This window comes from Perognathus longimembris, chromosome 15 (assembly GCF_023159225.1).
Source record: "Perognathus longimembris pacificus isolate PPM17 chromosome 15, ASM2315922v1, whole genome shotgun sequence".
NCBI classification, from domain to species: domain Eukaryota; kingdom Metazoa; phylum Chordata; class Mammalia; order Rodentia; family Heteromyidae; genus Perognathus; species Perognathus longimembris.
The window spans coordinates 15,078,710-15,150,798 of record NC_063175.1 but is presented as its reverse complement, the minus strand read 5'-3'; the positions used below and the strand labels follow the sequence as shown (position 1 = coordinate 15,150,798).

Here is a 72,089-nt window from a genome sequence, read left to right as displayed (position 1 = left end):
AGTGATTATACAATCATCTGATGAGAGTCCTCTTACCTACCCAGATGGTAAAATTTGAGAAGGCAAGAAAGATAAGTGCTTCCAGTGCCAGCTTGAGTGCCAAAGCACAAGGACTGAGCTGTATGATCCATAGACCTGGAGAGCAGCAAGTATTACAGCTCTAGGGGATAGACGTACAGTTCTACTTATAGCTCTCCTTACAACTCTAGCCCATAGGGTGTTGAAGGCATTGGCCCTTTAGGCTCCTGGAAGTCCTCACCTCCCTGTGACTCTTCCCACAGTCAGGGTCACAGTTTCAATATCTCTAGTTCTTCATTAGTTATCACTGTCTCTATCATCTCTGTTCCCAATTGGTTCTGCCCTGATTTATCTCTGGAATTCTTCAGTACCGGATTGCTGTAAGCATCGCAGCTGATGTTGCAATCCGCTGTGAGCACCTTGTCCCACCCCGGCCAGGAGCAAAGCAATCATGGAGATCAGAGCATGGAACTGGTTTCTGGGGACCAGAGGACCTTCTCATGAACAGGGTTTTTCTTCATTATAAAACAGGGGAGTACATGCAGAAAGCAAGGTAGCCATCTCATAGAGATAAGGGCACCAGAGTAGGAGGAACAATCCTAGGATTAGTGACTTCCTGTAAATGGGAACCAATTTGAGTAGACCCCTGCCTGGCTCCAAAGTCTGGGGAAGGTTGGGAGGTGAATAGATGACAACTAGGGTAGAATCTGTGGCCAGAATCTGTGCTCCTTGAAATGCTAAGAGCCATAGATCTTTCTAGGGCCACTCTCAGCCTTCTGAGAGTCAGAGAATGGCATTCCAAGTCTCTCTGGCAGACTTAATGGCACAGCATTTACCGGTTCCCATAGATGCCTCCCTGTTGCTACCATTGGAACTACTGCTTCAACTATCCTCTTTTCTTCATTGAATATCAAAGTGGGAAGACAATCTCATAGGAAGAAACCTTTTCATGAAATTGATCTTGCAATGCTAGAATGTAGCATGGAAGGACCTCTCTTGACTGGCTCATGAAGTGAGCAGAACATTGGGGTTGTTCAGCCACCGGACATATGGCAAGAGTGTCTGCACAAATTACTACAGTCCTTCATTTGCATAAGGTCTGCACCAATCACGGCACACCCCCTAATGAAAATAAAGAATGGCTTTTACACCAGTTACATGACTTCTGCTAGGCCACCGGAGAAAGTGCTGTTGCACTGGCCTAAGTCTAAAGGGCTGCAGAATCAATTAGAGTTCCCTGACACCTGTGATGGCAAAGAGTCTAGAACAAACTGTTTCCACTATAGCTAGGACAATGCCTTCAGGGGCCAAGGCTGGATTCCATCAGCAATCAGCTGTGGTTGCCATGTCACTTCCTCAAAGCATCTGTGCAATTTTCCAATCAACCACGGTTGGCATGAGGAAAGTCCAGATAATACAGCACAGAAACATCTAGCAGCATTCAATGAGAGAGTCAAATGGCTCAGTTCCCCAGCACCTCAACTTACTTAAAGGAAAGTTAATATGAAAAAGGGAAGACTTACAATAAAGTCATATTTTATTATTAATGGGGCTTTAGCAATATTTTATCAATGATGACTCATTTCAGTGCCTTAATGGAAAAGTTTCTTCCTCTAATCTGTCTCAGTAGGTTGTTTGTGATGGTGGTCTGTGGTCGGTAGGAATGCTGAACCCAGGGACCAGCACACAGAAGACGAGCCATCTTCATGGAGCTACACCTTTGAGTTGGTTCTGTCTCATAACTCTTGGCCAGTTTCACTCACTTACCACTCAGTTGTGGTATAGTGTAGAATTTTACCTTATGGTACAGAGTACAATAAAGTCATTTCAAAGAAGTAGTTCTTAGCTGAAGAAAGAAACAAATTAATCATGCTAATTATTTTGGTTATACAATAGGAAACAATGTACTTTTTTCTGGAAAATGACACTAGTTTAATTTCCCTGAAAACTGTAAAGATACTGTAATATGGAGGTCAGATCTGGGCAGTGCCATCATTGGCCACACGGTGAGTTGTACTTTCTAGCATCTTGTCTAGATGGGTGTGCCTGGATTCCTAGAGGAAGGGAAGTCCCATCCCCAGGTAATGGGTGTTCCTCAATCCCAAGAGACAGGGGCAGGCACATGGCCTATAGGTGACTGAACCTGTCAGTCAAGTGCCTGGGACTGGGAGCTTCCTGTGACCTGGCCCTTGACCTGACCCTATTTAGGGCCAGGCCATTTCAAATGCCATTACGCCATGCCACATGTCTCCATGTTTGTGTCCTGTGTCCTGTCTCCTGGCTTGTCTCTCGTCCCCATGGCATCCCAGTTCAGCTCTCCATTGGAGCTGGATTGGTTTGTTGGTATGGTTTTTGTTCTTTCCTCCCTCTCTGGCCTGTTTCCTGATAGTGGTAAGGGTATGTGCAGGCTGCAGGCCTTTGTAACAACTGGCTGCCTGCAGACTGCTAATGCTCTAATCTAATAAACACTCCAAGATTCCATCCTTCAATATGTGGCTTCTCGGATAACTTACACATATATAACAATATTTTGAGGCAATTTGTGGTATGTGTGTGTGTGTGTGTGTGTGTGTGTGTGTGTGTGTGTGTATTCTGGGGCTTAAGCTTAGAGCCTGGTTACTCTCACTGGGCTTCTTTATAGCTCAAGGTTAGCTCTCTACCACTTGAGCAACTCTGTTTTGTTTTGTTTTTTGGAGGGAGGGAGCAGGAGGGTGTTAAAGGTAGTTTATTGGCAATAGGAGTCTCACAGCTTTCCTGCCCAGGTTGACATTGAACCACAATCCTCAGATCTCAGCCTCCTGAGTAATTAGGATTACAGTATAAACTACCGGCACCAGAACTTGGAGATATCTCAGTAGTTTGCTATAGAAAAAATGTTTTTCAACCTCAAGAAAAACTAGAGGCATAACAGTCAAGCCATACTTTTAAAAAGAAGGAAAATAGCCTCAGAACAAAAAAATAAATAAAAATTTTAAAAAGCGAGTGTCCTATTACTTAAAAAAAAAATCTGACCTATTAATCTAAAATATGATACAAAAACTCTAGAAAGTCTGAAAAAGGTTAAAATTTAAGAAAACCGAATGAATGCTACATCATCAAATATAGTGTAAATAAAAAATAAAAGAATTCATCATTTATTGAGTGCTAGCTTGAGCTCCTAAAGTATGTCTCATAGCTAATTGGACTTTAGATATTAATTTATTTTTTCCTGATATATTCTAACACAGCCCAAATATGTATGAAAAGCAATCAGTGCTTCCTATTATTAAAATTAATTAATTACCAGGTAAGAAAAATAGCCATTATCTCTAATGTGCATTGAGCTGATAACAAAGCCATGCTATTCTGAGGACAAGATGAAGTGCTGAAGTACGCAAACTAGGAATTGGACAGCGGTCCAAAAGTAAAGTAAAACAACGACAAAAAAAAAAAAAAAAACCTTACAGACCTATGAAATCTCACCCAAACCCAAGTGACCCTTTACCCTCCTTTACCCCTAAAGGAGAGTCAAGCAACTCCTCTTTTCTTGTGGTTTCTAGATGGTCTAAGAATGTGTAAAGACACTTTAAGACCTTGACAAGGGATCAACATGAATTCTCTCCTACTCTACTTTCTTTCTTGGCAAATATATCTTACCGCTAAAACCAATGTGGTTTCTGTTCAGTCCCTGAGGCCCCTGCCTCCTACCCTTGCAATTAGAATTCAAAAAGCCATTCAACCATTTTGACAAGAGATAATAATTCACCTCCACATACCCTTCAAATCTTTGAAGTCGATGAGAGTGGGGCGTTGTGCTCTTTGTGTGGTAAAGTTCAACTCCTAACTCCAGCAGTTGTGAAAAGTTGAAATAGAGGTACAGCAATGGCTGAACCACCTGCTGTTCTCTTTGACAGTCACCACTGCCCCTTGACACTGAAGTGCATGGCACTGTCACCCAAAAACCAGGCAACCTAGAGGATCGGGGGTTATATTAATGAGTGTACTGCTGTGTACATTGGTCTGAGGACTTATGCTGTCATTCTCTACCAAGAGGAAAAACTAGTAACCTCTGCTTCTAAATGTACTTTGCAAAACTGCCAAGCCAAGGTGCTTTGTCTGTGATCTTGAAAATGATTGCCTTTTCTAGTATTGGACATTAACTATTTTTATAATTTTAGTTGAAATTAAAGCTACCTATATTTCTTAGGATTGATTACATAAAGAAAAGAAGCATTGGTTTCTTAGTTACAGGGTAATTATGTATTATAAATATATTTTAGGAGTCTTATCCAAATCCATCATCAGAAGCTTCCCTTTCATAAGTGCTTAATGATCTATTATTCAAGCTAAAATGTCATAGGCTTTCTGATTTTCACTTATTATTCAGACCAACTGTCTCACAACTATGTAATATTTCATATCCCACTCAGTGTCTATAGCCTAAGAAAAGTTGGATGCATTTGCTTTTTATTTGGATTATGAAATTCAAATACATGAGAATCCAAAGAAGACTTAACCCTTTTTAAATTTAGCTGTTCATAGCCTGCTGACTGCCTGACAAAAATGAAGCAAGTTAATAAGAGACTGTATTTTAAACTAAAGCAACATCATATTCAGAAGCCTCATCAGGAGGAAATATAGACTTGTAGACACAAGACTTTGTGCTTTCTTCTCTCACGGGGCTCTCTTGACCAGTGTGTACATCTGCATGTACAGACACAAACACACACCCTCACAAAGAGAGAGAGAGACAGATAGACAGACCGACAGACAGATGGAAGAGGAGGAGGAGGAAAACAAACAAGAAGAAGGAAGAGAGGAGGAAGAGGAAAAAGAGGGGGAGAAAGAGAAAGAGGACGTGGAGAGGAGGAGGAGGAGGAGGAGAGAGGAGGAGGAGGAGGAGGAGGAGGAGGAGGAGGAGGAGGAGGAGGAGGAGGAGGAGGAGGAGGAGGAGGAGGAGGAGGAACAGCAGCAGTAGCAGCGGCACATAAGAAGGACATGCTATGGTAATTGGGTTTAGTAGGAGCAAATAATGAATTTGGAAGTCATTTTTATAGCATAGGATGGATTTTTCCCTCTTTGTGCTTCATGACGAAACGTGATTCCAGTACAGTTCTGCTTGTGACTTGACTGTGCACTTGTCTCTTATGGAATCTTCTGATGAATGAAATAAATGAAAACCTGTAAAATTTATAAATAGTCTGACATGCATAAACCATGTGACTAAACTTGTCCACTATACCATTCAAAGCTAGAATTTACAGATAGATACCCAGGGATCCTGTGATGATTCATTGCATTAATTCACCAGTCTCTCACTTCTTTACTCTCTGAAAGGCCAAATCTTTAAAGCTGACATATGAGAAAGTAATGATATATTGGATTAATTCTGTGTCCCCTTATTTTCATTTTCATTCCCATGTGTTTCAGTGGACATTTGTCTCCATCACAGCCTCATCTCACCAAAAATTTGCTTTGTCAGCTCATCTGCTCAACTACCACTCCAAACCAGAAACCCTTAGGTTGAAGAGTGTAGCTAAACATCTGCATTCAATTTTTGCAGCTGGTCCAAATGGCAGACCTCTTCCCCTTTCTCAGAATCATCCATCTGAACTCCCTCTTCAACAGATCCATTCAAGTCTAAAAGTTATAGCTTGGAACATTCTTCTTCATCCTTTCCACTACTGAATTTATAGATAGAATATACTTCATGCTCTGTCTAATGACAAACATTGCATTTTCAGAGTTTCTGATCTCATGATCTCTGACAACACTACTTTTGTTTGATAATAAATCCTGTGTTTGAGGTTGTAGTTTAATTGTTCCTGAATGTCTTTTTGGCTACGATAGTCATGGAATGTATCTTTGTTTTAAACAAAGATATCAGATACACATGAAAATTGCACAGAATCTTTATAACCACATTTTTGAGACATTCTAAAACCAGATTGAATGTAAATATTATTGCTTATTTATGAAAGCCTATTCAAAGGCATTATGTCCCACAATCCTCATATTCAAATGTAATAACTGTCATTCTCCTCATGGACTTATCTATGAAGAGATGGCCTCAAACAGGTTACATAATTCATACAAAACCATCCTACTAATAAATAACAAAGCTGGGATTTTAACCATATTCAATGAATCGGCATTATTTTCTTAAAATATGCTGTTGTGCAGTGAAAGTTGAGATAATTGTGTTTTAAAAAATATCTATAAACATCAGTGAAAACAGGCACTGAAGTCTGTAGCATGATCTATTGGACCATTCCAGCACAGTAAAATAAGCAGTGGGTACCTGCATGAAATATGTATTTGTTGCCCTTCGAATGAGGAAATATGAACCTTTCCATAATATGTAGTTGAAACAATGCTTAATACTCCCTACAGTTGCCCTTTAGTGAAATTCACACCATAATCCCATATTCTGTGTTTGTTGTTGTGGAGATAATAATCACCACAAAGGGAAACAACAATTACTTTTCCCAAGTATAGATACCAAGGAAGAAAACCAGATTTTCAATCTAAATCCTGGCTCTATCATTTGTAGTTTTCCCAGGACTGTTCCAAGAGCCTCTATTTCATTCTATACACAATATCAAGTAAGCAGCTTGTATTTTGAACACTGATTCTCTGAAAAGCCCATGGAGGACCCATCCTGAGCCGGTATGCGCATTGCTTCCACCAAGAATGCTCCAGAAGGAATGCTTCTTTAAGTGATGAAACGGGAGCTATGTAGACACCAGGGCTATGGTGAAAGAACACATTGATAGAACACAGCAAGGAAATGAAGTCAAGATTCATGTGAAATTTGGTAATAACAAGGGACTGTGTACTGAGAACAAAACACTACAAGTTGTCCACAAAGAGCTGCTCCCAAAGGGCTGTGGCTTGTTGGAAAGCGAGCATGAACCACAGGCTCCGGTTGCCTTCTACCCTAGTTTCAACATGGAATTAGACATCTATTTATAGTTGCTGTTCCTAGGGCTTGAACTCAGCCTGGGCTCTGACCCTGAGCATTTTTTTTTCTCAAGACTAGCTTTGTTCCACTTGACCACAATACCACTTCTGGCCTTTGCTTAGTAATTTACTGGAGATAAGAGTCTCAAAGGCTTTCCTGCCTGGGCTGGCTTTAAACCCTGATCTTCAGATCTCAGCCTCCACGGTAGCTAGGATTATAGGTGTGAGCCACTGGCACCAGGCTTAAACAGTCTATTTTAATCCTTAACATGTCCCCTGTATTGTTATATTCAAACTTTTGAAGCAACATGAATAAAACATTTCAAAGAAAGAGAAGAAAAAAAGGAAATGTGGTATATGAAAATGTTTGATAGTTAATGAGGTATTCATAAAATCTCAACTTATCTCCCTATGAATTTATAAAGGGAAGTAGCAAATAATGATAGAAAAACTTGATATTTGTTACCTAAACCAGTTGAAAATTTTAATATTGCCATCAATTGGTAAACTGACCATATGGGCCTCCTACAAAAGACAGAACATCAATTTTGGGATATGCCTTACAAAAATTACACAACTAAAAAGTGTCCATGTAGAAGTTGAGCGACACTCAGCAGTCTAGTGTCCAGACCCAGCATGTGGGGTAGTTGGATTCCTGCCAGTTATGGGGGGGAGGGGATTGTCCTGGCCGAAGTTCTGGACTCAGGTCTATTTCCACAGGGGTCAGGAGCGGCTTTCCAGGGCCTGGATCCTGTTTGAGCTGAGGTGGTTGGGGATGGCGGGTAGGTTCCCATTATGCTTTAATGGGCGGTTGTCACTAAGTCCTGAGCCTCAGAAAGGGCAGGCCTCCACAGGGCAGTGCTGGAAGTTTGTCCCCCATTGGAATCCTGGACTGTCCCCCTCTGGATTCCCAGACTTTTCTTCCTGCAAGGTGAAGGGCTGCCCTCAGGTCTCTGGGACAAGAGAATAGTCATGGAGGAGGCGGGTTCCTGCAGAGAGGGCAGGGAAATCATCCTACCTGGAATGGCAAACAGGAGTTCAAGAAACTAACCCCTCCAAAACCTAATTACTAACTGGTCAAGCGAGCTGAGAAACTGTGCAGAAGAGATAAGCATGGCAAAGAAACACAAGAGGAAATGCTCATCATGCCTGGCCATAAAGGAAATGCAAATCAAAATGACTTGAGATTCCGTCTCACCCCTGTTACCTTGGCCGACATGGTCAATTACAACAACAAATTCTGGCAGGAATGTGAGGCAAAAGAAACACTACTGCACTGTTGGTGGGACTGTAAACTAGTACAGCAGTTCTGGACATCATTCTGGGGGTTCCTCAACAAGTTAAATGTAGCTCTTTCCTACAAACCTACCCAACTACTCCTAGACATCTACTCAGAATATCATGAGCCAGTATATGATAAAGACTCCTGTACGTCTATGCTCATTTCAGCCAAGCTATAGAAACAACCCAGAAGCTGGATTCAAAAACTATGGTTCCTATATGCAATGGAGTTTCCCATAACCATTAGAAAAAAAATAAACTAATGTCTTTTTCAGGGAAATGGATGGAACTAGAACAAATCATGTTAAGTGAGGTAAGCCAAGCTCAGAAAGACAACTGGCACATGTTCTCTCTGATTTGTGGAAATACGATCTAAAATAAACTGGGATATGATCAATTATACAGCATTCTAGATATTCACATACAGTGAGACCAAAAGAGGATAGTATCAAGAGAGAAACACAAAAATGAAAGGCCTGAGTGATGCTTCATATTTATATAAAATGATATATGTATTGAAATGAACTCTAAGATAGGGAAACAAGAGACATCCCTCATACTCTCTCTTTATATTTTTTGTTTTTAATTTTTTGAAGATTCTGTCTTATCCTTACGTATGGTGTATTCAAGTGTACATATTTGGCAGGGTTTGGGGGAGGATGCAGAACTAGGAGGAAAAGAGTAAAGAAGTATAGCAGTGGAACTCACTGGAAAATGATGAACGTGAACTATACAGCTCATAGATATAGGGCAGGAGGGAGAGATTGGAGAGAATGACAGGACAAAAGACACTGTAGGAAGGAAATATACTTATTACCTGACTCATGTAATTGCATTCCCTCTGTACATCACCTCTACAATAACAATAAAATAAACTAATAGTAAAAAAAGAAGAGGGGAAATGGAATTTGATTTCTGTAAAATCTTCTACAAATAAAATCCTAGGAAAACAGATTTGACTACATTGGTGATTTTAGATGGACTCTAAATCAATGGTAATCAAAGGAATAATCAAGTAGAGTCACGGCTCAAGTGGTAGAATGCCAGCAATGAAACAGAAAAGGTCAAGCGTGGGACCCTGAGTATAGGCCAAGTAATATTAAGAAAAGAGAAAAGAATAATCAATGGTCTGTACATGGTAGCTAATTTTCAACTTCAAATATGAACTTGAATGAACTATCATCCGTTCAAATCCATACTATGACCAGTAGCTGGAATGATATTGTTGGCCTTAGTTGGAAGTTCTAAGTGACCTTGAAATCCTCCTCAATTTAATAATGATGATGGTGATGATGATACTACTAATTACTACTAATAATAATTGAACGAGCAATTTGGCTGTTATAATAATGTCCTGTGAATTTTTTTTAAATTTTTGCTTTGGTTTGCTTAGTTTAGCTATATACACCTACTGGACACTGTTTCAGTGTTAAAATTAGGCTCATGCTTGCTTTTGTTAACAAAGATTAAGGATGACCCATGCCCTGATTGCCTCCAGGAAAACTTGAGTAAAAGGAGAGTAAGCAGTTTGGACAGTAAAAAGGTCCATGCACTCAGAATATCTGTCCCAGATAAATGAGATATAAAGTGGGGAGGGATGAGACTTCCTGTCATTGGTAGGCCTACAGGAGGCCTTCACTTTAGTCTCTTCTTTTTAATGTAAAAGAATTTTCTTAAAAAGCTTATGAAGGGACAGAATGGGTATCTGAAGCCCAGTTTCAATTGTGTCCTGATGGGTAGACTGGTGTCATAAGTCACATGGAATATGCAGAGAAATGGGGAAAAAATATTTCAGTGTTTGTTAAGTTCCTTTATTCTCAGTACAAGTGAGATGACTGAAAATTATGAAATCCTTACATGCTGCAGAATTCAGGTCATAATGGAAGACTGTAGTTTATTTGATTTCCATTTATTTTGCAAAAACTAGAGGTGAGAAGTGGGCATTGGGTATAATTAAATGGGCCTCAGGAAACCTGCCTTCTTCTTACATTAAATTGAAATATGATCTATGGAAAGACTGGCATAAATCATGTTTTAATGGCATTTTCAATTATAACATTATATCATTTTTGATCTATACTCTTGATAGCTAAAAGAGAAACCATCATTGTTCATCTTTGGCCAATTCCAAGGCTATTTCTATTTTACATCTGTCCAGCAGGTCAAAAACTGAGTCTAAATTAGGGCATCTCCTAAAGATAAACAGCATGGGGTAGGTTCAACATCAACTAATTCAGGACTCACCAAAGGCATTTGCTAAAATTTATCCTATGACTAAGCTTTGAGTAAACTTGAAAACTGGCCTCTATTTTTCAGATCCCTTTATCTAATGTTTTTTTTTTTAAATCTGAAACTGTAGAACAGAAAAAAAATCACTTTTCAGTCAACATGATGCCATGACAACCAGTTGAAAAAGATTGTCAAATCAACAACTGTTTTGTTTACATGATGTCAAATAACAATGACTCTGATTGATTTGTTTATTCAGCACAAATCTATCCAGTTGTTAAAGCCTATAGATACAAACTTTTAAAACAATGTCTTTTGTTTTATTCACAGGACACAAATTAATTCAAACATATTCTCTTATTTTATTCTGATTTCCCCCAAAACCTTTGGGCTATGAGTAGAAAAAGTATTATATTTATTTTACAAACACCAATGATAAGTAGGTCTTCCATTTCATAAATATAATTACCTCAATTAATTGCTTTAATCTATCCAAGTGAATCTAAAATACAGCAATGATTTACATATCAAATAATGTCTAATTTTGCCTGGCTCAAATGAACTATTCAGTAAATAGTATTTATTATGATTTTTGTTATATCTATCATCTATTGTCAGGTCTGCAATTTCCTTGTGGATTATTGTTCTTCTATTTTTTATTTAATATATTTTATTATTATTGTAGAGGTGATGTACAGAGGGGTTACAGTTACATACATGAGGCAATGAGCACATTTCTCTTTGAAACATGTCACTGCTTCCCTTGCTTTCTCTGTTTTTCCCTCCTGTACTCACCAACAAGTGGTATAACTTATACAACACAGTGTCTAGTGAGTACCACTGCTGTATTTGTTCATCTTTTTTGTCCCAACTTTTCTGTGCCCCCCTCTCACCTTCCCAAAGACAAACAAACTGACCAATAAAACAAAAGGAAAACACAACAGAAGACAGAAACTACAACAAAAAATATCTCTTGTTTCTATTTCTTGGAGTTCATTTTGTAAGATATTATTTCATGTGGTCATATGCACACACTAAAGCAAACAGCACAACCAGGTTTGTTGCAGTACTGTTTACCATAGCCAAAATGTCAAATGCTGATGCCCCTCAGTGGATGAATGGATCAAGAAATGTGGTATATACACACAGTGGAATCCTGTGATTCGGAAAGAAAGAATGACATTGCTCCATTCATAAGGAATTGGAAAAATTTGAAAGAAATTACATTGAGTGAGGTAAGCCAGACCCAAAGGACCATAAGTTACATACTTTCCCTCATTTGTGGTAACTAGAATGTACCTATAAATCTACAAGTAAACACACAAATTGTTTAAAAATACAACAGGGCATGATAAATTATACAAGTCTCTAGACATTCACATAGTGAGACCAAAGGAAAATATTCATAGGAGCAGATCCTAAAGGTTCAATAGCTATGTGTATATGTGCTTCTATCTGGAGTCATATATTTAGCACTATCATTAACCTAACAATAAATTTATGTCTCAAAGTAAACAGACTCCTTTTCTACTGGAAACCAAGGTTTGCATTATTTACTTCAGTGTGTGTGTGTGTGTGTGTGTGTGTGTGTGTATTGCTTCAAACAGAATTCATTTCTAACAGGCAGAATAACTCAAAATCTCCTGACTGATGATGATGTAAAGATATCTGTGCTTAAACAAGCAGTTTGCTTTACTTGAAAGCTGAGGGGCTCACGCCTATGATCCTAGCTACTCAGGAGGCAGAGATCTGAGAATCGTATGTCCATGAGATCTTACCAATTAAGCAGAAAGGAGTCCAGAAATCGAGGTGTGGCTCAAGCAATAGAGTGTCAGCTTTGAGTGAAAAACCTTAATGGAAGCACAAGGATCTGAGTTCAATCCCTAGAGTGTGAGCCCGGGCACATGAGCACACACCCACGTGCATGTGCGCACGCACGTGCGCGCACACACACACACACACACACCCCACATACTAAGAGAAAGAATGAGAGAGAGAGAGAGAGAGAGAGAGAGAGAGAGAGAATAATTTGGTTAAGGTATCTGTTACAGCCTGGACCTGAAGTCATGCTTTTATCATGTAACAACATATCCAGTCAATCACTTTCAAAATATATTTTCAGATTTAATGTTAAATTAGAAATTCTTATTCTGAAGTTTCCACCCATAGCACTAATAGATCCTCATACTTCTGTATATATATAAAACAGAAAGGAAACTGTCCTACTTGAATCACTGTCAGATCCTGCTTACTAAATTTAACTTTTAATTGCTTCCCACATGTTCTTAATAATAAAGTATGTTTGATCAAAAATGAATTTCTTGATTTCTGCATCCTCTTTGAATGTTCAGGACTGGCTCTAGATCCTTCATGGATGAATATAGGTACTTTGATTTATTCAGCCCATCAATCAATAGACTTTCCTAAGAGCCAGCAGAGTGATGAATAAGATTCATGGAATTTACACTCCAACAAGGGGCTTAGATATTGACTAAATAGTAAGGAATGTGATTTACAGAAGCACAGAATATTGTCAAGGTCACTTATAAACAGTTGGACTTGGTTTGGGGCCTAGATGATGTAGATCCCAAGAGGAAGATGATATTTCTGATGTGTGAGTGTGTGTGTGTGTGTGTGTGTGTGTGTGTGTGTGTATGTGTGACTATAAATCATGTCCAGGAAAACAGATTATCTTTAATGATTGCTTTTAACTTCACTTGAGTATTGTAACCAGTTATCAATTCAACACTAATCTAGGTATTACTGTGAGAATATTACGGAGACATCGTTCACATTTTCTATTAGATGACTTTAAGTGAAGGAGATTTTTCTTAATAATATAGGTGAATCTTTTCAATTTCCTATTTTAAAAGGTACTATTGCTAAGTACTAGTACTTCACCCTCACTCCTATAGTCCTAGCTACTCAGGGGGCTCAATTCTAAAAATCTTAATTTTGAAGTTTGCTAAGGCAAGGAAGTCTGTGAGATTCTTATTTCCAATTAACTGTCAAAAAGTGGAGCTGTGACTCAGACAGTAGAGCACTCACCTTGAGAAAAAAAATATTGAAGAGCATCATGAAGTCCTGAGGTCAAGCCTCAGCATATGCAGAGAGGGGGGGGGAGGGAGGAAGGGAGAGGTAGAGGGAGGGAAAGGGAGAGGGAGAGAGATATTTCTCCATAAAGAAAGAAATTTTCAGCCAGGAGCTGGGAATATGGCCTAGTTGCAAGGTGCTTGCTTTGCATAAATGAAGCCCTGGGTTCGATTCCCCAGCACTACATATATAGAAAAGGCCAGAGGTGGCGCTGTGGCTCAAGTGGCAGAGTGCTAGCCTTGAGCAAAAAGAAGCCAGGGACAGTGCTCAGGCCCTGAGTCCAAGGCCCAGGACTGGGAGAGAAAAAGAAAGAAAGAAAGAAAGAAAGAAAGAAAGAAAGAAAGAAAGAAAGAAAGAAAGAAAGAAAGAAAGAAAGAAAGAAAGAAAGAAAGAAAGAAAGAAAGAAAGAAAGAAAGAAAGAAAGAAAGAAAGAAAGAAAGAAAGAGAAAGAAGAGAGAGAGAGAGAGAGAGAAAGAAAGAAAGAAAGAAAGAAAGAAAGAAAGAAAGAAAGAAAGAAAGAAAGAAAGAAGAAAATAGAAAGAAAAGAAATTCTCAGCCCAGTACTAGTGGCTCATGCCTGTAATCCTAGGAACTCAGGAGGTTCAAAGCCAGGCCACACAGAAAAGTCCATGAGTCTCTTATCTCCAAAAAAACTACTCCGAAAATGGCAGAAGTGGTGTGGTGGATCTAAGTGATATATTGTGAGCCTTGAGCAACGGAAGCTCAGGAACAGTACCAAAGCCTCAGTTCAAGCCTCAGGACTGGCAGTAAAGAAAAGGTAAGGAAAAAGGAAAAAGGGAAGGGGAGGGGAGGGAAGAAGGGAAGGGAAGGGAAGAAGGGAAGGGAAGGGAAGGGGAGGGGAGAGGAGGGGAGGGGAGATTCCCTCCGTGGAGTGTAGCTCCTGGTTTTTCCTGAAAATGCCAGCTTTTGACAAGCTCTACACATTGTATCTGTCTGTCTATCTGTATGTATATGTGCACATACATATATATGCATATATAGTGTATGCACACATATGTAATATGTATAATACATTACACTTCCTCTTTTCCCTCACAAGAGTTTATACACTTACACTCTAGAAAAACTTTATAGAAAATTTGAAATTGGAAAATGATGTGATAATCCTAAAACAAATAGTTGAAGAACAGAAATGGGCTAGGAATATGGTGCTGGATAAATTTTCAAATTACAAGGTACATGACACAAAACCTCTGAATTCTTTCAAGAAATGATAGTGGGGAAAAATTATATGTATGTGTGTGTGTGCAAAGCACTCAGAGAAGAATAACAAAATGTTGAGAAAAAGGACAAAGGGTAATCCAATGCAACAGCAATTCTCACAAGACACTATGTTGGATATGAACTTTACAACTTCAAGGGGAGGAAAAATCAGAGAAAATGAGGGAGGGTGTAACACTCTTCTCCAAGAAATGTACTCATTACCTTACTGTAACCCTTCTGTACATCATCCTTATAATAAAATAAAATATTATTTATATATACATATATGTATTTATAAACAAAGCACTCAGAAGAGAGTAAGTCTATTTGCAGCCTGGAAGAAAGGAGATATTTGTTATAAGGTTTCAGAAAACTTTCATAAATACTATTCTAAGGTTAGCTTAACAGCTATACTTGCAAAAGATAGATTTAGACTGTTAGCTGAGGAAATCACAAGAAAAATGGAAATGTGAAAAGTATAGCCCAATATTTTCCTACTGATTTTAGTAGAATAGTAGATGAAAGGTATAAATTGAGGAATTGTTAAGGAAAAGGGGACAGAGCACTTGATTTGACAGAATTAAGAAAACAGAAGTTTGGTGAAAATAGGATCTGGAGAGATTCCTAAGGTTTAGCAAACTTCTACTGATGAGAGTATGGTTTTCATGGATCAAATCAACCATCTCAGTGAAAGCCAATTTTAGTGATGGAAGACCATGTAGAGAATCTTCTAATTGTCTGATCACTGTGACATAGAGGGAGAAAGCACAGGGTATCTGAGAAATTTTGGAATCATGGACAAGGCTAACAGAGCTAATGATCTGAAAATTCCTGGTACTATTTACAAAGGAAAACAATAGTACTGGATCTCTCAACAATGTGACAAAAGGTAAGCATTGTCTTTGTCCCTGAGGGATCAAAGGCACAGCCTTGAGTCATGGAGGACTTTTGTCACTTCTTCCAACCTAATGTAATTGTCTAACTGGGTTTCACACAAGCTTTGTTCCTCCATGTCAAATAGGAATATCTATTTTACACATCATCTTAATTTTAGAAGCTATTTTATTTTCTGGACTCATAGATTTACAGAGGGAGAAGAATTTCGTGGTATAGTAAATCAGTTTTAATGCTGAGATTTCAGATTTCCTGATCTGAGGCTATCCTTTTGGAATTTTGGATTTAGTGCTGTGATTGATTTCTTCTTTGCAGTTGTGCTAAGGTAGATTGAATATTCTGCACTTAGGGTGGGAAGGAAGCTTGGGGAGAAAGGGAGTAGACTGTAGTGGGTTGAATTATGTCCTTACAAGAGACTTTTCTACTCAGAGTCATTATTTTGCAGATGAATTTTACAAAATCTTGAGATGAAAAAAATCCTACACTAGGTCATCAAGACAATGTTGAATGTCCTAATAAAAGGTAGACAAAGAGAAGACAATGCAGCCACAATGAGAAGACAAAATGGAAGCTGAAACAGGAATTGAAGTGAACTTTTCATCTATAAAATCTGAAGTGTGCCAATGATTGCCTGAAACCACCAGATACTAGGCAATAACCATCAAATACATTCTCTTTCAAAGACTCCATAAGAGACTGACTCCAATTGTGAACTTCTGACTTTCAGAACTATGAAAGAATGCATTTCTGTAATTTCATACATCCAGCTTATAATTACATAATTTATTACAGGAATTTCAAGAAATGAATGTAATGACTTTGAGGTATCTGAAAACTTTTTCAAAAAGTAAGTTGGAATAATTAGATTATACAGTAATATAAAATTAGGCAATGCCTGAAATCTCCAAGGTACTATAGGGTAATGAAGGGATTTTCTTAAAAATATGGTATAATTAGATTTTCTTTATGAATGAAAAATCTAACAAATATAAAGGTGAGCTGATATAGATAGAGGAAGTAAAGCATAAGAACAAAGTAAGAATTCCAAAATCCAAGCAAAAATATAGGAAGAATTAAAGAACAAACCAAGAAAACAATGCATAATAAGTTATAGTAAATGCTGTTTCGGCTTAGAAACTGAAAATAGGTTGTTTTCAGAAAGCTTACTTTGGGTTTGAAAAATCTATCTTCTCAATAAGACACATTTCAGTGTCTATTATTCTTCAGCCACTTTGCTTATTGACAAATTGCCTAATTTGGTGAGATAGTCACTCCAGTAAGCAGATATATTTTTAGAGACTGAATGGATTAAAAATTTGATATTATCATCTTGCACCAGTGGCTCATGCCTGTCATCCTAGCTACTTAGTAGGGCTGAGATCTGAGGACCATGGTTCAAAACCAGCCCAAGCAGCAAAGTCTGTGAGACTCTTATCTCCAGTTAAGTACCATAAAACCCAAAGGGGAGCTGTGGCTCAAAGTTGCAAGGCATAAAAGCTCAGAGACAACACCAGGCACTGAGTGATTTCAAGCCTCATGACCAACAAACACAACAAAATTGTACTAAAATAGTAAAGTCTAAATAAAAAAAGAAAATTAAAAAATAAATGATTCATGCTAAAAAATAATAAAGTCTCACAAGAACCTATTTTAAATAGGAGGGCAGTGTTTCTTAATTCGACTTCTCTTCTTCTTTCTTTTCATTATTATTATTATCCAACTTTTCCAATCTCTACTAGCTGAACCTTATTTCTGCCAATTTTGTCATTTTCTTTTTTCCTCTCTCTCACTTTTCTGCACATAGATACACAAAACAATCTCCAGAGCTCCTCTTTTCCTAAATCTATTCTCAAACCAAGTCCCTTTCCATATACCTTACAACACCACCATCATTTAAGCTCAACAAAACCACAATCTATCTGCAAGTGTTTCTTCTTGTCATTTGAACTGATTTCCGGTTATTAAAAATTCATTTAAGAATGCTTCTTCTAACGAATTTGGAAATACTCTTTACATGAAGTTAAGATTAGAAAGGCTGGGGAAGCTCCTATTCTCATTTCCTCACTTCTTCCTGCCTGATAAACTCACTCTTCAAACTCTGCCAGCTTTTCAAATCCAACTCACTCTACAAAACTACCTAGACCATACCAACTTCCTCCGTCTTTGCTTTTTCTATAAAACTTGGAGTCAATATCTAAGCACAGTGCTGAAAGTTTCATGCAATTTTTACATGTGTTCCATGCTCATCTCTCAACTCACTATACCATAAACTATTTGAGGACAAAGATAAGTTCCTATATTTTTTTTGAAAACATGAAGGCACTGGGAACAAAGCAGGCAATGCTATAAAAGCTATAAATATTATGAGATATTATGAGTGAGACCAATAGAGGGCTGAAAAGCATTTCTGAATCAGCGGGAGTCCTTCCCAAACCTCACCTGCCCATCTGTGCTTCTGGAAATCTATCCAGAGAAGCCACCTTCCATATGTAGTCTTCACACGTCAAGCATCATGACCATCTGAGGGGCTGTAAGGTAAATGCAGCTCCCCAGGCCGCTCTTAGGCAGAGTCTTTAATAAGGCCTTGACATCTACATTTTTTACCAAACCAGACAGGTGATTCTGATTCTCGAAGTTGAAGGAGAAGCTTGTGAAAAATACCTCAATAAGGATAAGTTATGATACTGGGTGTTCTGGGAACTAAGACTGAGCAGAAAGCGAATGTAAATTATGATCTGGAATATATTGAATCGTTCTCCTTTGCAATTCTCCATTTCCTCACTTGACAATCTTCCCAGAAACTTTCTGTCTATACTTTACCTTTTCAATAAACATTCATTAAGTCTTCTGTAGAGTCCACAGGCTCTTTTAAATCTCATAAAAATTCATGAGATAGCCCTTTTTACTCTCCCTATTTAACAAATGAGAGAACTAAGACAGATGTCCAAGGGCACAGATCAACCCTGGCGGCAGAGCTGAGAATCAGCCCGAGTTGTTCTGCTTCTGCAGTCTGGACTCCAACCACTAACAAGTCATCGCATTGTACTTCTGACAGCCTCCGTATATACTCTACCAAATTGACTGAATTCCTCTCCCAGATGGGGGTGCCAGGACAATCAAAGAACAAGAGCCCAAGAACTATTGTGCATCTGCTATGATAGCATGTCCTCTTCCTCGAGTTCAAGAAAGCTACACTGTCACAGAGAACGCAGACAATAGACATCTAGTCAAACATACTAATACATGTTAGAAAAATAGTAAGATACAATGAGTATATATGAAGAAAATCTGGGGTTGGAGGTGTGGCTCAGTTGGTAGAGAGCTAGCCAGTGAGTCAAAGAGTCAGGCAACAAGTTCTAGTCCCAGTCTAACACCTTAAAAATAAAACAGAAAGAAAGAAAACCTTTCTTAGATGTGGGACTGAAAACACTTCCTAGGGGAAAATATCATCTCCAGTGAAGTCAGATAGAACTCCTACAAGAAAATAAGCACCATAAACTCATAACATACATTCTAGAAACCAGGAATTAAACCATCAAAAGTAAAGGTAGATAAAATATAAATAAACATGAGGCAGAAAGGGGTTTGGATATTCCAGCAGCTTTGAGTAGCTCATTTTTATTGTCAAAAAGAAGAAAAATGAGTAGATTGTAAGAGATGAATGAAAAAAGACACCTTATTTTGATTTTTTTCCTTGAGCATTTTAGCTTAAAGAACCCACCCTTTAAAAAAAATTCTTCATGCTAACAGCTTAGTTTGACGTTTTCATGACATTGATATAGACTTAATCAAATACTAGTACTGGAAAAGATATGACCTTATGAGTTTTCCTCTAAAATTAATATGTATTTTAATTATCCTAACAAATGATTATCTTATTTTTGTGTATAAACATATAAGACAATGGACATAATTCTGTTCACAGAACAGAACTATCAAAAACGATTTGGAACTCTGTGGTAAATATATTCAATAAAAAAAAACTTAATTTAACAGTTAAAAACTTGGAAAAAAACTTGGATCCTTCCTGCCATTGTTTACTTCTAGTTTATAGTTAGGGAACATTCATTTTCTATCTTCATTAACAAGCACAGGGCAATAAAGATGGACCACGATATTAATAAAACAAAATTATTATGTGTTATTTATATAGGACAGCAATAAAATGTGACTGAGAAGATTAAAGCATTCTAGCATGCAGTAATTTATGTCAAAGGAATTCCCAGTGTGAAATCAAAGCCTAGCTTAGACAATGAAAGAAAAAATAATGCACAACAGCGAAAGGGAATAGCAACATGAAAATAAAGCTCAATTGAAAATTTAGAAAAGTGTTTTCTGAGTTTGAATGTTAAAAATGGCTCATTCGCTCTCCCTCTTACACTTCCATAGTTCTTCAGTGTTAACTGAAAAGCGAAATTCATAAGAGGACAAGAAGTAAAGTGTTTCAACAGTCTATAGAGCACTCTCATTCTGACCACGAGGCACTAGTTAGGAAAAGCACAAGACAGACAAAATGCGCTTGAAGATACCCAGTTCTTAAAAGAAAAAGCTCCAAATTCATAACATAAAAAAAGCAGTTAGGATTGTCAACACATGAGACTCGTGACTGTTGCACGTGTCTCTAAAAATACTATAAAAATGTTTGTGTAGAAATAACATTTTGAGCAATTCGAAATAAATGAACAATGTTTGTGTTGCGATTTAAGCCCTGAGTTTTAAAAACACATTAAGGAAGTAATTTTTAATCGGAGCCATCAAGACACTTGCAGCAATATATCAGAGATATAAATATAGCAAGGGATATAAATCTGTTATACGACACTGGAGAATCAATTTCAGTACATAATTGTGGGGAAAAGTTTCTACTTATGCTTTCTTTGAAGAGCTTTTGTCACACCTAAATTTAATCAAAATTTTGTTTCAGATGTAAGCCTGCACACTAGGACTTCAATGAGCCAGGCAGGACTGTCAACTTTGTGTTGTGAAGAAATTCCGGAATTAAGTTGAATTAGAAAAATGAGCACTCAATTTTAAAAACTCATAGATAATTGAGTAACAATGTGTTCAACATTGGTGTTTTTATCTCCTGGAGAGGCTTATTTCATGGTTTTCTTAACTTTTTTTGTCTCCTTGATTATTAACCTTACATAAATGCAAAGGAATCGTTGACTTACTTCACCAAATTTGCATCAATCCAGTTATGAATTTTTCCACATGTATTTTTTCTTAAGCTATGATTTCATTGGAACTCAGAAATTTATTAACCCAAAGAGTGGAAAATAGAAATTTTATGCCTTATTTTCTTAAAGTATGAAGGACACGTACTTTAATATCTGTACAACATTATACTGACATCAAATTATTCCTGTTTCCATGTTTTAATCACATTCATTCCTCATACAACTTTCACTCACATAGAGAGACACAAAAAATTGTAAAAGCTTATGAAAGTACATTTTACATTTCCTAAAGAAAAAAAAGACAATTACTGTTAACAGCTATGTAGTATGTAACAGCTGTATGTAATAGTAGTAGGTACTTTTTTGAGAGGAAACAGTGAATACTATCTATTTTGCACATTCCAATCATGAAATATAAGTTCCCCAATTTAAAAAGTTTTAGTGAATTAAAACATAAAAGACCAAATGTTGTATATGGAAGGTTGACCTAAAAGACATACATATTCTTAGACATACACATGTGTATGTATTCTTACACTCATAAATTAATGTGTATACACAGTATATGTGTGTTGTATGCATATATAAATACATTACATATATTATCCATATTTCTACATAGACATTATATATACACACATATGAAGAACAGGATTCTAACTATGAAACTGTATAGAAGGATTAGTGGAAAGGGAAATGAGGAAAATATAACAGAAGGAAAATAGCTTTTCTGTTTGTTTGATTGTTTGTTTGTTTGCTAGTCCTGGGACTTGAACTCAGGGCCTAAGCACTGTCCCTGGCTTCTTTTTGCTCAAGGCTAGCACTCTGCCACTTGAGCCACAGCACCACTTCTGGCTTTTTCTGTGTATGTGGTGCAGAGGAATGGGACCTAGTGCTTCATGCATGCAAGGCAAGCACTTTACCACTAGGCCATATTCCCAGCCCTGAAAAATAGTTTTAAAATGCAGTGCAACTAAGTAGGAAGACTGCCTAAGGAACCATAGCAAAAGCTGCAGTACTGATTAATAGATGATTAAAGGCTTGAAGGAAGAGAAAGCAACAGAGAACAAAATTCTGAACAAAAGGTAATAAATGCATATCTGAAATATCATAGTGAAACCCCTTGATGCAATTAACGCATATGTGAATAAATGAATGACAGAAAATAAAGAAGGATTCAATAGATGCAGCGGGGGGGGGGGAGGGGGGTGCGGGGCAGGGAGAGAAGGAAGGAAGGAAGGAAGGAAGGAAGGAAGGAAGGAAGGAAGGAAGGAAGGAAGGAAGGAAGGAAGGCTAATGAAATAGGCAAACGACAATGAATATAACCAAAGTACCTTATTTGTATGTATGAAAGACAAACAATGAAACCTGTTGGAATTGTCTTAAAAAGGGGGAGTTGGATAAGGAAGAGTGACAGAGGTGTGAAGTTGATTCAGATGTTGTACACATGTGTGGAAATGTCACCATAACCACCTTCCCCCTGTACAAACCATGCTAATAACAAGGAGTTGCAATGACAATGAAAAATATGAATAAAAAGCTATCATACAACAGGAATAGATAGGTCCCACAATTTCCCCCAAGATCACACCCCAGAAATCAGCTCAACCTATATAACAATCGGAACTCTCTAGGGATAAGCTATCTTTGATATCAACATGGAGATACTAGTGGAAACTGGAGTAGCCTGAAGAAAGTAAAAGAGCAGTAGAAGACTTATTTGAGACTATAAACATTGTTAGTTTTAGGAATAAAATTTTAGGCCAGCTTACCCAGGGAGGGGAAAATTACAAAGATACCCATCTCAATCACTAACTCAATAGGATTTAAGCTCATTTGTCATCTGTGTTACATCAGGAAGCAAAAATAGGAGGACTGCCATCCAGAACAGCCTAGGCAAAAAGAAAGGGCCTATTTCAAAAGTAACCAGCACAAATATGGCTGAAGACCTGGTTCAGTGGTAGAGTGCCTGCCTAGGAATCACTGAGCCGCAGTTCAAAACCTAGTAGCACTAAGTAAATTACGCAAACACATATGTGTAGGGGTGTGCGTGCATCTATGTATATGCTATGTGTAGGGGGGGTATATGTCATACATATTTGTGAGTGAGTGATTTATATGAAATATATGTACACGCAGACATTTATATGCTTTTTATATTTAAAGATATCATTATGATTAGCAACTTTCAGAGCAATAGCAAAACCAGTAAAAATGGTGTAGGAAATAGGAAAAGGTGAAACCTGAAACCAGAGAATAAGGCAAAATGGCAGAACATAACCATTTTGATAATGAATCTGAAAATCATGCTTCATCACAGAATGGTAAATGCGCACACTGAACAATAAAACTTTGCATCCCATATATTACAGATGAAAATTAAAATGGCATAGGATATTGAATCAAGGGAAGGAAATATATACCATACAGAAAAAAAAAATCCAGCACAGTTTTACTCATTAGAACTCTTTGAGTATTTTGAAACAAATATGGTTCTTGTCTTCTCTTTCATTGATTAAATGTATGCACTCCATATGTTTTCCTTGAGTGACATAGAGATCAGGTTCCTCACTATTAATCTAAACTTATTTCTCCAAAATATTTAGTGTGGAAATGATTTTATTTATCTATTTTTTGGTTTTGAATAAAAAATTATTCCAGCAGGTACATAAAAACCTAAAAAATTTATACATATTGACAAAGTAACATGCAATGTTTTGATATAATATCTACAGGGTATAATGTTTAAATTAAACACACCCATTTCTTCAAATACTACTCATAATTTTTAGGGTAAGGGCTTTCAAAAATCCTTTCTTTTTAGCTCTTGAAATATATAAAATATCATTGATATTTATAGTCATCTAGTATGGGAAACACACTAAATAAGAAATTCTTGATTCTATGTAGCTGTTTATTTGTTTATTCATCTCTCCTCACTTCTTCCCACCCTCTTCCCAGCCTCCACTTTCCAAAACCATGAGATGAACATTTTTAGATTCCACATAGGAGCTTGATTGTCCAATATTTCACTGCGTATCCCTGTCACCTGATTTCACAGAGGAAATGACAGGATTTATTTCATGTTTCTGTCCACATAAAATTCCATTTTGTATATATACCACATTTTCTCTGATCATTCACCAGCTGATGGACAGAGATTCTTTTTGGATATGACAAGTAGGGTTGCATTGAACATGGGAGTGTAGATCATACAGACATAATTACCTTTTGATATATATAGTAGCTCTATATTTAAGTATTTTCCAAATCTTCATACTGTTTTCCTTAATGACTGACTTGCATTTCCATCCACAGTGCACAAGCCCTGTTTTTCTCCACAAGTTTACCAGCACTGAATATCTCTGGTCTTTTGGCCATAGCTCTTCTAACTGTGTTGAGGTGATATCTCATTTTACTTTTGATTTGCATTGTTTGTAATTGTATTATTTTCATGTGTTCCAGGGCAACTGCTTTGTGAGATTCTACTAATATCTGTGGCCCATTTTTTAAACAATAAGTCTTTGTTTCATTATGCTATTGAATTTTGGGGGTTCTTAAGTATTCTAGTTATCCATTCCTTGTCAGAATTATATACATATTTTTTCTTTTTATTGTTATTTTAAAAGTGATGCACGTGAACGCTACAGTATATGACTAAGGTAATGAGTACCTTTCATTTTGAACAGTGCCACCCCTTTCCTCATTTTCTCCTGGTGTTTCTTTCCCAATCTCCCTCCCCCACAGGTTCTATATTTCATTTTCAACATAGTGTCTAATGAGGACCACTGCAGAATTAGTTTACCCTCTATTGCATCATTTCTTTATTTCCTCTTTCCTCTCCAAACCAGATATATTTACATTCAAGACAAAAGGTAGAAATCAAAAACAGCAACAAAACGTAAAAAATAACATAAAGGCCCTTGTTTCCATTTCTTGGAGTTCATTTCATAGACATCATTTTATATGATCACATACACAAATCTTTGAACCTTTGTGATCCTCTCCTAATAACATCTTCCTTTGGTCTCACTGTGTGAATGTCTGGAGTCTTATAAAATTTACCATGTTCTAAGTGTATTTTCTTGTCTTTTGCCATCTACTCTGTTCACTTGTACACTTGTAGGCACATTCCAGTTTCTACAAATGAGGGAAACTATGGAACCTATATTTCTTTCGGTCTGGCATACTTCACATATATATATAGATAGATATAGATAGATAGATAGATAGATATATAGATATATATCTGTGTGTGTATATATATGTGTGTGTATATATATATAATAATGCATACTTCACATATAGATAGATAGATAGATAGATAGATAGATAGATAGATAGATAGATAGATATCTGTGTGTGTATCACATTTGGGTCTGGCTTACTTCATATATATATATATATGTGATATATATATGATATATATATATATATCACATTTTCTTGATCCAGTCATCCAGAGAGGAGCATCTGGATGGATTCCCTCTCTTGGCCATGGTAAAGAATACTGCAATGAACATGGTTGTGCTGGTAGCTTTAGTGGGGCCTGGTTTGTGTTCTATTGTCTGAATGCCCAGGAGTGGGATTGCTGGGCCATCTGGAAGATCTATGTTTAGTCTTTTGAGGCTCTCCACACTGTTTTCCTGAGTGGTTGAACAAGTTTACATTCCCGCCAACAGTGTAGTAGTGTTCCTTTTTAGTCACATCTTTGTCAGAATCTGTTATTGTAGTTTCTCTATAACAGTCATTCTAACTAGGGTGAGGTGGAATCTCAGTGTTGTTTTCATTTATATTTCTTTTTTGGACATAGATGTTGAACATTTCTTCATGACCCTTCATTGTCCCTTCTTCATATAAGAAGTCTCTCTTTAAGTCTTTAGCCCATTTATTAATTGAGCTGCTGTTAGTTTGAGAGTTTATTGTTGGGGGGATTAGTTTTGGGGGCTGTAAGTGTATTTTAGATATGAGGTCCTTGTCTGATGCATAGCTAGTAAAAAAACTTCTCCCATTCTGTGCTTCTAGTGCTTCCCTTACCTTTCCTGTAATATTTTCATGGTATCAGACTTATAATGAGGTCTTTAATCAATTTGAATCAAAGTGAACAGTGATATTTAAGGATATAGCTTCAACGTTCTCTATGTGTATAGTGTTCTTCCAGCATCATTTGTTGAAGAGGCTGTCTTTCTTCCATCCTTGGTTTTTGCTGCCTTAACAAATATTAGGTGGCTATAGATCTGTGGGTTCATTTCTGGGTATTCTATTCTATTCCATTGGTCCTCAGGACTACTCTTGTAGTCCTGTTTTTATTATTATAGCTTTGGAATATAATTTGAAATTTGGTTTTGATATTCCTCCAAGATGATTCCTCTTGTTAAGGATTGTTTTTATTATTTAAGGTCTTTTATTATTCTATATGCTTTTGGATTGCTTTCTCTATATCATTGAAAAATGTTGTTGGGATTTTAATGGGTATTGCATTGCATTTTTAGATAGCTTTGGGCAGTATTGCAATTTTCATGATGTTAATCTTTCCAATCCAGGAGCATAAAAGTTTTTTCCCAATTTTCTTAAATCTACTGTAATTTATTTTCTCAGATTTTTAAAGATTTTATAATAGAGGTCCTCCATAACTTTGGTTAAATTAATTCCTAGTATTTTAATTTTATTATTTTTTTTAGAAGTCTCTTTTTAGGTTTTCAGCCCATTTGTTGAGGTGTTGGTTGATTCTTTGAGGGTTTTTTGGAGGAATTTAATTTTTTGAGTTCTATGTATATTTTATTTTTTAATAATATTTCATTTCTCTTTCTTTTTTTCTTTCTTTCTTTTTTTTTTTTTTTGTTTTTGACAGTCCTGGGCCTTGAACTCAGGGCCTGAGCACTGTCCCTCACTTTTTTTTTCTTGTGCTCACTCTGCTACTAGAGCGACAGTGCCACTTCTGTCCATTTCTATATTTCTATATATTCATGTATATGAGGCAAGCACTCTACCACTAGGCCATATTCCCAGCCCCTACATATATTTTAGATATGAGGCCTTTGTCTGTGGTATGGCTTGTGAAGATCTTTTCCCAATCTGTGGGCTTTCTATTTATTTTGCAAGCTATGTCCTTTGCCGTGCATAAGCTCTGCAGTTTGATGCAATCCCATTTGTCCAACCTTTCTTTGATTTGTTGTGTTTCTGGGCCTTTATTAGGAAAGTTTCATCCTACGTCAAGGAACATCCCATTTCTTTTACATGCACTTCCAAATGACTCAGCAGAAAGAAGCTAGAGAGTTCATTTAAGAGAAGTTGAAACACATGTGAATCTATACATATTTTCTTGGAGCATTTTTTCCATACATTTTGATTTATAGTTTCTACACAAGCTACTTAAACTAAACTTGTTCTTTGAATGATTATAGAATTTATAGATCATTTCTAGATCTATAACCCCAGAAAGCAACAAAGAAGTTAAGCTTTCTTCCATTTATTTTTCAATATTTTTATTATCTTTAGTTGTACAAAGGGGCTTCAATTCAACACAACAATTTATGAGTGCAATGCATTTTTCTCAATGTCACCCCTTCCAACATTGTAGATTATTTTTCTAAGAAAATTAGCTCAGTTCTAAAGGATAAAAAAGGCAGTTTGGTTCAAATCAGGGGCATTTTAAATATGGCTTTGTTTGTAAACATTTGTCCAAGGTATATATTTGGCTCTGAGATGTATCACGCCCATCTTTTCTGTCTCAGACATAAATTTCTTTTATCTGTCCTGACTATTTATGCCAACATTCCAGTGGTATAACAAAAGTGTTTTAAGAATTAATAATGAGAACACTACTCTAAATTTAGTGCGTTTGGGTGGAGTTTACCTAGATACAGCTATGTAGACTCTGACAATTTAGCACTAGGCAACCTAATCAGATTTTTTAAATTAAATTTTTATTGTCAAACTGAGGTACAGAGAGGTTACACTTTCATACGTTATGCATTGGATACATTTCTTGTACTGTTTGTTACCTCCTCCCTCATTTCCCCCCTTCCCCCTAATTCCTAGTATTTTAAACTTGAGGCTATTACAAGTGGATTTGCTTTCCTGAGTTTTGATCTGTTCATTGCTGACATCAGATGTATATAATTTTACAAGAATTTTATCACATCCTGTGAGTTGCCTCTGTACTCTGTTGACCATTTCCTTCATTTTGCAGAAGCCTTTTAGTTTTATATAATCCCATTTGTCTACTTTAGCTTTTGTTGACTTTGCGCTTGGGTCTCATCCAAAAAAAAGTGCTTTTCAACTCTAACATCTTAAAGCATATCTCTTGTGTTTTCTTTTAATATTTTCATAATTTAAGCTTTTATAGTTAAATCTTTATGCCATTTTGAGCTGATCTTCATAACAGATGAGATATAGGGGTCTGGATTCATTCTTCTGTGTGTAGATATCCAACATTCCCAATACAATTTATTACACGCTGTTAGCAGAGTTGTTGAAAATCAATTGACTGTAGGTGGTCTGTGTGTTGCCAAGAGTATTGAATTCTTATGGCTGATATATTTAACTTTTCTTATTTTAGGAAAATAATGCAAATTAACATTAATCCTGGGACCACAACAAAATCCACTCCTTATTTAAAAAAAAAATTTTTTTGCCAGTCCTGGGGCTTGAACTCAGGGCCTGAGCACTGTCCTGGCTTCTTTTTGCTCAAGGCTAGCACTCTGCCACTTGAGCCACAGCGCCACTTCTGGCTTTTTCTGCTTATGTGGTGCTGAGGAATCAAACCCAGGGCTTCATGCATGCTAGGCAAACACTATACTGCTAAGCCACATGCCTAGCCTTAAAAACTAATTTTCTTTCATAGTTATTTAAAAACATTCTAGGAAAGGCCCAAACCTAAAACCAGAGCAAAGCAGCTAGGCTGTGGCAGGGAAAGATACCACATCTTGGAGTTTCAGTATCTCAGGAGCAGGATAGTTGACCTGTTACCAGGCCTGCTTTGGCCAGCCTTACTATTGAGACATGAAAGGCTTATTTCCATAATTATTTATGGAATGAAAAATTACGTTAATAAACTCAATGAGTATGGTTTAAGGTATTTTGAAAATAATAATGGGATACACTTGAAGACAGCACTACCAAACTGAATTATATGTTTTGACAACATAAATCTTTAAGTGCAACTCTTCCAAAAGTGTGAATTAGATTCATCCAGTGGCAGAGATTATTTTTGAAAAGACAAGCCTCAACACTATCCTGTTAATCTAGCTTCTTTGGATTTACTCTCAAAGTAGGAATAAACAAGTCTTTGCTTATGCATTATTTTCTAGTTCTGATGGTCCTGTGTTTTACAATTCATAGGGAGGATCCATCCACACATGGGAAAGCTGGCATGGGAAATCAATGCAATAAGAATGTGAAGAGGATGAAAACTCCATTTACTTGAAAAGAAACTTCTGAATTTTGTTGGAATTGGAAGAAAAATGATTGTTCTAAATATGAAGGTGTCATGTCAAACCTTTATCCATCATAGTTCCTTGAAAGTGATCACACAGGGCTGGGATGTAGCTCAGTGGCAAAGCGCTTGCCTAGCAAGTGCAACGTCCTGGGTTCGATCCCCAGTCCCAAAAAAGAAAACACACAAAAAAAGATAGTGATTATACACACACACACACACACACACACACACACCACAAATATATGTAAATGTAAGAATGCAAGAAAGAGGAGCATAAATGGACACTAGAAACTGAAAACTCTTCAGGCAAATCATCATTGCTCTAATGTTACAATTCAGAACCTGCAGAACCTGTTTGTCAACTCTATAAGTAACTGTCTTTTTTTTTTTTTTTATCTTGAGTAACAGGTCATTGCTTTTCACCCAAGGCGGCAATGGAGGACTTTTGATTTCAGGTCAAAGTACAATTGCAAAGTTCCAGCTTCTTGTATAAGCAGAACATTATCATTTCTTCAAGGAAAGATACAGGAAAAGACACTTTCCCAGTCATTGGAGTGTCTTAGATAAAAAGATCACTTACTAGAACTAAAAAAGAATTAACAGGTGTTTCCTGCCCTTTCAGTCAGGAAAAAAAAGAAAAGTGGCCCCAGCAGTTATAACAGCTGTCACTGCCAGAGATAAGGACTTGGAGAATTGAAAATGGAATAGTGGTGGCATTGTAATAAAGATATAGAGAATTAATAATGCATCAGGCAACCTCCTCCTGATTACCATAACATTCCAACAAAAGCAACTGAGAGTAATTAAATCAAGCAATGATTTCAACTGATGAAATAATAGGTTTAACCACAAATCATTTTTTCTGTTTGATATTGCAATACCACAGAAACCCATGTGATAACTGGGTAAGCTATGATACATTAGGCATTAGTGAAAGGATTTTTGTCACTTTTCAGTAATGCTTTTAAAGTCTGACCACAAAGTGGTAAGTTTGGCTTTGATGGTGCCATGGTGAAAAATGTCCAGTAGAATAAAATTGAATATTTTCACCCAGTTTGTAATCATCCAGATAATTAGTCTTCAGTACTAAGGCATGATGTTTGAACTCCTTGACCAACTTCAGCTCAAGAAATCATCCAGGCCTACATTCCCATGTATTTCTCTTTAAAATATTTGACTGAATTCTGCTGATATGAACATTAATTATCATCATCAAATCTTTCTCATCGTCATCATAATAGCTACTGCTAATTCTATCATCACAGTGACTTCATATTAGCCCATGCAATTTGTCCTTATCAGTACCTCCATTTAAATTTTCATTTCCCTTTGTAAAATAAATTTACGTTACATCTATGTCAAAGAGATGGCTAGAATGATTATCGGAAAAAGAGTGGAAAATAACTAAAGCTGCTTACTGAAGCTGCTTAAAATTTTGCAAGCCCAATTAAGATGAAACACAACCTAGGGATGGGCTCTGGTGGTTCATGAATGTAAATCCTCACTACTTAGGAAGCTGAGACCTGAAGATGTCGATTTGGAACCAACTGGGGAGGAGGGTCTGTGACATTCTTATCTTCAATTAACCAATGGGTAGCCAGAACTAGAGCTGTGGCTCAAGTGGTAGAGCACTAACCTTAAGCACAAAAACCTCAGGGATAGTGCCCAGGACCAGCACACACACACACACACACACACACACACACACACACACACACAAATTCACACTACTTAGGCTCTCTGTTGTTGAGCAGTGGGATCATTTTGAGGACAAATAGAAACCCTAAGTAATCAATGTTTCCTTAACCAATTAATTGAGAATGTTGGATGATCCAGCAAATGTTAATAAATATCACAGAGAAAGAAAAATTGATGCCGTTGTGAAAGAAACCCTGTAAGGACTACTAACATAGAGGAAGACTTACATATTAATTTATTTCTAAGCAATACTTCCTTTTTAAGTCATAATTTCCATAAGAACTTTCACTGTGAAATGAACAATATCCTAATTTACAAATGTCACTAAAGGTCTTTTCATTGTTTGTTTCACAAGGTCATTTAGTAAAGTGAAAGATGAGCATCAGGAATAATACTTTTTCACCAACGAGAAAAATAGTCACATTTTAGGCTCCAAAAGACCAGAAATTGTTTTAATGAAAATATGTGGTAAAATTTATTGTGAAGAAAAACAGGAAAAAATTCTGATCAGCCTAGGTTTCCATTCAAGTAATTAGGAATAAACTAAAGAAATAAATATCTTAACGCTTTCTAAAATAGAGCATTTTTGTCTCCCCATATAAAGAAGGTGCTAAACATTACTAACATTTCAAAACAATAAGCCATATTTGAATTGTAAAATATGTGTATCACTAATAAATATCAAGGCCTGCCCCCTCCAAAGAAGAGGAATCCATGGATTTACCAGGAATGTGTTTACATGCCAAACATTTCTAACACAACATTGTTCCAGAAAAGTTCTGGTTCTTGAGCAGTCTTTACTTTAAATTGAAATAGTAGATATGACCTAGTTTAAAATCCAGAACTTGCATTCAAGAGGACTTAAGGCCCTCTGTCTTTATCACTTTCTTCCTTCCTTTCTTGACAGCAGTGAGCGGATATGGTAGCACAGCTCATTATCCAAAGGCTTTCTTAGGCCTAAGCCCAGCCAGGGAATGGGGTCATTATTTTCTCAAGAACAAGCATGATTTGGAGGTTTGCTTCTTCTTTTGTTCAAAGGTAGACTGGGTTCTAATCATAACACTCCTGAATTTTCTTATTTCCTCTTCCTGTGTGAAGGCCACCGTTGTAACCACCAGGCTAATGCTGCTGAACAGTTATTTCATTCTGCAATCTTTTTAAGTCTAGGAAAGCTTTTTATTGAAGAGGCAGAATAATTTTCTTACAGGTGTCACTTGTAATATACAATTGCAAAATTGCCTGTACTGTGAGATTCCGTTATCATGAGAATGCTTTTGTAAGAATTTGCAAACTGTGGATAAGAATTATCAGCATTCTCCTTAGAAAGCAAAGTCAAAAGTTCAACAAAATAAGCACCAGGGAAAGAGTACTTGAAATGGGTGGGGTCAAAAGGAAAGAGGCAGACAAATGAGAGGAGCAAAGGGTGAGGGGAGGAGGCAGGCAAGAATCCAATATACATCCTACGCTAAGAAGAGAGTGGACGGGTGGGTCGAGAAGGGATGGGTGGGAAAGTTGAAAGGGGTGACATTGGTGGAGATGCACTGTATTCATAAGCTGCTTTGTTAAATAGCACAAAGAGTATTGCTATTCTAATGATATAATATTAACCGCAAGAGGTTGATTATACTGTGACTAAGTCTTAGAAGACACAGTTGATTTTTGTAGAAATGTGTCTCAGTATGAAATGTGCATATACCTTTACATATGCACCGTTCTCAGTTTAAGATGATTCCTTTTTGTTTTGTATTTGTGTTTTCATACCGAAGATGACCTTTGCCCCAGTTACCCAAACTCACTCAAGTGTGTTTTCTCAGGCATTTTTGTTGGGCATCTAGGTGATGCTTTCAGCACAATTATAATTATTCAGGTTTATATATTCACAAATGATAATTATCTCAGGAAGGATTTGATGAAAATGCCTAGTTTGTCATGGGGTTGAAGATCAATTTTTGATTGTTCCTCTTATCTTTTCATGCTAGAAAGCATCTGAATCTTCTCTTTAGCTTTGCTTTGCTTCTTTCTGAGCAAACTGCCAACATCTCCCCATTACCATTCACCTCCCTAAATGCTTCCATCTCATTTCTCCTGTGTGCACTTTAGTGGAATTACAGAAGCAACTAATTTAATCTCTGATATTTGGTGCTATATTTCACAGCTTAGTTTCCCGTTTACATAATGCATAAGTATGTGGCTCAATCAAATACAGTATTTTGAAAAGGTTAAGTTTATAAAAGAAAATTTGGCTACACCAAATCACACCATGTAGGTCATGCATACATTCTAATATGAATATATAAACATTATGCATTCCCAGACTCTCTCTCTTTCTGCTTCCTCCCCTCTCCTACCACAGCTTGCTGCATTTAAACAAAATCTCCTGTCTTTCAGTCATTTGCTTATCTTTTACATAATTTTCTTGAGTTTGTGGCTCAGTATGTATGGCATTCTCCTATTTAAACTAACTTTTAAACTTTGCATTACCAACATTAGGATGTGATGAAGATGCAGTTAGTCAATCATGATTTCAATGGGAGTTAAATAATAAATCCTAAGGTACTTGCACCTTTTATTTCTTACTGTTTTGCTATTTCTTATTTGAAGAGTTCCTTGACCGTATGAAAGGGATATGTATTTGGATGAAGGACTGAATATGTTGAACACTTTCAGTTTTAAAAAATATTGAGATAACTTGGTCATCGATGATGATTTCACTGTTTATTAATTCACCAAGAATGATATTTTATGCAGTTTTTTCTTTTGTGATCAGTATACTTCTGGATTTCTTTTTTTCCCTTATTATGTGAGTTTTTGCTTTAGAGGATTTTTGAATGCAATTGTTAGCTTTTAAAAAATGTTCGGTTATTTTGAGACTTCTATTGACTTTTTTTGTCATGTTTCCTTCTTTATAAATTAGCAAATGTCTTCAATATTTAACTCAGAAACCTCCACAAATCACTTGTTCATTATTAACATGCATCAAATTTTACACAAGCGGTAACCTTCATGAGCAGTACTTCGAATTCCTGAAAAAGATTTGGGACTTAGAGGGCGAAGTGATTTATGGTGATGTCTAAGGCATCGTTCTGCGCTTCCTTTGCTTTCATCCCTATCTCTGTCCCTCAGGAAAAGCAAATATCTGCACCTACCAACGAATGCCACTCCTTCCATTGCGGCTAGCTTGCTCTCCTCTCTTCCATGGGGTTTATCCATTCAGTGGTCACTCTTTTCTTGCCTTATTTAAAAATTTTCCTCTAGTAGTTTTCCTTAATGGTTTTATTGAAGACATACTTAAGCTTGTTTTAGGTACTTTTTCTTTGTAGTATTTAACACTGTTAACCAAATCCAATAGTTAATTTTTCCCCATGATGCTCCCTCACCCTCTCTACCTTCCCCTCTCCCTAAGGGCTGCATGCCATTTCACTTCATTTCATTCACCTCCATTTCAGAAGATGGAGACTTGCCTGAGTTCTTTGTGGGGATCGCTGACCATTCCACACTCTGTCTCTGTCATCTTCTGACCTCATGGTACCAGGTGCCACGTCGCTCTTGGTTAATCCAGGCCCACAATCTCCTCTGCGCATGTGTCTACATGTCTGCTGGGCCTTAACCAGGTCCCTTCCATAGATACCAAAACTCACCAAGCCTCTGTCAATCTAACTGCAAACTCGGGAGCTTTAAACAATACAGGTTTCCTGATTGCTGTAGGGTCTGGAGGTCAGAAGTTCTAAAAGCAGGGCATTAGCAGGACTGTTTACTTCCTGGGTCCTGCAGCTGGACTGTTTCTTCAAATCACTCTTTCTATTCCTAACCCAACGTCCTTCTGAGTGAGCCTCTGATCGACTGGATATTTCTTCTTATAATTGCATAGGAATTATGCAAGGTAATCTCTTTATTGTAGGACAAATGACGTGATTGCATGCGCAGAGTCTTTTCTGAGGAGGGAACCAGGATAAGGAAATTCTTGGAATATTCTGTTGCTTTGGACAATACTGATGCACTTTTATCTCTTAAATTTCTTCCAAAACATGCTTAATGAGTGATACTTCCGTGTATTTACTGGGTTAACTTAGAAATCAGCCACCTTTGATGCCTGCTTCCTTCCTTCCTTCCTTCCTTCCTTCCTTCCTTCCTTCCTTCCTTCCTTCCTTCCTTCCTTCCTTCCTTCCTCCCTCCCTCCCTCCCTCCCTCCCTCCCTCCCTCCCTCTCTCTCTCTCTCTCTCTCTCTCTCTTTCTTTCTTTCTTTCTTTCTTTCTTTCTTTCTTTCTTTCTTTCTTTCTTTCTTTCTTCTTTCTTTTTGTCAGTAATGAGGCTTGAACACAGGGCCTAGGTGCTGCCCCTGAGGTCTTTGCTCAAAGCTAGCACTCTGTTGCATTGAGCCACAGCTCCACTTCTGGTTTTCTGGTGGTTAATTGGAGATAAGTGTCTCACAGACATTTCTGCCTGGGCTTGCTTTGAATTGCAATACTCAGAGCTCAGCTTCCTGAGTAGCTAGAATTACAGGTGTAGGCCAACAGTGTCAGGCTCTTCATTGATTCTTTAACTCTTTTGCTTCACAGATTCAACCACCAAGTTCTATTCAGTCTATGTCCCAAATAGCTCTTAAACTTACCTGGCTTCCTATACCTTCACTATGGCTTACAGAATTCAGTCCACTATTATTTCTTAGCATATATATACATACATACATATATATGCCTAAAAGTTTTCTCTTTTATTATGTTTCATGGTTTAAAATACATAATTCCTCAATTCAGTGCTTAAAATCATAGATTCTCTAATCTTTCAAAATATAACCTGGATAATTCTTAGAGATCTAGAGTTGAAAGAGAAAAGGCATACCAGGTAGGGTTATTAGGTATTAATAATTTTTAAGCAATTTTATGTGAATCAGGTATGACATGTCCAGAATTATGCAGCCAATGGACAATTGGAATCAGTTGGGAACTTTGTGTCATTAGAAAAAGTTAGGGAGAATTCTAGCAAGCATGCCAGGAAAGCACTCTGAATCTTTCATCTACTCACATGACTGGCTAACACAGTGCTTCCAGAGTAATGACTTTGCCTTTTCGTAAGTCTTCCAAATCTTTCATGAGCAGCTCCCCTTGGCAAACACTGAACTGGATCCATTCAGAGAAAGGAACACTGGGAAAAAATAGTACCTGGCTTGACCTCTGCACTTCAGGGGAAATGATGTTAGGTATGCTGAGTGGACAGCCGGCACATCAGGTCAGTACTAGTAAGCAATTCTTCATGTGACAGTACTTGAAGAAGCTCATCTCTGCAGACCCCGGATTCCTGGGACTCAAAGCTAATTCACTAGGCTACAACCTTTATATTTTTCCCTCTAAGTCTCCACTTGCTGTAATAAAGATTCTCACAAATCATCATGGAATTTTCATTGTTTCTATGTGCTACCTGCATTATTACTCCCTTAATATTTTATTTTAAGTATGCTCATTACTTTCACTGAAAAGTGCAACCTTACAAGATCCTGAACCAATGTCATAGAGAAAAATCAACATACCTACAATCCTGATTCTAATGGTCTGAAGAATGCTGAAGTTACAATTATTAATAAAGGTCTTCTCTTTTTATGCAGCCAAAAAAATGGAATCAACACATGGTGCTATTTAAGCAACTCACTCCGAGATATATGCCTCTATCCTCAAAAGACAGATAACAAGGGAAAACAAAAACAATATGAGCTATTTGAGGAAAATAACTGTAAGAAGTTTTCATGACCAGAAAATGTACTTTCTTCTTTCCAAAACATCTTAATGAATAGAGAATAATATCTATAATAACAAGTTTTCTCAAATGAAAGACTGTATGACACACTGGCTAAAATGAAGGCAGAAATGTAGGGTGCAAGGTTATAAGAAAACCTGAGCTATAATTATCGATCATGCCCCATTACAAGGCTGTGTTTACAGTCCTTCTCTATTTCAGGAATCCTGATTGAAGGGATCTCACCTTTGATCTGAGAACCACGAACAGGAAAGCAGTAGAAACAGTGCCACCCAGAAGGTCAGGATGGTAGGAGTTCAAAACAAACACCTTTGACTGTTTGTTCTCTTCTTTTCTATGCCCATGTCATTGAAATTGAAGGAATAAAGGTAGATCTTAGAGCTTTCTACAGGGACAACAAATCTAGTGTTTCTAAATTATAGCTGAATCTTTTTACGTGACTGAGTTTGATGTGGTAATGGTCTTGGTGTTCTTGTTTTCATGGAGATACAGAAAATAACTTCAGAAAGAGTAAGAACAATCTCATATGTTATGGGATTCATTTTTGAAAGATAGAGCTATAGTACCTGAAAAAAAGATTTTAGTAACACAGTAGAAGCTTTGAGATCTTAGTTTCCAGCTCTCAAGTAGAAATAACAGTGGTAAAAGGTTCAACTCAAATATATCTGCTGGTAAAAACTGGAAGGAAGACTAAAGCTAACAGACTTTATTTTTTTTGAGGAGGGGTAAGTAGCTTATTAGTAAAGAAAATGAGTCTGTAAGCAGAAAGAACAGAGGATGACTTGCCAATTTTTTGAATTCTAATTCCATGTTTCTTGGTTGTTTATCTACCAGGTTCTGGAAACTTCCGTTGATCAACATATTACTTCTATGCTTCTAATTTGTGTTTCCAAATTTCCCTTGGCTTGCTCGCTTTTGGCTTGCTACCCTCAACTGTCCCACAGCCTGATGGAACAGTGCTCAGCACATAAACCAATGGCACTTTGTCTCTCAGCAAGACTACTGCGAGCAGTTTACCCTTTGAAGAACCTCAAAGTGAACTGGCAAAATCAGCGCAGCCCACTTCCAAGGAAGTCCATGGTGTTTGCCTGTACAAGTCTCTTGCTAGAGCTGTTTGTGTTTTGTTTTGATTTTTGGCAGCCAGGCAGAGAGGAACTTGGGATTTTTCTCAGTAGGAATTGTATAATAACTTCATAGGATAAAAATATATGTTGTTTAATTTTATTTTTTTAATTTTTTTTTTCTTGAAGCTGACCTAGCAATACCTTTCAATGAAATTCTGGGAACTGAATGCTCAAATTCGCTCCAATCATCTCAAGAGATAACTGTTATAATGACTCTTGAGGATATGTTTGCCCCCATCCTCATGCCCTTTATGGACTGATAAGGACACAAGGCTTTTACATTTGGGGGCATTATGTCCTAGGTCTGATGAGACAAGATCTTGCTATGAGTCCCACCTGGATTGGAAATCGCAATCCTCTCTTACTCCTTCCTAAATGCTGGGATTACAGATCTACACCACAATTCTTGCGCTGAAGCTAAGACATTCTAATTATAAAATATTTCAGCCTTCTGAATATATACATTTACACATACACACACACACACACACACACACACACACACACACACACTTCAGGCTGCTATCATGAAACACCAAGAACCACATGCCTTACAAACAATCAAAATTTCTTCCTCATGTTCTGGCAGGTTTGATGCGTGGTGGAGGCCACCTTCTCTCTTTAATTTCACAAGTGAAAAGGAATGAAGTGCTATTCTTTAAGAGCACTGGCCCAACTCGGGAGGGTTGACCCCCCTGTGGCCCAGTCAAGGTTCCATTCCAAATATCCTCATGTTGGAGGTTCGATTTTAACAAACAAAATGGGAAGAGAAGGGACACAAAAACATTCACTCTATAACATAAGCTGCACAAAAGACAGCATCAAGGATGAACATTTTCCAACACGTTAATTTAACAATTCTTTAAAATAAAAAAACAAATGAAAACTTCAGTAAAGTGTTGTTTTCAGCTTTCTCTCATCCAATTATCCTCCAGTTTCTTTTTCTTTTTTCAATCAATAAGGCTTAATTTATGTTAGTATCCACAAAAGTGCAAATTTCCCATTAAAACTGGAAAGGTAAATAATTCTTCTCATTCAAATTTAAACAAACTTTCTGATACATATCAACTTTCAAAATTAATTGCAGCTATAATCTTTCTTGTAAATAAACAAAGCGTATTGTATAGGCTCAAGAAAAGCTGTCTAGGTTTTGCTAGGACAAGAAGTTTAGTTGCAGCTGCTAACTTAAGCATTTCTATTGATCTTCATGGAAAAGGGGATAGAAGAGAACATTAAGAGATTATCATAGTGGTTTTATTCAACAGATTTCATGAGTCAACTAGACCTAGAAAAATTCTTTAAAGAAAATAACAAAGCCAATCTACCTAGCATATTCTCACTTGCAAAGAAAAAAGTCTACCAAAAATATTTAATGTTTCATTAACTGTATGAAGCAAAATCATTAAAATAATACAAGAGTAAGAAGTCAGTTTGGGGTGCCTATATATTAGATATGAAACTATTTGATTTGTTCTGTTTAACAGTGCTTTCTGCGCAAGTCAACTGGCCTAATGAGTTGGTTTAGTTTAGATTAGTTTTGCTCCACCCCTCTCCCCTTTTGAGCATCTAACTCCAGGCCTTCCTTCCTGATGTGCCCATAACATGTACCACATTTCATTCCTTCACCACCTTAGTTTTCAGTAACTACCATGATGGGTTTCCTGGGTTTCAGGAAGTATTCTCGATGTCTGAAAGCCTAATATTTCTGTGATTCCCCTTCCTTTCTGCTGCGTCCTCAAGCTCCTTCCTCTCCCACTTAGACTGACTTCTCTGGGCTTCCATAGTTCCCCTGACCTTATTGATGAAGGACACTCCCACTCTCCTGGGGCTTGTGTGGCCTTCTCTGAATGCTTCTAGCTAGGTATTGGCCACACTCGCTGCATTCATTCTCTTGCTTTCAAGGCCAGAGATTCTTTTTTAAACAATATATACTTTTATTATCTTTGAAATGTTCTACAACACAGTTGCTATTCAACAAAGCACTTTATAAACACAGTACGTTTAGATCCACGTCTCCCCTTTTACCATTCTCAACTGTCCCACCCAACCCAACCATTTCCTCTTTTTTTCTGAATCATGTAGGATATACATTGGATTTTTTTTTTTAACTGCATTCTCTACCCCATTCTTCTCTTCGTTCATCTACCCCTCTTCTCCTAGACCTGGCCACATCCTTTTCAAATACTTATTTTCTGGTGTTTATTTTGCTAATATGTGATTTAGCCTTTCTAAGGAACAATGCATATGAGACTCTTTAAAATAGTATTTTGATATGCCAAAACCTCCATGTAGCATATTGTATATACTCACTATATATTTGCTGAGTAACACATTTATCCAAAGATATGTGTCATTGACAGTAATAACTCATGCCAAACAATAAGGATCAAAATAAAAGAAACTAAAAAAGAAACATTATTCTGAACTAATTTACCAGAAACTGAAATTCTCTGTCTACCTACTTATCTATCTATCTCTTATCTATATTTTTATTTATTTAGTGTATCAAGCTAACCCAGATCAGAGTAGAGAGGGAGAAGCAATTGTGAATCTCCAGAAGCATAAACAAACATAAGGAAGTACATTGTTTTGTTTTGTTTTGTTTTGTTTTAAAGGCTATAGAGATAAATTGGTCTTAAATACACTGGCCTTGTGTGGTTGTATGATATACAGCCTGACATTTGAATGGCCCTTTTAAGTAATGTTGTTTATAAAACTAAACATTAATACTAAACTGAGAATTTATAGAACAAGCCACATTAACAGCAAACCTTAACTCTTTTAGAATTTTCAAGATTTAGATTACAGTTTATATAAACATGCACGCAGACACACACACACATACAGTGAAATTTTCAATGATTGTGTATGAAGGAATTTTAAATACAGATTATGTGATTCCTCCTTTGTTACACTTTCTGCTTCCTGCCTTGGTTCTTCATGATTTTTCATTACCATGTGCTTGCTTTGGTCCCCAAAGCCCCCGCCGCTTCCCACAAATCTGGGTTTAACTGAAAGAAACCCAAGCTGTAACCATGACTCGGCTGTGAAGGTGGTTCCTCTGAGCAAATTAAAACCATTGGAATGATGGAGGGTTCCTTTCCATGCCTTCCTGATAGATTTAATCCTGCATATTAATTGTTGCTCTCTTCTGCCCTGTGATTGTTTTCCTGGGCATTTCATTGAGGGTGACTGATGTTCAGATAAATGTTCAGCTTCATATAGAGAAAGCAAGATTAACAGGTATTAGTAAGAACTCCAGGTTACACAAAATTTTTAGATTCACTTAAATATTAACTTGATGCTAGCACATACTATTGCAGATTCAAAAAAGGAAAAATCTGGTAAATAAAATATGAAACTGATAGTCCGGAAAGAAAACCAAACTGTTTTCTTAGGCAGAATTTCTTATGTCTTCCTTTTGGAACATACTGTAACCTATCTTCTCTTTGTAACAAACAGACATGACTTCTCATTCTCCAATTAACACAGCTGAAAAGAAAACAGATATGTTCATTGGCACTGCAAAAATATTGAATGAAAACACAGGACGTTTGTGGTTTTTTTTTTTTTTTAATTCTCTGTTTGTCATTGTTTTGGCAGGACTTGGGTTTGAAGGCCTTGGACTTGCTAAGCATATTAGAACATACGCCATTGCTGACCTTAAAAGCATAGATTTTTAAGTGTCTGATCTGTTGACATCTCATTAACACTAACTTCAAGACATGTCCCAGCCACATCGTGCACAAACCAGAATCTACACAGATGTTTCTTTCACTGGAATTTCACTGTAATATGTAAGTCTGCTAAACAAGTGCTTATTTTTCCTTGATTTTTTTTTTTTTGTATAGTTAAGTACTGGTATAAATAGGCTCAATGTGCTTTGGAATGTGGCAGATCCTAAAAACAGGAAGAAATAAATAAAGTTAATTCAACACATTCACAGAGGGAGGAAAAGATAATTGGTAGATTGATCACTGCAATTATATTTCTGGTTTACCTTACATTATCAGGGTATGGTTTAACTAACAACTTCTGCTTTGCTCAGCTAGTAGTTTATGGAAAATGGCTTTGCTAAACTGGGCTCCGTGGAGTGAGGCAAGTTCGCTTGTGAAACCCAACATCTTCATTAACAAAAGTCCATAATGAAGGCTGAATTTTTGCTGAAAAGAAAATCACCTTTGGTATGATGTTAATCAAAAACCCACTTCTTGATTTCACTTATTTTTTTTTCTGTTCCTTTATACATTAGCCTAAACCTGTAACACATACATTAATTATACCAATTAGTCCCAAATGACTAATCAAGACTTGATTAATTAGGTACAGAACAAATTATATAAATTAGCAAAAACTTTTCCAGTCCCATATACATTAAGCTAATGAATACATCTTATACTTTGAGCACAGCTAAGTAACCTTATTATGTTTTGCTTAGCGTAATAATGTAATTACCTTACATTTCCTTATCCAGTCCAGGTAGCGACAGGGAGAGCAGGCCAGTATTTATAACAGGCAAAGGAGGCATATGGGAAATCCACAGTATGGTTTGGTTACAGTCCCTTACTCTTTTCTCTATTTTTAAATATGTCAGTGTGAAGTAGCTGGACATTCTCTGTACTTCTAATATTATATCCAACAATACCCAATACTTCTGCAGAAAAAACGGTTTTCATAAGCATGACAAGAAAGACTCATCTATTCAACTCCATTTTCCCCCCACTATTGATGGAGATTGTGGAATTGGTTACTTATTTGAGATAATCCCTGTACAGATTTGCTCACTTTCATCACCATTTTTTTTTTTCTGGTGCTAGGCTTAAACTTGTACTTTGACTTGGCTTTTTTGCTCAAGCCTAGAGGTCTACCACAAGAGTCACACCTCAACTTCAGGCTTCTGGTGGTTCATTGGAGATAAGTGCCTCACTGACGTTTTCTGCGTAGGGTAGCTTTGAAACTGATTCCTGGAAGTCCATTTCCAGTGTCAGTAGGATGGAGGGGGCCATCAGTATCCAATTGGACTATGCTATACTTTCTTTAACAAGGAAACATCGTGGAAGGTGGTAGTTGTCGGATTCAAATGGGCAAAACCTGAAAAACTTGGCAAGCTTGTTAAAAGACATATTTCCAGGCTCCCACTCCCAGGATTTCTGATTCATCTTAGGGATGAGGTCCAAAGATTTGCATTATTAACAAGTTCCCAGGGGATGCTTATACTACAGGCCTAAGATGCCTCAATTAGTGTAAAAGTTTAGAGTGTGGCCGCATCAAGTCCAGTCCAGCACTAACTAGCTAGCGTGGGGACTATAATTAGTACCCAAAGTGCCTCAGTTTGCTTGCCAGGAAACTGAGAGGTAATAGCGATTTCCATCATAAAGCTATCTTTGTGGTTAAATAAGTCAGGCAATTAAACATCTAGTCATACAACTTAGTTTAAAGTCTAAATTGTTTATAACGAAGACTGGCCACCAAGTAAGCACTGAATAAATATTGATTGCTACTGCTGTTATTTACAAATGCAAGTCATCCGATGTAACCATGAAGGAATTAATACTAAAGAAAGAAGAAAATGTTTGGGTTTTGTTATACCACAGTTGCCTGAACACTTGAGAAGAGAATCTAAAGAATGCTGAACATCTTTTTCTTCCCCAGCGTGATCTGGATGATTGTAGAAAGGGATGGAATATTCCTACAAGGAAGAAGTATGTGTGAGGCATACTCTTAAAAGCTAAAAGCCTGATTTTTTTCTCTGATAAACCATTGTTTCACAATAGGGATTTAGTAAATATAAGTTACCTGTCTAATATTTGGTAATTCGGTCCTCAACTAAAATTGAGTACATAAAGGTGTGCAAAAATAATGATGGCCTTTGCTCTCCTAGAGTGTAAATTTAAATTTTATTAGTGTAAATCCATGATAGATGGATAGATGATAGCAGATAGAGCATATAAAGGATATAGTCATAATCAGTCAACATGATAAGTTAAATATACAGAACATTTCTCAATTTCTGAGGTAGATAGCTAGATAAAAAGTACGCAATCAGGGTCCACAGAATGACTTTGTTACATATTGAAAAATGTGTGTAGTATATAAGTAAATAGCTCAAGTTTAGAATTGAGGACCATTAGTAACTATATCTGATAAAAAAAAATAACTCCAAGATATAGAAAATTCAAATTTGCAGAGACCTCCATAAATTGACATTAGTTTATTTTACATTAAAAATGAGACTAGAAGCCATTTCCTCACCCCTCTAATCCAAACCACTCAAGCGACTGAGCTGTAAGGATCATGGTTCAAAGTTAGCCCAGGCAGGAAAGTCTGTGAGATACTTTTCTTCCATTAATTACCCGAAACAGGGAAGCAAACCAGTGGCTCAAGTGGTAGAGCTCTGACAAATAGAAAACCTCAGGGGTAGTGCTCAAGCCCTGAGTTCAAGCCCCAGGAGTGGAACCCTAACAACAAAACGTAGAGCTGAGTGGCTGCGAGTGATGGTCCTGGGCTCCTCTGCAGCTGTGGCGTTCTCCAGCCTTTTTAGCCTTCACTGTCACTTTGTGGTAGCATATGGCGGCTCTATTTGAGACAGGAAATGGGGTATTTTGTGATTTCTTCATGGCCTTCACCATAGTACCCTAGTGCTTTCCAAACAGGTTTACCTCTATCATAAGCTAGCATACAATCACCAGATGCCCACAGGTAAGAGAATCTGAGAACATGGAAAATAGAATGAAATACTCATGACTTACTCAGGCTAATCATGGCTCCCTTCCAGAAGAAGGACGTCAGTACAATGTGATGTGTGTTTCATGAATGTTTTGTCTTTAGAGCCTTCTTTACTCAGAAGAAATAAACAGGTTCAGGGAGTTCAACTGGCTTTCCTAGAGTCACTCAGTTTCAGAGTCTAAAACACAAACTCAGTTTGAATGTGAACTTTCCTCCACGGGCTGGGAGGTGGTAGATGGTTGAGGAATGGCGTAGTTGGCAGATGTGTGTCCCTAGAGGCTTAGCCTCTAGTGATGTATCTTGTCCTGCCTCTTCCTGGCACACTTGTCTGCTTCCTGGCTGCTAGGAGGTGAGCAGCCTCCTCTGTAGGTTTCCACAGTGATGATGTTCTGCCTTACCTCAGGGCCAAAGCAATAAACACAGCTAACCTTAGACCTCCTTGACTGTGAGCCCAAACACATCATTCTTCTCATTTCAGTTGTTCCTCTCAGATATTTGTCACAGCAATAAAAATCTAACCATACCTCCTTGCTTTTGTTTTTGTTTTCGTATTTATCTCATCTAAGAGAATGTCAGCACCAATTTTTGTTTAATGGAAAAGACTATTTTTTGGCATACACTCCCAGTCTAATGTTGTTTCACCTCATAACCTCAAAGTCCAAGAGCAATGAAGTAATGTTCCTGCCCTTCAACTTCCTTTTTAACAACTCCTGTGCCACCCAGGGTTCACATAATTGTGCTGCAATCGTAGGCTTATGTCTTTTCTTCATTTTCAAATAGTTTTCGTGTCTGGCTTATTAGATATCTTGCCATATTTGCCACTTCCTCTACTATGTTATTAGTTCCTTGTTTACCCTGATAACCAGCACATATAAAAGAGGGTGATTAAGGAAAACTGGGTACGGAGAAAGGAATAAAAGTCAGAGTGACTTCTGGTGTCACAAGTCAGCAGGAAACAGGATAGATGAAGAATCAGATGCTCTGAGGATAACTGCTAAGAACACGTCCATTGCTACTCTGTTTTTCTGACAAAGGTAATAGAACCTAAAACAAAGCAATGTAGTGAGCTCACATGGGAATCATTAAATGAAAAGATGGCAATACCAAAAAAACGGCCCTGGGTCTTTCAAAAGAGCAGATCATGAACTAATAGTCCCTTTCTCTACAGTTACAGAGAAAAATTACTTGCTGTTTTATTTAGACAAAGGAAGTATTAAAAGGCAGAGAGATGAAAAAAGAAGGAATATAGCTTAGTAATTACAGGAGAAGAGGATGAGAGGATGCAAATTAATAAAGTTCTTAACATTGGAGAATCCCAGTGTGCAAAAATTGTGTGTAAAAAGACAATCCCTATAAAGGAAAAAATATTATGAAATAATTCACATAACTATCCATTGTAGAGTAATAGATAGATTATGGAATATCAAAAATTGATAGAATACTCAGCTATTAGAAAAAGCATGGATCTATGTGTCCATTCGTATGCACTGAACTGTGAGGTTTTGGATCCTTTGACTTCTCATGCTGTCTTATATGTTAGGCATTATCACTGATTTTATTTTAGAGATGATGGAGAGAAGGCACGGGAACACACTGTAACGTGTTCTAAACGCACAGCTCATAACCAGATGAACAATGATTCCAAGCCAGGAGGTTTTGAATCAAAGCCTTGAGCTGTAGTCAAAGCAAGGTGTGCAGAACATACCTTTTGTAAAATTAACAAGTCACCAAAGGGTCTGTGTGCTAATGTCCCCACTTTCACAAATGCATTTGTAGAGCTACTACAAGGAGTGAATGAGTAGAAAGAAACCAAAAGTTAGGGAAGAAAGTGAGGCCATCTACAATTGCTGCCAAAACTCCAGAGAGATGCTTTCGTGTGGAACTCTAGGAACTCCTTTGATGATCTAAAATGCCCCTTCATGTGGTAAATGAAGATCATTTTGTATCCATTGATCTGCTTGACTCTAGATTAGCTGGATTAGAAAGTCAAACCTAATTAATCCACATTGGTTTTGTGGGGGGGGGGGGGGGGCGGTGTACACCGAGGCTTGAACTCAGGGTCTAGGTGATGTTCCTTAGCTTTTTCGCTCAACATTGGCACTTGAGCGTTTGAGCCACAGCTACGCTGGCAGCTTCTGGCTGTTTACAGTCACTAGAATTGTAGAGATGAGCCACCAGAACACCAGGCCCGGCTGACTGTTTATTAGCCACCTTCACCCCAGCCACATAACAATTTTAAGGTTTAAATACTGCTTATGTCTAAGCCAAACTTATGGCATTAATTATCACCCAAGTGCAGAATCGGAATTTAAAGCTTATTCAACTTAATGAAGTACATATGTGAACATGTATCTGATATGACCCACCTACCTATCTAATACGTACTTTTTAATTGTATTGTAAAGGTGATGTATACAGGGGTTACAGTTACATAAGTCAGGTAATGAGTTTATTTCTTTTTGAGTAGTGTTATTCTCTCCCTCATTCTCTCACAGCTTTCCACCCACCCCCCCAACCCCTCCACCCCCTCTCTTCCCATTGTATCATTCATTTCCAAAATAGTATCTAGTGGGTTTCACTGCTGAATTCATTCACTCTTTGTCCTATCTAATATAAATATATGATATAAATATGTTTGTTACTTTTTTATTATCTTTATTTCTTGTCCAAAGGAGTTGCCGTATAACAAATCCATTTGTGAGTGCAAAATATTTGATCAATGTTGCCACTTTCAGCTTCTTACTCAGCCCTTCCCGGCGTGCCCTTTGCACGTTTTACAGGTCAGATGGGCCATACAAATAAATGACATTCTGTGGAGCAAGATCTTTCTCCTCCCTGTGGTGTGCTGGTGTGAGCTCACAGATGAAAGTTCCAAGGTCAGTAGCACATTTAGCAACTTCTCCGCTAGGAAGGCCAGCTGGAAATAATGACCCTCACATGAGACTCTTACCTATTTCTGTCCGTGGGACATGGAGACAAAGAAATGAAAGCCGTTGTAAGGCTTAGGTTGCTCATGATGTTTTTTTTTTTCTTTCCATGTTTCATGATTCTCTGCATGATTTATCTGTGCCTGTAAATTCTGAAGTAATTCATTAATTTTAGAAAAAAGATTGGGACTCCTTGGTAGGAGAGAGCCTTACAGTAGAAGAAAACATATCCATTAATATATTTGGGAATTGGTTCCATCTCCCAAGAGCTTCCTATCAACTTGGATTACAGTGTAACCCTCACTGAGGTTCACTAAGATAGAATGAAATATTACACTACACCCCCTCCCAGTGAAATCTGAGACCCATGGGCAAGAGGCACATATGTGTGTGCTCATGTGTCACAGGACATTGATCTTAATTTTTTCACAAAATATTGTAAAGCTTAAAAAAGGAATGTAAAATTGGCAGCAAAGAAAAAAGGTTAGCGGGGTAAGGGACTGAATAGAAATGTAACTTTGAGAATCACCATGTCTGCTATGAACACCAGTCACTCCAGGTCCAAGAGCTCCATATCTGTGGTTCCAGAATATCCTGTCACATGAGGGGAACAAAATAAAACTTGCCGTATTGAAGAAGGGAATTTTGAAATGCAAACATAAACTAGCTAGCAAACACACTATCTTCTTCATTAGGAAGAAAATGTCAACAAGGCTTTGGGAAAGTCACGTGACAATTGACAAATGATGAGGGGACAGGCACAGGTGTCTGGACTCCAGCAGAGGAGCTTACTGCAACTCTACATTGAGTACCAGCCCAAGTGGAATTTATGATGGTAAAACATGGATTTCGATTTTAAAGAAAGTGGGAGCTCTTTTCCTTGCATTTCAGAGCTTCTAGCTTCTTGACTAGAAGATGAAGTTAGTATTAGTGATGATAATATGCAGCACTTTTTGAAAGCTTGGAGCCCAACGTTGCCCCTCTTCTGTATATTACCATGCATATGTAATGTGAGGAGTCTCATGAGAGGAAACCCTTATTGTTCCCAATGCATGGATTTTAAGAATTAGGTATAAGAATATTTGATAACCTCTGTTGGCCTTTCTAAGTTCCTAAATTCATCTCCGTGGGTAGAACCTAAACAATACCCCTTCCCACAGATGAGCTCATTGAACTTGACACTGCAAGGTAAGTGCATTTTTTGTGCACATTTTACAGAGAGAAAAAAGCCACAAAATGCTGTAAACGTGGCAAAAACATTCCCCATAGACTCCTCTCCCGTGGCGCGTGGGGTGCAGTCTGTTACACCATTCCCATCTCTTCCAGAAGAGCATAAAGGCACAGAGGAGCCACACAGCTTGTCCCAGATCACACAGTAAGAGAGTGGGGTAATCTGAACCCAGGGTCAGTGTCCCTGAGCCTTTACTCTCTACTGCCTCTCCTGTGTGGCAAGGAGCGACAATATTATGAATCTCCTCATACATTCCAGATCCACAGACCATTCCAAAACATGAAAATATTATGGAACACATGTAATGATGGTTGGATAGAAAACTATCCTGTAAAGTCCAATGGGGTCTAAAGCACCGTCAGTGAGTAGTTAAAGAAACATCCATGGTTGATGAAGGCAGCAACACCGAGTTCTGGGCCTGTGGCTGGGTTTTCTGAAACAAGTGCCTGCACTGGAAGATGCTGCAAAAAGAGGTCTCCATCCTTAAATAAATGTACGTCTGGGAACACAGCACACTGCTTGCTACAGCTAGCACACTGTAGAGGCTGCAATTTGAGGAAGCACCTGAACATCTTTAAGAAATCCATAGGAGACAAGTCTACTAATCCTATAAAGCCTTTGTTAACCAAGTGTAACCAGAAAAACAAAATTCCCTAATATACAACATAAACATTCCACCTAAGAGTCCCCTGGTAGATAGGAGTCTACGGCTCTACACCATGCTTACCTTCAGTCCTTGCCTCAGTTTAAGGCCATTTCCACACCTCCCTGCTACTCCATTGACTTCATTTTTCCCATGATTCTCACTAAAAGGTTTCAGCATTGTGAGTCGTTTTCTCAAGGGGGAGATGTCATAGTAAGAGAAAGTTAATCAAATCAATACCACCGATGCAAAAGAAAAATGCTCCCTAGGCAAGAGAGTGAATGCTGCCCATCTCTAATGGAGATCTCATTGCTTCAAGGATTCTGAGGCTGCCACCCGCATTCTGCTCACTGAGCTGTTGACGAGAACCTATCACCTCAATGTTCTTTGCCTTTCTCTTGACATAAAACTATCAGTGGTTCTGTAGAAAATTAATTGCTGCTTCTTTTTATTTGTTTTTTTTGAGGCATCCTCTGTTCCTTATTTATATGTTACTATATATAATGCATTATTATATTATATATTGTTATATTATCTGTTCTTCTCAGTTCTGTAGAAGCCATTTACATGTCTTCCTTCTCAGCCAGACTCCAACCTCTCCAAGGTAGAGCTTTTCCCTTGTTCTTCACTGTTTCAACTTTATAACTGTTAACCAATAGAAACTCAAGTTTCTATAAGTTGATTTGATAAGGAAATGATAGCTGATGAAACAAGGCCTACAGCACACCTTCTACAAATGGCCATCAGTTGTAACTCCCTGCCGATGACTTTTATCTTTAAGAATGAGAACTGCCATCTCAACAATTACTCAGTATCCTCAAACAGATCCTAACAATAACATCACTTCTATAACTCCATAATAGTTGAAGTCTTCTCAACTATTATGGCCTGGTAATCCTTGAACCATGTTACCCTAAAACTGCTGGAGATTACAGGCTAGAGCCACCACACCCAGCTTTTTTTTTTCATTCTTGTCTCACTGTTTCTTTGAGCTATATGATCCTTTGGTGCTCAAAGAAATCCTGAAACATCACTGTAAATATTCTTTAATTTTTTTCTCTTTACAGAAAGGAAAGGAAATAATTTTATTTCGAGGTATTTTAGTAAAAGCTATAAGAATTTGCAAGAAAACTGACCCTCAAAATAAACTGGTGGTGGCGCTGGGTTGAGCGTGAGGAGGAAGAGACTCATGTCTCCTTCAGAGTGAATCTGACTTGCTCTATGTCATCAAGGACAAACAAGGTGGAAGAGAACAAAAGGCAAAGACCAAGGTGCTTAGTGACAAGATTAATGACGTTAATAAAATTGATGGAGGCCTGTGGGCATGAAGAAATTGTAATAGCTCACATCAAGTACAAGGATGTAAATATCCAACAAATAATCACTGCCTTGGTCTCATAACCACCATGGAGCCACAACACAAAAGCAGGGAAATTATTTTCTCTTTAAAGATTCTGTAATTTGACAATTAAGGAAAGAAGAACATAAAAGGATGATTCCTTCATATCATTTCCCTCCCAAACTACATATATTCATTCAGGGCTTAGGGAGAAAGATTTTTATTCACTTGACGTTTTCTGTATATCATACACATTGGGCTATTTCAGGGGTTACTTCCATCTGTTTCAATGTCCCTTATTTAAGTGCTCTTTTCTCCCTGGAGTGGGGCTTCTTTATTGCACCGGCTTGCAACCCCAGGCTTATGTCTGTCATTATATTTAACTGCAAGTGGTAAATCTGTGTGTGTGTGTGTGTGTGTGTGTGTGTGTGTGTGTTAGAACAACTTTTACTAAGGAGGAATTGTCTACAGTGTTACGTAGGGGGCCCTTCCAGCTCCGTCTCTTACTGCACTCCTGGCCAATTCCCTCACTTTCTCATTTCCTTCTTAGTTGCTGCACTCAGACCAAAGCACCAAGCAGAGCTAGCATGACTTGGTGAGTTTATTCCTGCCAGAAAGCAGAGTGACATTGCTCACTTTGGAAAGGTAAATCAACTTCACAAAATGTACCATCACTTAATAAGAGTCTATATTTATTGAGCACTAATTATGGGCCAGCCACTGCACTGAGTGATTTACAAACATTATTTCATTAAACTAGTGCTACAGCTTTATGAATTAGGTAATTTTATTATTCCCCAGCTTACAAATGATGTAACTAAGATTTACAGAGGTTATGTAACATTCTCAAGGTCGCAGAGCTAGGAAGCAGATGAGGCAAGTTTATAATCCATCTCTCTCTTGCTCTTAGGCTTTGCCTTTATATTAATGTACTACGAAACCGGACACATTAGTGCAGGAAGAAAGAGAAAGGACTGTATAGATAATACTAGTTTTTTGTTGTTGTTTTTTAAATGATCCAGTTATTTGCTAAAATTGCATGACATGTGAATCATTTCTAAAACTTGGTATTAAGGTCAGAAGTTCTCCTAATTTCTTGAGATCTGTCCCCACAGCACCGTGGCCTGTGACAGTTCAGGGAAAAGAATCTACACTCCATAAGATGTGAGCAACTGCAAAGCTAGTGCCCTCATTATTTGTCCGTGTGTCCTCACTTAGCTTCCCAGGTCGCACTTACCAAATATTAATAGGCTCTTGGAGTGTAATTATCCTCCCCTAGCTGGGCAGTGTTGGTACACACCTGTAACCTTAGCTACTCCAGGGGCTGGGATCCGAAGATCACAAATCTCTATCCAGAAGACTCTTAACTCCCATCAACCAGCCAAAAAAAAAAAAAAAAGTGGAAGTGTAGCTCAATTGGTGGAGCTCTAGCTTCTGAAGAAAAAAAGGCAAACAAGAACCTCTGAGTTCAAGTCCCATTACTGGCAAGAAAGAAAGAAGAAGAAATGAACAAACAAGCACAGGAAAGAAAGAAGGAAAAAATATCTGCTCCCCAAATCCTGCTAGCACCTCTATATTTCTTTTTCTCGGAACCTCTCTTTTTCTGGGGGAAAATTCAGAGGTCCTGATGGTCTTGAACTCCTTCTCTATGTCCCATTTAAATGCTTTTTTTCCACACTTGCTAATGAATTTAAGTCTCTAAGTGCATTTTAAGAGGGAACTATTTAAATACATTATGCATACAAACACACACATACACATATTCAATAGACTTTGCTGCTATTTTGGGAATCAAAAATGGATTTTCAGCACATCAAGATTCCCACCCTTGACACTCACTCGTGATAAATTAGATGCCATTTCTTATTTTGGACAGGAAATTATTATTGATTAGATATACGTCAACACATGTTGTGAGACATGATAGCATGGTATTTAAGAGAACATATCCTTTAATGCTAGGCACCAGTGGCTCATGCCTGTAATCCTAGCTACTAAGGAAGCTGAGATCTGACAGTCATAGTTTGAAGCCAGCCCAGGCAGGAAAGTCTGTGAAACCTTTATCTCCAATTAACCAGAAAAAAGGCAGAAGTGAAGCTGTGGCTCAAGTGGTACAATGTTAGTCCTGAGCAAAAAATGTCAGGGACAGTATCTAGAACCTGAGTTTAAATGCTAATACTCAAATACTCTCTCTATCTCTGTCTCTGTCTGTCTCTCTGTCTCTCTGCCTTTCTGTCTCTCTCTCTCTCTCTCACACACACACACACAAACACACACACACACATACACACACACATACATCTAGGAGATTTTTAAAGCTGGACAAGAAACCTTTTGCATAGATCCATAAATATAAGTGTTCATCATAAGCTTGCAATTTATACTCTGAATGTTATATCTAGCATTATTCAAGGAAAGCAAAATTATAGAAGTACATTCTATAAAAATTCACCCAAGGAAAGAAAGGGATAAAATAGAAACTAGTGGCCAGGTTCTGGTTTCCACACCTGTCATACCAGCAACTTAGTTGCTGAGATCTGTGGTTCACAGTTCAAAGCCTCCCAGGACACGAAAGTACATGAGAATCCTATCTCCAACTAACCACCAAAAAGTCAGAAGTGAAGCTATGGCTTAAGTAGTAGAGCATCTGATTTGAAAGAAAACACCAATAAACACCGTGCAGGCCCTGAGTTAAGAAACACTGCACAGGCACTGAGTTAAAGTCGTAGTACCAACACACAATAAAAAAAAAAAAAAGAAAAAGAAATCAACTTCAAGTTTTTATTATAGTAATTGTAGTAGGAGATGATTTGACAAGAGGAATTAGTTTTCACCATGGAGGAGTTCAGCAACTGCAAGAACTCCTGTGTTCTTGTATTTTGAATTGCAAAAATAATACTGCTAGCTGTAGTGCGTTCCCCAGGTTGTCATGACAACAAAATTAGATACAATAATGAAAACATGCTGTCAACTGTAAATCACTATCTACTTCCAGTGGTTATGGTTTCATTAAGCCTTTATATTTGTTAGGAACAACTTTGCGCCAAGCAATGTGAAATGTCATAGTACTTCCTAATTCCCAGGCCGTGATTCTTGTAACAGACCTGTTACACGGATAAAATGACTGATTATCTATCAAAAGATTGTAAGTTTTACAGTGTCTAAATACAGACACAGAACATATTCCTTCCAAAGCTGTACATGGAGCGAGTAACTTTTAACAATTAGAGAAGAGCACATGATCACATTAAATAACATTATTAATCAATTAAAGTGACTCTACCTATTGTGACAAATATTAGCAACTCAACTTTTGAATCAATGAGATTTATTTTTCACTCATTTAACAACTCAGGGTAGATGTTGCTGGGCAGGGAGCAGTGACACCCCAGTAGCGATTTAGACTCCCAAGTTCCCTCTACACTGTAGTTGGGCCTTCTCTTTGGGCCTGGGATTGCATTATTCCGAGGAAGAGGAAAAAACCACAAAACAAACTTCATTTTCAGAACGTTTCAGTTGTACGTGATAGCAGGTGCCTTTCATATCAGCTACTCAGGATACTGAGACAAAGAGGAAGATTGTTTGAAGCAGAACATCAGAAATTCAGGCCTGATCTTGGGTACTCTGGAAGATGAGATCTAAAGGATCACAGTAGGAATCCAGACCAGGTAGAAAAGTCTATGAGAGTCTATCTCCAAAATAACTGACAAAAAGTAGGGCTGGAAGTCTGGCTTAAGTAATATAGCATCAGTTGAACAAACAAACGAAAGAAGTTCAAGCACAAAGCTTAGTACCATCAGAAATGGGAAAGAAAAAGAGGAGTGGGGAAGGGAGGGGAGGGAAAGAAAGAGAGAGAGAGGAAAGGAAAAGAGATGATTTTTTTTTCTAGGTAGTGATTTGACCACATTTCTTATCAGAAGGTTGGTAGTTAGTAAATGTAATACCGGAATGCACCCCACAATACAAAACAATATTGAAACACCTCTACAGTATAGAAGGGGAAACAAGCATATTAGCCAATAGCTCCTAGGGTATATAAAAAATGATAGGAATTGTAATTTCCTGAAGAAAAATTCTTAGCCTTGTTGGCTTTTAGCTTTTAAATTTTTTCTGACAAACCAGACAATGGTGGTTCATGCCTGTAATTCTAACTACTCAGGAGACTGAGGTCTAAGGATAACAGCTGAAAGCCAGTCAAGGCATGAAAGTCCAGGAGACTCTTATGTCCTATAAACTACTCAGAAAAATCCAGAAGTGGAGCTGTGGCTCAAATGGTAGAGTGCTAACCTTGAGCAAAAGAAGGTCTTAGACAGCACCCAGACCTTGACTTCAAGCTCCAGGACTGACACACACACACACACACACACACACACACACACACACCTACACACACACACACCACACATACAAATAACTAATATTATAGAAAAAAGTTCAGTACCTGTATTATGTTATATAAAACTCATATTAATGGCTAGAAAAAAATCCCTGTAATTAAGCAGCATGATATTCCTGCACTGAAACAAATTAGTATTCAATATTCATATTCAAATGTAACAATAATAAAATTTATAAAATAGTAATATATAAATTATCTCATGTAAGTGGAATTGGCCCACAGAGTATACATCCAAAAACATGCAGTAGTTAATGGACCTCAAGCCAATGGTCATCTCAAGTGAGTCCACAGTTCTGATTCCACAGGACTGTAAGGGAAAGACTTCAGTGCTCAAGCAGCCCGCATAGGAATTCTCACCAAGGGAATTCAATCCCATCTGCCGGGCTAAGGACCATGTGGTTTTGCTCCTGAATGAGCTGTTCGGATCTTTTTTTTGGAGTTTACAAATATGAAAATATGAGGCCAAGGGACAGAATAAATATTTGGCCATTTGTTACAAACCAAGTACAGTTGTACCACGACATTTTTCTCTCTACTTACATGGATGAAGTGACACTTGGAAATGGACCATCCAAATTTCACTTATGAGTAGAATGCATGAGTAGAATGTCACCTCTTCCATCATTATCCCACTTTCTCAATCCTTTCCATATCCTCAAGTTACATGGTTCCATTTTCCGATATGTACATTGAATACTGTGACTGTATTTGCCCACCCTTTTTCTCTCCATTTGCCCACACCCTGCCTTTTTATTACCCCCTCTACTCCAGAACAAAATAGGTTCCACTACTGGAATCTTTCCCTGGCTATATCATATTTTAGTAAACTTATTTGTGCATATAAGCATATATAAGTCTTCATGTGTGTATATAATATAGGTCCAATTTCCACAAGAGAGGAAACCATACCATTTTGATTTTTCTTTACATCTAAAATAAGAGATAATTCATGAATTTCATGTGGCTCTTTTAGCAAGGCACCCCCAAACATTTGATTTCACCCAGGACATTTTCCAGCACTAAGGATTTTTTGAGCCATATGAAATGAAGATGAAAATGTACAAATATATCATTTTTCTGATACATCTAATCACTATGATAAACTAATCACTAGGAGTTTTAATCTCTAGTAATTCCAGATCAACAATGGCTAAATCTGGTTGTGTGAACTTGATGATGATTTTCTTCATTGACTATTTTTTTTCAAATATAGGTCAATTAACTTTCTCAGGATTCAGGGTATGTTTTCCTGTCTCCCAGATTCTAACAAAAGCACTAACCGCAGGCAATTTTGAAAATGCTTTGTTGGATGATAATGAGACTTTGAACAGTTCATACAGAAACCTGATATTTATTTAAATAGCATCATGAAACTAATAGATTGCAATATTCATCTCATGACAGACAACAGACTGGTTGAAAATGCTATAAAACCTAAAAATAATGCATTTTAATTTTCCTAACAGCTTGAAGCAAAATGGGATGTTTTTAAAATTAAAACCATACAGAGCTTTGACTTGTAAGGTCTTAATTCAAATAGTGGAACTATTTGAGCTAGTTTTTCCATATTAAATCCAACCCATTAGCCCAAATATTTTGTGACGTAAAAAAAAAAACAGATGACAGTTTGTACAATCTTTCCTCAATGTTATAAAACTCTTTATTAGAGTAGTAATGATTTTCTTTTAAGATAAGATGCCTCTTATAAGTGAAGATGTTTAATGTATCTGCCTATTTCCTCACCAATAAAACCAGGAGGTTGAGGCTTACTTATATCAAGAATCCATTTTTAGTCTAATTCTTTCAGGTTATTTAAATACAATTAAGTGAGGACTGGAAGTATATCTTAACACAAAGAGCTTATGTATTGGAAATCAAACGTTGTAGATTGGAGGAGGCCAACTAGGGAATCCACAGAGGTCAACATGACCTGAATTTGAACCCTTGGATACTGAAATGCTCTCAGATATTGCATGGCATCTGACTGTAAAATCAGAGTCTAGTTCAAGTGTTGAGCAATAGCTGGTTAATCTTAGATCAATTTCTTAGGCTTCATTCATATCACAGTTTGTGTCTTTACAAAACAACTTATACCAGTAGTTATCAGGCTATGAAAGTTATGTAAAAACATACATGAAAAGAAAGCACTTAGCAAAGTACCTTTGGGTACTGAGGTCTGAACACAAGGCCTTGCACTTCCTTGGCTGGTGTTCTACTGCTTCAGCTACCCTTCCAGTCCTTGGTCATTTTGGAAAAAGAATCTGGCAAACTTTTCTGCATGTGCTAGCCTTAAACCTCCAAATCTTCTCCTCCTGAGCTAGGATATGGGCATTCACCTTCACCTTTTAATTATTTCTTGCTTGTTTTATAATGTCCCCGTAATTTTTTTTTAATTTTAAAGTAGTGTGTGTGTGTGTATGTGTGTGTGTGTGTGATAATGGGTTGAACACATGGCCCTATGCTTGCTGTGCAAGCTCTCTACAGCTTAAACCATTTTTGCAGCCCTGTTTTGCCTTAGTTATTTTTCAGGTAATCCCAGCCAGTCTCAGACCATGATCCTCATAGCTCTACCTCCTGAACAGCTGAGATCACATGTGTGATTCAATACACTCAACCTTGTTGGTCATTTCCATGAAGAGTCTTTCTAATAGTGTACTGGATTAACAAATGAAAAAATAAATGATTATCAAAGCCCAGGTGTCACTTTAAATCTATTAATGCTTCTATTTTGAATAGTTACAGCCATATACATGTGTAGAAAATCTGTATTCATTAAGTAAATAAAATGTTGCCAAACATATCAAGGAATTCATCATCAATTAAAGCTAACAAGAATAAAAATACAATTTCTTACCAAAGAACAAAAGTGATATAAAATTAGAGCCCAACACTCAAAGTCACCATAGAAAATCCTGCAACTCATGGAGACTGAGCAACACATTGCTGAACCACCAGTGGGCCATCGAAGAAATCAGAACAGAAATTCAAATGTTGAGGATACTCAACCAAAACGAGCACACAAAGTACCAGCTCCTTTGGGACACAGCAAAGGCAGTGCTCAGAGGAAAATTTGTAGCACTGAGCACCTACATCAACAAACTGGAGAAATCTCAATCCAACAATTTAATGATGCACTTTAAGCTCCTTGAGAAAGAGCAACAAGCCAAACCCCAAGCCAATAGATGGAAGCAAGTGATTAAAATTAAATCAGAATTAAATGCCTTGGAGTCCCCCCTCCCAAATAAAAACCATAGAAAGAATCAACAAAACAAAGAGATGGTTCTTTGAAAAAAACTTAACAAAATGGACAGACCCCTAGCAAATCTGATCAGAAAACGAAACCAACACACCCAAAAAACAAAATCAGAGATGGGACTAGAACCATCACCACAAAAACAATGAAGATTTAGAAAAGAATAAGGGAATGTTTTGTGAACCTATATGCTAATAAACTTGAGAATCTGAAAAAAAAAAGGACAAATTGCTAGCAAAAATTGATATGCTCAAACTTAACCAAGAAAATTTAAACCTACTAAACAGATCCATAAGCAACAATGAAATAGAAACTGCAACAAGAGATCTCCCATCCAAGAAAAGCCCAGTTACAGATGGATTCAGGTCCAGTGGAATTCTACAATGTCTTCAAAACAGACCTCACACTAACACTCCTCAAACTCTTCAATGAAATTGAAAGTGAAAGTTCGCTACCAAATACATTCTGTGATGCCAGTATAACCCTCACCCCAAAACCAGATAGAGACTCATCAAATATAGAGAACTTTAGACCTATTTCTTTGATAAACATCAATGCAAAACTTCTCAACAAAATTCTAGCCAATCGACTTCAATAAGTCATCAAAAAATCATATCCTATGACCAAACTGCATTCATTCCAGGTATTCAAAGCTGGTTCAATACATGCAAGTCAATCAATGAAATCCACCACATCAATCAGAGCAAGGTCAAGAAACACATGATTATTCCGTTAGACACAGAAAAGGCATTTGAAAAAAATCCAACACCCATTTCTGATGAAAGCTTTGGAGAAACTAAGATTCCAGGGAACACTCATGAATATAATAAAGGCTGTGTTTGACAAACCTACAGCTACTAATATACTTAATGGTGAAAAGGTAAAGCTATTTCCTTTAAATTCATGATCAAGATAAGGATGTCCGCTCTCTCCACTCCTCTTCAACATAGTACTAGAATTCCTAGAACAATAAGGCAAAAGGCAAATATAAAGGAGATCCAAATAGGGAAAGACGAAGTAAAACATTCTCTCTTTGCCGACGACATGATCCTGTATTTAAAGAACCCCATATACTCTACTCTCAAGTTACTTGAGCTGATCCAAAGCTTTGATATAAGATGAATCCTCAAAAATCAATGGCTTTTCTATATGCCAACAATGCAAATAGTGAGGATGAAATAAAAAAAAACAACACCTTTTGCAATAGCCTCAAAAAACATAAAATACTTAGGAATGACCTTAACCAAAGAAGTGAAAGACCTCTACAGTGAGAAATTTAAAAATCTGAAAGAGGAAATTAAAGCAGAACTAATGAAATGGAAAAAACCTCCCATGCTCCTGGATAGGGAGGATTAACATTGTGAAAATGGCAATATGATAGCTGAAGGCTATCTACAAATTTAATGGAATACCCATTAATATCCCAACACAATTCTTTACTGAAATAGAGGAAGCAATCCAGAAATTCATATGGATCAACAAAAGACCCCTCATAGCAAAAACAATCCTAAGTCGTGAGAACAGTGCTTCAAGCTGTCTTACAAAGCTATAGCAATAAAAACAGCTTGGTATTGGCACAAGAACAGGCCTGAGGACCAATGGAATGGAACTGAAGACGCAGATATAAATCTGCTGATCTATAGCTACTTAATCTTTGATAAAGGAGCTTTAAAAAGATAGGATGGCAGAAAGACAGCCTCTTCAACAAATGGTGTTGGCAAACTGATTCAACATCTGTAGCAAACTAAAACTAGATCCTTATAAATCATCCTGAACCAGAATCATTTCCAAATGGATCAAAGACCTCGAGGTAAAATCAGAAACCCTGAAAACATTGCAAGAAGGAATAGGAGAAACACTTGGGCTCCTTGGCACAGGATGAAATTTCCTTAATAAAGGCCCAGAAACACAACAAATCAAAGAAAGGTTGGACAAATAACATTGCAGGAAACCACAGGGCTTCTGCAGGGCAAAGGACATAGTTTACAAGATAAATAGAAAGCCCACAGACAAAGGCCTAATGTCTAAATATACATAGAACTCACTTAAATTCCTCCAAAACAAATCCTCAAAGAACCAACTTCCCCCTCAACATATGAGCTAATGAGAAAAAGACTTCTCTGAAGAGGAAATGATAATGGCCAAGAGACATATGAAGAAGTGCTCAACATCATTGGCCATAAAAGAAATGCAAATCAAAACAACACTGAGATCCCACCTCACCCCAGTAAGAATGTCCATTATCAAGGAAACTAATAATAACAGATGCTGGAGGGGACGTGGCCAAAAGGGAACCCTACTACACTGTTGGTGGGAAAGTGAACTTATTCAACCACTCTGGCAAGCAGTATGGAGATTCCTCAGAAGGCTAAACATAGAGCTCCCCTATGACCCAGCAGCCCCACTTTTGGGCATCAGCCCAAACGATTCCAAGGAAGAACACTCTAAAGCCACCAGTACAATTGTGTTCATCACAGCACAATTTGTCATAGCTAAAATATGGAACCAACCCAGATCCAGATGAGTGGATCAAGAAAATATGGCACATAACACAATGGAATTATATGCCATTATCAGAAAAAATGATATTGCCCCATTCCTAAGGAAATGGAAGGATTTGGAAAAAATTATACTAAGTCAAATGAGCCAGACCCAAAGAAACATAGACTCTATGATTTCCCTCACTAGGAAAATGTACATAAATGTAGTATAATCCTAGCAGAAGATCACAATAGCTCAATAGCTATGTACTTATGGACAATTAAGAATCATGCCCTTACCACCTTCTACACATTAGTAGAATTTTACATAATTAATCTGGAGGATCACTGAGAAAATTCTCTGAAAAATCTGAGAACATTTTAATACACAATTAATAATTTCCTCCTTAAGAAAAAAAGTAAAATGAAGTATGATTACCAAAGTCCATTCTTAATATGGTTCTTCTTTCTGTCCACAAATAAATTGTACATATTACAGATGATATTTGAAAAACTTCTTAGAAAAACTTCCTTTGACCAAAAATGTCCTTATCTGTTGTTTACCAAACAAGGAACTCCTAGTTAAAGCTCACTCAGATGCCATTATGAAAATGAGATGAGCTATTATTCTGGTCCATTATTTATGTCCCAGAATAAAGAGTCAAAACATCTTCCTGCCTATCGAGAATTCATCCAGCCATTCACTCTGAGACAGGCTGTAGCTGTGAACAACACTCTCGAATCCCTTCCCCACCTCCACATGAACTTCATTGCAAGGTTTCTGAAACTGCTCATCCACATAAAGAAAATCATCCTCTCACAAAATTCTGTAAAACATTGTTATATAGGGTTTATTTATCATTAACATAGTCATAGAGAGTACACCCAGTACACTAATGTTTTACTTGGCTTCTTTCACTGTTAGTGGTTCATGCCTAAAATCCTAGCTACTCATGAGGCTGAAATCTGAGGTTCAAAGCTAGCCCAGGTAGGAAAGTCCTTGAAACTCTTGCCTCCAATTAATCACCATTAAACCAGAATTAACACTGTGGCTCAAAGTGGTAGTGTGCTAGCCTTGATCACAAAAGCTCAGGGACAGTGCCCAGGCCTGGAGCTCAAGCCTTATGACCAACATAATAAATAAATAATAAAAACTTCCAGTTTTAATTTTCACAAAGAACTATAGTGAGACCTCTTCCCGAGAAAAGAGATGCAAAATTACCTCACCACTATCAACTCGCTTACATACCACTAGCATTCTTTGGTTATTTACCATGCTTTCTACCAAGTCGTAATCAAGTCAAGGATAAATAATTTTATCTTACAAGTCCTCATATTAGGTTTGGCATACTTGTTTCATAGTTGGTGAACAATAACCCTTCCTCAATAGAACACAAAAAACTGGGCTCACCAAACTTATGAATGATGGGCAGCTGGGAAATGGGTAGTTCATGCAAAATCAAGAATCCAAGTTATGTCTAAAATCAACCTAAAACTTAAATAGTGTCATTTTCAACCCTTTCATTCAGGCTGATAAAATACCCAAATGTAGATGTGAAGTAAAATTGACTAGATTGTAATTCCTAAAGAAAACTGTCAGGAGTTATAGCTCACAAATCTACAATGATCCAAAAGGAAATGGATTCTCAGGGAACTAATGCAGCCCTGTGACTGTAGTCCCAGAGTCTTGGGTTCTAGAACCTGCACACCAGGCCAAAACAGTTCAAAGCCCTTCCTCCAGTTCTTCTATAGGAATAAGGTGATTTAGTTCTAACAAAGAAACTAAGAGAAAAGAATATACCGAAGGGTTGTAAAAAGTATCAGAGAAACACAGACACCAAAAGGGAGGCATAGCTGCTGCTGTGTTCCTAAGCAGGGAAGAGAATTCCTGGGTAAGGAAATCAGTGCTACCTGATGGAGCAGGAATCTCTCTGAAGAGCCACATTCTGAACCCTTCCAGATCTCAGCATCACAGAATGGCATCGTGAACAGCATAAAAATGAGATTATGAAAATAGGCATTGGATACCTGGATAAACAAATGATGTTATCAAATGATCAAGAGAAACTTCTGTGAAGCTTTCTAGGAGTTCCACTTATACTTCAACCACTTTCTAAGAAGAAGAGAAAAATAAAACTTGTGAAGGGGAATCTTCTGGGACCTCTTTGTCAGATGAAAGATGAAGCTGAGGGTTTGTAACAGATGTTGAAAGAACAGAGCAACCTCTTCCCACCATGTGCCACTCAATGGACCCAATAAACGGGTGGACATTGCCATCTAAGTCCAAACAAGGCAATGGATTCATGGAGTCTACCAAGGAAGGATTCAGATGTGGAAAAAAAATTGCTCTAAAATCATAACTGTCTTGTCATGAGCTTCCTTTGGCACATCCATATTTGTCAGGCTTCAAATTTGATTTGACTCCAACCAGACTGAATATTCTAGGACTCTAGTAAGGAGAGACAGTGGTGACCAGTAGCCAGACAGTGCTCGTGAAGCCCTGAAAACACACGGGATTTGTGATGTCCTGTTGAGAATGTAGCTAGTCACTGGGGGCTCTCATCCGGAGTCTTAGCTACTCAGAAGTCTGAGACCTGGAGGATAATGGTTAGAAGCCAGTCCAGGCAGAAAAAGGCCATGGGACTCCAGCCATGAGCAAGAAAGCCAAGTGACAGTACAAGGAGGTTTGGTATCTGCCCACATACACGCACGAACATGCACACACACGAACACACACACACACACACACACGTTCCCATCATCGCAGAGCATAGTAAAAATGTTACTTTAATAAAATTCAAAAGACCCTAATGGATCTTCCCTTTACATGGGTTCCTTTGTCATATTTGACCTTATCTGCCATTTATGTTGACAATGTATTATGACACAATAAAGACTGACATTTCATTTTCTTTTCACTTCTTTTTCCTAGAGTAGTACTAGGACTTGAATTCAGGAACCCGAGCTTTGTCTTAGCTTTGTTGCTCACTTCCAGCTTCCTATGACTTGTAGCAGGGTCTCGTGGACTATTCTGCCTGTGTTGGCTTTAAACTACGACCCTCAAAACTCAGCCTCCTGAGTAATGAGGATTAAAGACAGAGACACTGATGCCCACCTTAATCTACTCTTGGAATTACTCCTAAGAGCTAAGAAGATTGATTTTATTGGTTGATTAGCCATTATACGTATTCATTTATTATTTATGTATTCATTCATTTATTTGCTACTGAAATAATTCAAGCTAACTCAAAGCCCAATTGAAGACTGATTACTCAGCTTCTCATTGTTGTATGCACACCACTTGTAAGATTAAAGGCAAACTTCATATTAAGCAAGGTTTAGATTCTACAAGAGCTTCCTAACTATTAGACCTTTTGACTCTACCATGTGTGTCTCATTGCATTATCTTTCTGGGAAAGTGTCTAGCATCAAGGCATACTGGCCTGAGAAACATGGCCTGAATAATAGGGCTTTATTCCAAACCTTATTGAACTGATAGACATGCCTTTTAAAGACTCACATGTGAAAATATTTTGTTGCAAGTAGATGTTTCAAAGAGGCAAAAAAACAGGGGATATCAAATGTGTGATAGTGGGTACACTCATCACTGATTTTTATGAACTGACACCTCATATTTTTTAAACAAACTATCACATTAATATCAGAAGCATTATTCTCAGTTTATTAACTTTGCTTTGTAATATTTTCTAGAGAAAAAGCAAATGCATTCAATGTATGTGTGTGTGTGTGTGTGTCTGTGTGTGTCTGTGTGTTTCTGTTTGAAATGTAGTAGGTGGCATAAGTCAAAGTGCTAGGATTATTAATCTAAAAAATTTCCTTAATCTGTATCAAAATAGGATTTTTAAAATAATAATGACAGCAGCCAAAGAAAGAGATAGCATGCCCATTTAATTCTGGCTGAAGAGTACAACCCTGAAGAGGTCACTATGCTGTTTTTACTTCCTCTACTGTCTCTCATGAAGGCAAAGGTTCTGCTGGGTTTTGTTGCTTTTTATTAAATTAAGTCACTATGGAAAACCAAATGTTTTATTTTAATTCAAATGGGTCTTCCAGTAACATATTTTGGATAACCTCGTATGGCTGGAATTATTTTAAACGTTGATCACTTAAATGAATTTTATTTCTGTTGTACTATTTAAAGTATGGATCTGTAGTAGATACTTCCATCCCCCACAACCCATTTTATCCCAAAGAATCAGTACATTAAATAGAGTATGTTTTGAATGGGTGAAAACAAATCATAATAGCTATTGCAACCTAGGGGACCACAGTGTGTGAAGGCTACTAGAAAAATTGTTCCTGCTCTCTGCTTAAACGAACTAGATACATGATAACATCCTTCCCCGAGAAACAGGAATGGTTTCATTAATTAGCTGGGCACAAACACTTTAAGAAGAGTATTGTTGGGCATCTGGGCTGATACCCTGGACCATGAAGAGTAGTGCTTCAATAAACAGGGTTGTGCTGGAGCCTCTACTGTATCCTGGTTTGTAATCTTTCAGGTATTATGCCCAGGAGTGGAATTGCTGCATCATGGGATAGGGATCTGCCCAAATGCCCCACAGTGGAAAAATGGATGGAGCACAGAAGCCATATATAAACAATGGAATTTTACTCATCCATTAGAACGAATGACAACACAATCCCGTTTGTAAAGAAATGGAAAGGCCTGGAAAAAAGCTGTTAAGTGAATTAAGCCAAGTACAGAGAGAAAAAGGATGCACATTTCCTTACACATGCAAGCTAAATTTAGTTTATAAACGTTTAAGGAAATACAATGGGTGGTACGCAAGTGTCTACAAACATATTAACTGGAATATGGTAGGTTAAATGGAGATCTCAAATAGTGTAATTCCTGAGAAAGGCAAAAATCAAATTTCAGCAAGATGAAACAAGAAGTGGGTATTTAAAAACGGTGGTGTGGGATCAAAGAGGAGGTTGTAGATCATGTGAAAGGAGGGTTGATGGAAGAAAAATAAGAGGGGAAATGGAGAAAAACATACAATGTGTAGCCTACAAAATTAAGAAGGGAAAGGTGAGTGGGGAGGGAGAGGTAGGAATATTAAAAAGGGTGACATTTATCAAAGTAAATGGGATTCATAAGCTGCTTTGTTAAATAGCAACTGTTTTGTACAACTATTTAAAGATAATGATATTTTTCTTAAAAAAAAAAAGAACACTAATAAAGTAGGGGAATTTAATGATGAGAAATGACTCTGGGACGATCATGTAGAAAAACAGGCAAAAATAGTTACACTTCTTAATGACATTATCACCACAGTCCCATTTTTCCAGGACTGCTAATATATCATATCTCTGAAGCCTAATTCTGAGACAGAATTCTTCAAGACGATTCTGTTGTCCTTTCAAAACACGGAGGGAAGTAAATGGATGTAGAAGAAAACCAGAATCAGAACTAATATGTAAGCACTATGAAATCAGTGTCCTGGACCCCTTTGGCTCTTCAAAGACGACAACACTCTGCTAATAAGAATCTGGCTCAGCAAGTGGTCTGGCAGCCTCTTCCTTCCCTAAAATTTTCTAGAGTCTGTCTTCCAGCTGATGTCCCTGGTGATCCATGTCTTTAATGCTAGCTACTGAGCAGTCTGTGATCTGAAGATCCAGGTTCAAAATCAGTCCTGATAGAAATGTTCATGACTCTTAACTATAAATAACCAACAAAAAAAAAAACAGGAGTTGTGACTCAAGTGGTGAAGTACCAGCCCTGAGCACTAAGACACGGGGCAGAGGCCCTGAGTTCAACCCAAGCAATGGCATGTATGTGCACACGCAGACCCACAGAGAGACAGACAGACAGACAGACACACACACACACACACACACACACACACACACACACACACACACTTCTTCTATACTGCTAGACATATGATTTCTGTATTTCTCCCAGCAGAGAAACCACCAACCAGTCTAGGCATATTTTCAAAGATTCAAGAGAGGAATGATTGAGGTTCACTTCTCTTCTATATGCACATTACACATTGTAAACAAGACTTACTTTTCAGGTTTTGTTTATATTTGTTTGGTTTAATAGTCATTTATTTGTTTTTTGGACAGTGCCAGGGCAAAACCTCAAGGCCTGACATTCACTGGGCTTACTTAGTCAGCTACATTGTATTACTTCAGCCCAGTTTCCAGTCCAGCACTTTCTTTTTCAAATTTTTATTATCAAACTGATGTACAGAGAGGTTACAGTTTCATATGTTAGGCATTGGATACATTACTTGTACTGTTTGTTAACTTGTCCCTTTGTTGGTTACTTGGAGATGGAGTCTCTAGGATTTTGCTGCTATTGCAGGCTTTGAACCTTGGTCCTCCATGTTCTCAACTTCCCAAGCATCTGGAATTACAGGTGTGAGCCACTGGTGTAAACACTAAAGAATTTGTGGAAGGAAGTCCCAGTACTTGAAGTAGATCAAGAACAGGCACTGAGATGCCCCCCATGAATAAAACTGAATCAAGTACTCCTTCACAGAGGGAGTCCGCTGTACCACTGTGGGTATTTGTAAAGTCAGTGACACAAAATGACTTCCGAATTACTTTCTTTCCACATTTTGTGAGTTTTTGAATGGGTATTATTTCTTCCTTAAAGATTAGTCTACAATTGACAAGCAAAGCTAACCTGGTCTAAACCTTTCATCATGAGGATACTTTAATTATAAATTCAGAGTGTTTCATGGCAAATGACCACTCAAGAGATCTCTTTTTAGTTCAGGTTTTTAATTTATGTCATTTATGGAATTTATCTGCCATAGCTGTCATATCTCATGTATATATATTTATATATAATATTTATATATGATGTTTATTATGTAATATATGTACATATACAATTTAAATATGTAATATTTATACATTTATATAATATGTATTATATAAAATATATACTTGTATATAACTCATACATATGAGATATAACAGATATGATACATTGTATATTATATAATTATATATTGGATATATATAACTCATACATGTAAAAGATATGAGATATCTATCATATATAAGATATAACATACAAATATAAGAGATATAAATGTACTCTATATTCATATATATATCTTTTCATAGTTCAGATCTATAATTTGTGTTATTCATGGGATTTATTTGTTACATTTGAAGTGTTAAATTTTCTACCATATTATGCATGAGAGAGTAACAGTATCCTCCTTTATTCTCCTTCTAAAGACTGTGGAATCTGTATGCTCTCTCATTATTAAAATTAATAATATACCTTATTTTCTCTTCAATTTAACTTGAATGCTTTCTATTTTGTTAATTTCCAGAAAATCCATCTTGTTTTATTTAATTTTCCCTACTGTTTTGCCATAACTCCATTGAGTGCTTTGCACTAATTCTATCATCCCCTAAAAATCTGTCTGTGCCAGATACTTTTATAAACATTTTTGATGTCTACCATTTAGTGCTCACAAAAAAAGTTTTCAATGAGGTAAGTACGCCCGTTAACCTCACTACCAGATGTAGGAAATGAAGTTCAAAGAGTTGATGTAATTTAACCAAGATTTCAGAACTAATGTCATTGCTACCAATAGCTGATCAATCAAAATGGAGACCTAACATTTAAATGTATTATTTTGTCTCTACAGGCTCATGTGTCTGTTACTATATATGCCTTTCTCCCTAAGCCTCTTCTGCTTTGATTTAATACATCTAAATTTTCATTCTCATTGAGTCTTGAGTCTAGGCAAAGTATGTGGATGGATATCTCATCACAGAACCCTAAAAAAAATTACTAATTAATTTCAATTGGTTCTCAACCATCAAAACTTTGATATTTTGTTTATTCTTAGCTCTGTTCCAGAAGGAAGAATGAAATTGCTTTTAAGATATTAGGAAGGGTTGAGAGCAAACTATTATCTCACAAATATCACTTTGCACCCCTTCCCCTCATTGGAATAGATGTTTTCTTGCTTGTTGATGCTGACCTTAGACACGTGACTGACATTGAATAAAAAAATAAGGTAGATGAAAATGAAAGCTTTAAGAATCAAGAAGATATTATATGAGCCCTTTTGCTGGAACAATTGGGCATCCACATACCAAAAATAATGATTCTAGACACAGATGTATTCCCCTCACAAAAATCAACTCAAAATGGATTACAGGTCTAACTATGAAATACAAGCCAGAAAATTCCAAGAAGGTAATAGAAGAGAATAATCTAGTTGACCTTAAGCTTGGCAATAAAGTTTTAGATACCGTGTCAAAAGGTATGAACCATAAAAGAAATAATTGATAGCTGCTTTACCAAAAAAAAACCCCAAAAAACAAAATCTGCTCTGAAAGGGACACTACTGGGAAAATAAAGACAAAGCACAGACTCTTGAGGGGAATATTTGCAAATGACATCTCTGACAAATGAGTGCTATCACAAGAATGCAAAGAACTCTTAAAACTCAATAGGAAAAAAAAAGTGCTGAATTAAAATGGAGAAAAGGCTTAACAGACATCACTAACAAAAGATACACAGATGAAAGGGAAGCATATGAAGAGGCATCATGGAGGTAGATATTTAAAACATCACTAAGATATCATGGCTCACCTACTAAAATGGCTAACATCTAGAACAATGAACTCCCATGACCAGCCTGTGGTATGAGGAGTAATACAAATTCTAATTCACTGCCTATTCAGATGCAAATGAAGCAGCCATTTGAAGCCAGTGTTACAGTTTCTTACAAAAATAAACATACTCTGGCTTGATCCAGCAACCATACTACTTGGTATATACAGAATTGCCAATTTGCGTCCACATAAAACTCTATACAGACAGATTTATGGAGGCTTCAAGGATAATTGCCAAAAATCTAGGGGCAAACAAAATGTTCTTCCTTATGATGAATGGAGATGTAAGCTATGGTCCATCCAGACAATGGAATATTATTCAACATGCATACATATACATACAGAGCTACCTAGTCATGAAAAAGCATGAAGAAAACTCTAAATGCATATAACTCTGTTTAAAAAAACAACAATCTGAAAAGGCTTCATGTTATACAGTTTCATCTGTATAGCATTCTGGGAAAAACAAAAGTGTGAGGGTCATGGAAGAGTATAAGGAAATTGGAGTATTTTTAGGGCACTAAAAGAACTCCACGTGAAAGCCTGGCACTGGTGGCTCACACCTCTAATCCTAACTACTCAGGAGGCTGAGATCTGAGCATTGTAGTTCAAAGCCAGCCCAGGCAGAGAAGTTCCCCTGAGACTCCCATCTCCAATTAACCACTCAAAAATTAGGAGTGGAGCTATGGCTCAACATGGTGCAGTGCTAGCCTTGAGCAAAAGAACTCAAAGATATCACCCAGGCCCTGAATTCAAGCCCAACAACTGCCAGAAAGAAACAAAAAAAAAAAAAAAAAAAAAGAGAAGCCCCCACATGGTATGATAATGGTGAGAACATGTTGTAGATTTGACTCAAAGCCCTAGAATGCCAACACCAAGTATAAACTCTGTTGTAAATTACAGTGAGGGAGTGTCAGTGTAAGTTCTGAGACTATAACAAGTGTCCCACTCAGGTGGTGATGTTGAGAATGGGCGGAAGGGCAACGCACATGCCATGGAAGGGAGTATATGAGAAATATGTCTCAATTTTGTTGTAAACCCAATCTAATAAAAAATAAATAATTCAGTATATTTTCTTGAGGAAATGTTTTTCTTTGGGGGGGAGGGGAGAGTGGGAGTTTGGTAGTATTTGCCTGGAATCCCAGCTACTTTTACTCGGGAGCTGGTCCAGACAAGACCAAGACCCTGAAAAAATGAATAGGACAAGGACTTCAAGTGATAGAATGGTTGCCTAGGAAGTACAATGTGTTGTGTGCATCCCTAGTACTTCCAACATAGTGATAAGGCACTTCATTTATGATGAGGTTATAAGAAAGAGATAGAGTGAAGTCAGACCAGTTAGAATCATACAGAAATTTCTCCCTCATTGTGAAGATCATAAGAAGAATGAATGTCAAACAGGTCTGCATTTGGGAAAGGTTGTTCTGGCTGCAATGTGGTGACTCATTTGGAGAAAGAGCCAATCTGGAGAGGATGTACAGAGGAGGAGACATTATAGTATTCCTGATCAGAGATGCTTGTGAATAGAAAACATGGTGTTCATGAGAGAGGGGCAGGTGTTAGGATGTTTAGAAGCAGAGATTGTACTCTTTTGGATAAATGGAACATCCTTTGAATGTTTTAAGTGAGGAAGCTACACTGATATTCATGGCTTAACCAAGTGCCATCAATAGACAGAGTGCAAATTCTCCCTCTGCAAAGTAGAGCTGGAGTACCATATTGAGGAAACAGGCTTCTGATTGTCTAAGTTCGTAGGAGTATTATCTGAATGCCATAGAAGAATGTAACGACTATGGATTGCTCTGCTTTGTCATTCAGTCTGCAAGGCAGTAAACAGTGTGAACATTTATTCTAGCAGGAAGAAGCTGGCAACCAACTTAGATAGCCAAGCTACATCTCTCAGTAATATTCTCACCAAAATTCATCCAGCAATAAAAATAAATTCCCCAGACAAATTACCAAATTATATACATATTTTTTCTTCCATATTCCTCCTCGCCAAAGCCTTACCCTAACTTACTTTAAATTTCTCTCTTGTTTTCCTTTCCTCACATAAAATAAATGCCAGTGCTTTCACCTCAGAGTGCCTACTCTATTTTATTGTTTTATAGCAAATTAATCTCCATTTCCAACAAAGTATTTGAGGACTGATTTTAAACTCTGTCCGGAGCCAACCCTGAAGGACCAACGGCTGCGCGGGACACACACACAATCCAGGACCAGTGAGTCCCCCATTACCCCTTCCCCCAACAGGAGACCAGCTATCAGAGACCCAAACCCTACAAAGAAGCTAGAGCTCCCTCCCTCCCCCTCCCCACCCCGAAGGAACAAATAACCCCCAAATCAGGCGGGAAGCTCCCATCAGGCGCTGGGAAGTCACAGAAGTTTAGCAGGGGAAGGGCGGAGCAGCCCCAAGGCCACATAGGATCCTGAACTGGCCGAATCGGCCCTGCCCCTCCTCCCAACAGGGGCCGGGGGGCGGCCGGCAGTGCAAGCCCCACCCGAGGTTCCTGGACCTTGTGGACTTTTAAAACTAAAATTATAGGCGCTGGTGGGCAATACAAACACAGCAGGGACACCTAGGCCTGATCA

At 37.5% G+C, this 72,089-nt stretch overlaps 1 long non-coding RNA gene across 1 annotated transcript; it reads left to right on the top strand.

The window, feature by feature from the left end:
- Positions 1-39,137: 39,137 nt before the first annotated feature.
- LOC125364153 lies at positions 39,138-60,309 on the top strand. Its single transcript, XR_007213425.1, has 3 exons — positions 39,138-39,289; positions 53,661-53,663; positions 60,294-60,309. It is a non-coding gene; the product is annotated as an uncharacterized LOC125364153 (long non-coding RNA).
- Positions 60,310-72,089: the final 11,780 nt, after the last annotated feature.